Below are 72,089 nucleotides of genomic sequence, written 5' to 3'. Positions count from 1 at the left end.
AAATAGTACCTGTGCCTGCAGCACGGCATTTAGCATCATTTCTAACCGTCACAGTGATGGATTCTTGTAGAGGCTGCATAGAACTGTATAGACCTTTCTTGTTGGTCATGTGACGAGAGGCCCCACTATCCAACACCCATGAGTCAGTGGTAGATTCTTCTTGCACCAAGGAGCACACTTCCTCAATGGTCGCCATGAATAATTCCAACTCTGCTTCAGCCGTATTGGCTGTCTCTTTCCCTTTACTTTTAAGGGTACCATTCTTTTCATCTGCCTTCTTAACACGACAATCAGCAATTGCATGTCCTTTCTTCTTGCAGTAGAAGCACTCTCCTTGAAACTTCTTCTTGCCGCCCTTCTTCTTTTTGTCACCATCATTTTTGGTGGAGGAAACACCTTTGCCTTTTGCATTGGCAGAGAATGCAGCATCTCCATTGTTGCTTCCTTCTCGGGCTTTCAGCCTCAACTCCTCCTCCATTAATAATGCACAAAACTCCTCAAAAGTCAAAGCTTGAGGTCTCACCTGAGTATTAAGGGCAGTTACTAGTCCATCAAACTTTTGTGGACAAATCCGAAGACACCTCCGAGCTAGCTCTTCGCTAGTCTTTTGTATCCCAGCGCCAGCCATCTGGTCGCACAGATTCTTAATCCGAGTGATGAATGCTTCAACCGTCTCTCCTTCAGCAAACTTCTCCGCTGCTAGTTGATTCTCCAAGTTTTGAATCCTTGTTTGGTTCCGTGTTTCATACTGACTCCTTAGTACATTCCAAGCCTCTGACGCTTTGGTTGTATGCTGAATCAGAGTCAAAACACTGTCAGAACAGCTTGTAACTAAGGCACACAATGCATCTGCATTCCTTCGTTTCCAAGCTCATAGAAGATCTGCATTCGGAGGAATCATCACACTAGGATTTGATGGGTCGGCGATACGCTGTGGTTCTGCGTCAGTCTCTAGCACAGTCTCCAGAAGCTCATAAGAATCAAGGATAGTTGTAATTTTGAACTTCCACAAGGTGTAGTTTGTACCATCTAACTTGCCTTCGCTGAAGGTTGGTGGACGAATCCTCAGTGTTTGAATAGCCGGTACAGCAACACCACCTCCTGCACCGCTTTCGGAATTCGACATAGTTTCTCTTTGCTGTTGAAGCCTTTGCCTCTTGCACGCTCTCCGATCTCTAGAGCCCCCTGGGCTCTGATACCATGTAAAATATTACACGGCGCAGCGAACAGAATCTGAGAAAGAGATAGAGAGTACACAACAGATAAGAGGAGAATCAGTAAATTCTTTAACTTCAAACAACTGATACAAAGATGGCTCTGTCCACTCGTGCGCTTCCACTGTGTGAAGCTTAAATGGCGATCTATGCCCTTTACCATCGGGCCGGGGGCGCTGGCCCCGGACCCCCGCCAAGGGGGCCGCTGGCCTCCCTGGGACCCCCCAGCCAGGGGCCGCTTCCGCGGCCCCCGGACCCCACAATAGGGGCCCCTTTTAACTCCCTTACCACACAACTCAATGCAATGTGCCTCGAGTTGCTACCAACTTAACCTCTCCATCTAACCGAAAGATTAGACCCACAATGGTCACCTTTTTGCCATCCGGTCACATAGACCTCATCTGATATACAAGTCAGGACTCCACCAATGTCCGGGCTCACACTTGGCTTCTCCTCATAATGGGGGCCTTACAACTTTGAGCACCATGGATCATTGGTAGCACCTAATGAGGGTGGGGCATTGATCATATCTAACATTTTGCTGGGTGGTGAGTCTGAGGGTGTTTCTGGAGTAGCCAGGTGGCTTTTTGAGTTTGTATACAAGCCGCATTATGTGTTGGAGGGATTTATGGAACTGAAGGGCCGTGGCATTGGATATGATCCCTGGTGTTAAGAGAGGCTGATGGGCGGGTTCGTCTTTGAAATTGAACAATTGCATTAATGAGAGTTGTACATGTAGTCACAATAGTTGCCAATTTAGTTTCACTAATTAAAACATCATTTTTGATAGTAAGAAAGTCATCTTCTTCCTCCTCATCCACCATCCCATCTTCATTCTCATAACATGCCCGAGATAACATGTCTGCCTCACTAGGTTATCTCTTCCTGCAATGTGCTGAAATTCAAGGTTCAAAGATTTGATGTATGCAATCCACCGAAGCATAGCAATGTCTAGGATAGCACAACTAGTAATCATATCCAATATTGGCAAAAAATTAGTCTAAATGACTACATGAGCACCCATAAAATACTCCTTATCACATTCAAGGGATGTCATAATTCCCATAATTCTCTTTTTACCTATGGATACCTTCTCTGCCATTCAATCAATACTTTAGCACCAAACCGAATTGCATAGATTTTCCCTTCCTCACATCATCTTGCCTGATTGCCCATCCAATCCCGATTGGGCTCATATCTACAATAATAATGATAGGCTTCCCATGTGAATAATCAACCTTTCTCAATGTAGGAGCAGATTTCAAGAGCCACATCAATTTCTTCATTGCTTTCTTTCCTAGTGAAACCTTTGGCCTTTCGTCAAGAGTTGATATAGAGCATTAGCTACATGTGAAAAGTGAGGGATCCATATCAAATAGAACACATATGCACCCAAGAATCTATGCACCTCAAATACATTAATGCATACATTTTGCATTCTATCAATCTCATCTATTTTCAATGGTGATTGTATTCTTCCATAGGGCCCACACATATGCCCAATAATCAAAACCTCTTCAACTCCAAAGACTATCTTTTGTCCAAAAAGAATTAAATGCACCTCTTCTAGATGCGTCAAAATTCTTTCACAATCAACAATATGGTTTGCAACAAATTGTCTGCACCCATGAGAATCCATCTCTTCATTCATTTCATCCATAGCACACCCTTTGATCGAAATGCCATCTAAGAAGGGCATTGTCAACTATGGTATAAAATCCATGAGTACCCTATTCATAGCATTGTCATGTATGCCACTAAGTTCCTTACACCCTGCGGGAGAGTACACATTCATACTAATCCCAAGGGAGTCTTCGTAGTTATGATATCCATGCCCTCAATTGCAAGCTAAAACTAATTATACCTCGAGTAAAGATCACCCAAAAAATATATCACTCTGCCTGCAAAAGCCTCTACAAATTCATCAATTACAGGATTGAAACCCACATTTCTTATGGTCACTTTATTGACCACGTGCATGTCTTGAATAAATCTCAAAGCTCCATTCTTTTTTGGCACAATAAATCAATTATTTGAGTACAACGTTGAAGAGGGCTCCAAGATCTTCATGTGTATCTTTTCATTTATCAAATCCATTAGCTTTGGTAAGTAAGCTTTAGGCTAGAATAGGCCCCAAGTTCCATGGTATATGTGTGGCGTAGTAAATATTACCATAGAAGAGACAACATATGGATTCACACAACCTTTTTTAGCTAGCTGAAATGCAAATGCTTTCCCATGCCTAACCAACATTTACATAAAACACTCTATTTCAGCACAACAAGCAAAAGAAACCCTTTTGCACAAACTTTCAATTCATGTAATGTTTTAGCTGTAAACTAATGACCTATATCTTTAGGATCCCATAAACTTAGATGCCTTGACACTTTCTCATACAAACCCTCATTATCTAGTGGAAGTGGCAAAGCAACTGGTTTCACATTTTTGTCAACCATCTTATATTTTGTCTCCACAATTGCTTTAGCCCATTGTAATCCTTCTTGCTGAGCAAACAATGCTATAGCATCATACATGTCCAAAGAACATATTGACAACACTCTATTTTCAACCTCATTTTTTGCATGCATGGTTGCTGAAATTTCAGCCGTAGTGTTAGTAATATTCAGCCCATAAAAGAGGCTTGAAATATCTTTATTTTCAACTAACAATCCCAATGCTCTCAATTCCTTAGCAGCCCATTTCATAGATATGTATTCATCCTTGCACATAACTTCCATAGGCTTAAACCAACATGAATTGTTTGTTGTAAACTAAGAATAACCGATAGTAAATACATGCTTCATTCCATCAAGAGGCGAGTATGTCATCCGAACAGCACTATTGTAACCTTGCATTACAACAATGCTCAATTAAAATCTGACACTTTGAATTTCCTTACATTTAGAGGTGAAAAAGAGACTCTCGAAGTGTATCCTAATTCCCAGGATGATTAACATAAACAATAAGAAATTGGACTACTTTCCTCCCATCCTTGCTTCTAGCTCTTTCACAAGCAAAACCATCAGCATGCACCTTTGTTTCCATATACACTCCTATAATGTAAGGTTGTCCCAAAATCATTGCATATGAGGAGCTATCTTGCACAAAGAAGTGCTACTCTTCTCGTACATCACCAATTGTCACTTTTACATTAGGACACGCAACATAGAGCTCCCTCGAATAATTATTTACAACCCTCATACGTCAACCATAATCAATGCCCATAGGCCATGCACCATTCTCATAAGATCCATACTCAATGACATTATTATTGACCCCTTGGTCAAGCAAAGCAACACAAGGAGTTTCGCACTCCCCTATTTTCACTATCATTTTAGTGGTATCCCTTGCCCATTGATTTCTTATGTAATGACTCTGAGGAGTAAATCCTAGAGTCTCTTTCCTATATTGTTGCATTTTCCTTACTCCACCATATATATTGCTACAAGATAATGCATTTTCAAACACTTTCTTCTCTTTTCCACATGCTGTCTACTAATTAGCAACATCCTCCATTAATAAACCAACACTTGCATTATGCCCATATTCAGCCCTAGTGCCCAACAAATGAGTTCCTCTTCAAATTGCAGCAATGCATTAGTGGTATCACTAAGAAACTAATACTTCATCTTAATTATGTCAATGATTTTGTTATGAGATTTCCGCTTGGTGATGCCATAAGCACCTCTCCCAAGGTGAATTCCACCTGACTGTTTAAAATCCATTCTTCAAGAACCTTCTTGGGATCCATGGTCAACTAAATATCAAATTGCAGTTTATATCCCGACTGCTTGCCCTTCTTTTAGACATATTGTTTACTATCGTGTTTTTGCTCTTGCCCAACCTCTTCCTTAACATGCTCAAGAGGTGGTTGATTTGCAGCTTTAGGCTGATCCACACTTCTTCTTGTCACTCTCTTAGACATCCTTCATTATCTTCATCTTTCTTCCATAAGTACATCCGTATTTTACACTTTTGCTAAATATGCATACACTGAATATGCATCTATCAGTGATTCCCAACTAGTCATGTCACGAATGTCTTGCCGTACACGAGACATTCCACTATTAGTAGCTTTCCTCTTTTCAGCTGCATGCAAAGCACATGTCCATACTACAGCCTTTGGTACTTGGCCATGAATTCTATCCAACTCTAGACCAAAAGTAGCGGTATGTACAACCGCATAAGCATTTCGAATAGCCAAGTCTTCCAACAAATTTTTCATACCCCCCTTTCCAAAATTCAAAGCAAGAGGTAATCCCATTTCTTGTGCATGGATCTTGCCATCTTTCCAACAGATGAGCTGTCATGACAAGGCCTCTTGATAAGTAGCACAATCCTTCCTTTCATACTGCAAACTATCACACCATACATCTTTTTCCTAGTTTAGGGGATGTTGCCCATCCCCTTTCCTCTTGTTGTTTCTCATCCAATTTTGTGACCTTCGACTAAATATCTCACATGTCTTTAACCAATTCATCTAATACATCTTCCCTAACACTGAAAATAGTATGTGCAACCTTAGGATTGCCACAAAAGCAACTGGCTTACATGATACATCAACCATTTTTCTTGTAATAGTGGGCAAGCTAGATATATGCAATCTTTCTCTTCTTTTGTGCTTTTTCACCAATGCAGTAATAGCCTCCTTAACATGCCTCCACTTTGTTTTAAGCCCTCTCTCTATAGTTTGATCCTCTAACAAATCATCAAGCTTCTCTTGAGGCTCAAAATCTGCGACTTGTAAAAAGAAGCGTCTCTTGAAGCTCAGGATCTGCCACTTATAGAAACCGTTCAATTTTCTGACTTGCAAGAGCCTATTGTTCTGCCACTTATAGAAACCATTCAAATTCTCTTAATAACTCTTTAGCCTCAAGACCCTTATTGGGTTTTAGAAATACTCCTAAAAAGCCTTGCGGATAATCAAACTGGTGTCTTCAATGTAAAATTCTTTCCAAAGTTTCTCCTTGAAAGCTACCCAGTCAGCATCATGCATGTACATTTCAATAACTCTCACTTTCAATAAATGTACAGTGACTCGTAAAAAATACCAGCTCCATGCAAGTCGAACCATCCCAAAGAATTCCATCTTTTGAGCATAGGTATGCAAATATGTAGATAAATTCCTGCCATTAAACTTCATCTCACGCTCTACTCTACAAGGCATTCATCACAACATTTTTTGTTTGAGAAAAAGCCTACATCACCTATTGTCATTATTATACCTACATAAGCATATTCATATTCTGCACCAAGTACTGCAAAACATTACTAGAAACTATGCTTAAAGGTTCTTCCATCCTGCCTTTCCTTCTAACAACCTTTCACATCGGGTTCACCAATGTCGGAGGGGTTTTAATCAAAAGGTTGTATCCATTAGGGATCTGAGTGAGAAGATAGTAGAGAATAGGAGATAGAAGAGAAGAAAAAGAATAGGCAAGAGATTCAAATGAATCCCAAGAATGCTGGAAATTAAGTTCTCTTCAAGACATGTCCATACATCATGAATCAATCATAGAACCTTCTGCCAAGTGACACAAGATAAAAACAAAGCTCAATGATTCAAACTCTATATGCATTACATGTAAACTCTATTGTATATCCAAGACAAAGAGTCGAAAAAATCCAAACGTCAATAGGTTTAAATGATTTCTTGGTAGGAGAAGCCCAAGCACTTCTCTTGAGAGCACTATGTATTGATAAAACTTGAGAAGGGAAACAAAAGCCTTGTATGGGACTCCAAACACACTTCAGCCCTGTGTATTCCTGGTTATTATAGCAATCATAAGCTAAGCGTTTGATAGTTAAACTCCAATACAAATGGTTTGAGGGTTGTCTAGACAATGTCTACTACTACTCGGAAGCAATCTCCAAGCATTAGATCTCCTAAAGCTCCCACGTATACCCAAAAACGCACACCCAATACTAGCTTCTACTTTGCTACTCAGACGAAAAATCTTATGGTTCCATTGGCTCTGAAAGGGAGATAAAACCCCAAGACACATGCTTACAATTCTTCTGGATCACTCCTTCTCCCCTCTTTCCGTCCAGAGTGTTGTTTGCTACCTAAAAACTGCAATTGAGCATTGTGCAAATCCAGGAGCCCTTCTTTTTTTATGAGATTTTCCAAAACTACTTGCAAAGCCACTTACTTCTACATGTCATTCTATTCTAGAAGTTTACTACACCTTTTGAGGATATTTACAAGAAATAATGGCCAAAATAACAAAAATATGCTAAAATGGTCCAAAAATCCTGTATTTTTGAACCACCCATACTATGGACACTAACACTAATGACTAATATGACATTGACTCTCATATTAGGAAAGCCAGATGATGATGCACTCTAAGGTTTTTGACATTGTGTTCACATAGTGGCACAACAGCATACTATAGTATTAATGAAAAGTGCGTTGAGAAAACTCAAGGTTTACTAAGAGTTACAGACCCTAGCCTTGGAGAGAGGTGGTATCAATAAGTTGCTACCTCTCTGTACTTACATGTCATATGTATTCAAACCATGTTGGTCAGAAGTAACAATATTTTTATCATTGCATAACACTATCTTATGCTTAGAGTGGGGCTTGAAGGCCGAGGTGTTTTGAATGAACAAAGATATAGTGTCCTCAAAGCTAAATGAGGCAAATCGCATAAGGATATTGAAGGCCGTGGAGAGTTTTAACAAGAAAATTCAAACATTGATGCACATACCTAAACATAGGTTATTCTCGTTCATTTGTACTATCTGCATTGTAAGTCCAACACATTATTATTAAACTATATAACTTTGATTTGAGCATATGGAAATGAATCTTTTTTTGTGAGATAAGAAAGCTTTGGGCTATGTTGTAAGATAGCGAAAGGACACTGCTCTTGAGTTGGGAGAACTATTATAATATTTGAGTGATAGGCAGATGGAGAGGGGGACTATACAAACTTTACTAGGAGAATGCCAGGATTGGGTGGACCTACAAGATGATCAGTGCATGTATGAGGATTTTCAAATAGAGTAGGAGTGGAATGAGAAGATATATCGGAAATGCCTTATCTTCCTTGACTATACTTAGAAGGTGAATACCCCTTCAATGAGAAAGGTTTGTACCAAAAATACTCAACGAAAAAACAAATGCAAGAGACACAAGGTTCCAAAGCTATGGTTGATTTACAAGAAATCGATACCAGTAGTGCTATAGTCAAAAAAGGAAAATGGAAGAGTAAGCAAACACCTAGTATTGTCGAAGAAAGGTGATCCCTCGTCGCTCTTTAATTTGGTTTCTCCACACCACAGAGGTTTGATATTTTAAAGTATTGTAGCCAAGATGTCTCTCATATTCCTGTAGTGGAAATATATTATTAAACATGAATTGTAACCACATGACCATGTAAGGCCCGTGATTGATATTATTGAAAAGCATATCACAATCCCACTAGTGCAAAGAACAACATACTAGTAGAGGTAAGACAATTAGAAGTTACAAGTTTTCCATCAATTACATATTCATCTAGATTGTTTCAAAGGAGCTGTATTATTTCATCTCTGGACATGTTTCCAATGAACTTGATTTGCAATGGAAGGCACCACAACGAGGAGGTCTGTATCATTGGTATGGATAGAAGGATGGAGCATGTTTGTCCAAGTCTTGTGATGGAGAGGCTTACCTTACCCACCATTGTAGAGAGATGTGTGACAATGATGGAAAGTAGTGAGGGGATAGTCGAGGATATGGCATCACATCCAACTGAAATGCATATTACAAAGCATAGAGATGGTAAGCTTGCTTGTGTAACGAACTCATGATGTAAAAGAATTTAAACCTTCTTCAACATTGAAGTAACAACAATAATGTTTTGTATTGTGCAAAGGGTGAAAGAACCAAAGGCCTTGTATCTACTGTGACAGTAGATGTGGCATGCATGCATAGAGGTAAAGAAACGATGCTCATGAATTTTACATGCCATGATCAAATGAAGTGAGAGCTTATAAACATTCTATCATTACACAATATCAATAGTGATATTTTGTCCTATGTAGATAAGGAAATAATTGAATAACATAAATTAGTAGCACCAAGGGACCTAGCAGCTACTACTTGCAAACAAGTGTGACTCGTAGTTTATTTTTCCCTACAAAATAGAATGTCAATAAGGATGATCTGTCTTTTTGCATAGGAGGGATTTTGAGGTTTATGAATCTATAATGGTGGAGGATGTGTCAGCCACACACACAAGTGAAAAAATGTTCCTGGAGAATATTATCTATAGTAACATTCATAAAGAAGAATATGTTGCTAATAGTGAGATCTATATTTGAGACAGGAAATGCATTACAAAGTGATCAACCAAGTGAGGCATTCTCCCGATTGTTGGCACAGGCTTTGGAGGAGGTCAACCAACACAAAATGATCGAGGTTGATGAAGAAACCATGAACATAGCATGCGATATCATGGTGGTTTGTCTCCCTAAAGATAGTGACGTGCATGGATTGGGGGATGGAATTCCATCATGGAACTCCCATACTGAGGTAGAGTCAATAGATATCATGCATCTGGCTGATTGCATGCTCAAGGGCATAGGGATGTTAATTTTCCTTACCACAACACACTCCATGGTAGAGCTCATCGAGCAAGTTATGGAGGATGGACACATGGATGGATGGAGTCGAGGCAAAAATATTGGGCCTTACCTATGTTATAGGTTGTTCATTGTGAGACACCTATCTGTGTCATTGGAGGTGGAGAGGTGAGAGTTTTAAAGTCACAATATGGTCATGTTGGTTATTGTTTATGTATCACACTTGATGGCTCCATTCAATAAGTGAAATTACTAAAATTAGTATTTCATACTTTAAATCAAGTGTGTGTGATATATATTCTAGCGTACATGTGATTGGATGTCAGTTATAATGAAATTACCTCTCTAAAATTCACAAAAGACAACATCACTACAAATGAGTGGGTGTGAGATACATCAAGATCCCTAGTAAGAGGTTGGTATGAGATCTAATGTTGTTAATCTCAGAGTTGTTTTCTAGGCATTTAGTAGATTCCTAATCCCTTATATCAATACCACATATTATAGGTGGCATGCAACATGGTAAGGCTTTTTGGAGCTTGTTTTTGCAAATGTACACAAAAGAAGGGGAAACCGTTTTAGGTTGCTATGTGGGATGTAGACCTTGCATCTATAGTGCTAGATTCTAATGGACAACTTGCATATCTGTATCGCTTTGCCAAATATGGAAGATTTCTAAGAGCAAAGGTAACATGTTTACATAAACTTGTATAATATTTGACCATAATGTAGTTCTCTTTTTTGTCATACTAATACATATGTGCTCACCTTTCCACGTACAGATGTACAACTTCCTCCCACAACCCAATAATTAATTGTGTTCAATGTGAACGGGGTGCTTCTACATATGCAACCAAAGCAGAAGGGATTATTACCAGTGAAACCCCTAGAAGTGAGCATGTATTGGGTGATTTTGCGGCCAAGGTGCTTGCTAAGTTTTTGAAGGAAATATCCACATTGTTTGACATTACCATTTGGAGTTCAATGAAGGAGGACAATGTGAGCGAGCTACTCCAATTGGTTAGAAGTGAATGTGTGAAATCGTCAAAGCAAGCGCCAACCTTTGTATTTCAATACGGACAAGGCAGGTGCAAAGCAACTCCCACAAACATTTCTTTTGGAAGGAGTTACATGAAACCCCTTTTTTTGAAATGTTTTAATGACATTGATTGGCTACACTTCAGCCCAACAATGATACTATTTGTTATAGAATCCGAGATACATGCTCGACTTTCTTATATAGTTAAAATATATATGGCAAATATTATGTTGGTACAGAGGGAGAATAGATGAGAGAAAAGAAAGATGTAGAGAGAGAGGTAGAGAAATTGGCAACACACTAGGGACTAGAAGATGGGCCAGTCCCCCCTTGTGGAATTATATTATTGACAAGGAGCAAGCTCCTCCATTACACATAAGCCAGTTCTTACTTGTAGATCTTGGAAACAAGATCACGGTTCCTTGCACAGTATACAACCGGTCAACACTTGCACAACTTGGAAGTTAGCAACTTTTGATCCTTCTTGAGACTCCTTCTCTCCTACACAATATGTGTAGGGCTCTCCTCTTGGCGCTTGATTTCAGTAGAGCTTCTGCAGCACTTGCACTTTCTCTTCTCCTCTTAGAACTTGATTTCAGTAGAGCTTCCGCAACACTTGATTTCAACAGGGCTCTCGCAGCACTTGCACCTTCTCTTCTCCTCTTGGATACATGCAAAGTGATGCTTCCTTCACCTCTCCCTTACACCCAAGGAGAGCTGTCTCTTTTATAGGCTTTCAAGAGCTTCTCTTCCTAGAGAGACAGTTGAGTTGATCTTCATGCAAGATGTGGTTGTTCCACTCTGCAACACTAATTTCGAGATATCTCTTTGTGTGTTGTTTGGATGAAAAAACGTCCAACATGAAAGTTGTAGATCTCGTTATTTTCGATAACCCACACAGCCCGTTTTTAAAGATCATTTTTTCTATTGCAATATATTTTAAAAATGGATTTTCCAAAAAATAACTTTTTAAACTATACTCTTAACTTGTGGTCCATGCAACCACCTTGAGTCATAGATAAGGAGAGTTCATTAGATTGCCTTGGGCCTCAACCTTAATATTGAATTACACACAAAAGCTTGTGTCATTTTAGACCTTAGAAAGAGAAAATCACTTCTCTCCACACTTCCAGAGGATCACACCTCTCGTCTTTCTTAATGAGGGAATTCCCTCTCTCGTCTTTCTTAATAAAAGAAAATACCTTAAACCTTGACTTGTAGGGGAGAGGATGACCCCAAATGAATGCAATGCTCATTACACACAAGTAAACATTCCCAGGCATCCCTGGATGCACACATAAATACATATACACAATGCTAATGTACTTCCTCTTCTTAGAACTCAATCCATCTTCATTTATGTGTAACTCCTTGGTTCTTGTGTACACTCTTACACTTGGTAGACACTTCTTTTACCCTTCATAACTTGTACTGCATGTACCAAATATCCCCGTCACAGTGCTCTGATCACCCCATTAAGTGATGTACTAGGAATACTACTTTCTAAATGGTCTCATGGCCATGCTAGATCATCATCAACACTTAAAGAAAAGTGAGTCATTAATTTATTGACATGAATTTATTAAATAGAGAATGCGTAATAAGCAATCAATTTAGTGACATCCCTCTGGCTTCTAAACAGTTGATCTCAACTGTAGAGGGAATATATAGTCCTTAAGAAGATCTAGAAAGTCTTGTAGTTATCTCTCAATCATAAACTAAGCGTCTAATGGGGGATAATTCTTAAACTTAACCAGATACTTCTGTAATACCTTACCTGACCTTAGAGTATTGTCTTGATGGTGTAAAATTCTTTTTGAGGCACAAGGAACTCTTCTGTTTCTTCTATGTCAGGTAAATCTTCCTTGATTGGTTCCATTGGAGGTTCTCTAATACAGGGACGTAGCAAACATATATGGTAAGCATTATGAATGCTCCAATGACTTAGTAGATCCAAACAAAAAGTCACATCGTTTATCTTATCTGTGATGACGATGCTTATCTGCTTCATGTTTATGCTTCTCTTGTGTCCTTTGGATAGTAGCTTTTACTTGAGTAAAATCTGTATCAATGTCTCTAACAAACTCATATGCTGCAAAGATATTATCCTTCGTAAGAAGAATGGGTGGTAAATGTGGCTTACCATAGATGATCTCAAAGGGTGTCTTACCAGTACTAGAGTGCACTCTATTATTGTATGCAAACTCTACTAAAGGAAAATACTTTTCCCATTCTCTTTGATTATCAGAGACATAGGATTTCAAAAGGTTCAAAACAGTAGAATTAGCACTTTCACTCTGCCCATCCGTTTGAGATGATAAGAGGATGAAAATTTTAACTTTGTCCCAAGGTTCTCGAAGAGAGCTTGCCAAAAGAGGCTGGTCATGTGAGGAGCTTGATCACTTATAATGGACTTAGGCATGCCATGATGCTTGAAAATATGAGCAATGAATAGCTTAGCCATATGATCAGCTTTGATTGTCTTTCGCACAGGTATAAAGTGAGCTTGCTTACTGAATCTATCAATGATAGTCCAGATTGCATCATTGCCTGCTTGTGTGCGAGGAAGCTCCATGATAAAGCCCATGGCTATACTTTCCCAAGGCTCATTGGGAATAGGTAATGGCTTCAGTAGACCAGGTGGTTTATGCCTATCATACTTTACTTTTTGGCATATCTTGCACTTGCGAACATATCTTTCAATGTCAGCTCTAAGAGTGGGCCAAAAGAAATATCTTTCCAATGCTTGAGTAGTGGGTAGAATACCCCTATGTCTAGCATAAGGAGATACATCTGCTTCATCCATTACCTTGTTTCACAATGGTAATGCTACACAAATTGCTTGATGACAAATAACCATGTCCAATTGAGTAAGGTGTAATCGACTAACCTGAGTTAAGCTGATCCCATATGGTTGAGAAGTCAAAATCAGTTGCATACATTTTGGGTAAATCCATGAACTCGTTATGGTAAACAATTGTGATTTCATTCACTCGAGGTCCTCGTGATAGAGTATCTGCTACCACATTCTTAGTTCCAGATGTGTGAAGGATTTGAAAATGAAACATAGATAAGAAATTTTTCCAACGCATATGTTTCTCTAAGAGCTTCTTCTGAGTGAGGAAGTATCTTTGACTTTGGTGATCTGTTTTAATAACAAAATCTGCACCAAAAAGTAAATAGTGTTTCCATACTTGAAGAGCATGTACCACTGCCATAAGCTCTTTCTCATGAATTGGAGCATGTAGCTCATGGTCCTTGAGGCATCGGCTCTCAAATGCTACTGCATGATGCTCTTGGTTAAGCACAGCTCCAATGCAATCCCCAGAAGCATCGCAGTGAACTTCAAAAGGTTCTTGAAGATCCAAAACTATGAGAACTGATTCTTGAGTCACAAGAAACTTAATTCTTTCAAAGGCTTATAGTTGCCTTGATCCCCAGCAAAAAGGCATTCACTTCTTAGTAAGGTCATGTAGAGGAGATGCAACATACGCCAAACCTCATATGAACCTCCTATAGTATGAACATAGGCCCAAGAAACTTCTAACTTCATGTACAGAAGTAGGTGTAGGCTATTCAACAATGGCTCAAATCTTCTCAGGATCCATTCTCACCAAATTGTGAGAAACAATATGGCCTAAGTAATGAATTTCCGAAAGGAAATTTTCACTCTTCTTAGCATTGCTTTGTAGCCTATGCTTGCGAAGCTCTTGAAAAACAATAGATATACATTTTATATGCTCTTCTTCAAACCGTGAAAATATTAGAATGTCATCAAAGAAGACACCTGTGAACTTTGAGTGAGGTCTGAAAATTCTCTCCATCATTCGATTGAATGTGGCGGGTGCATTAGTCAAACCAAATGGCATGACTAAGAACTCGTATAGTCCAAATGTTGTACGAAAAGCTGTCTTATGAACATCTTCAAGTACTATCCATATCTGGTAATAGCCGCTCTTGAGATCAATGCGACTAAAGATACTAGCCCCTTGCAACTTATCCAAGATATCATCTATCCTTGGGATAGGAAAATGATTCTTGATTGTGATCTTGTTCAAAGATATGTAGTCTATGCACATATAGAAAGAACCGTCTTTCTTTTGAACAAGTAAGACTAGAGAGCACTATGGAGAAGAGCTAGGTTGAACTAACCCTTTTTCCAACGATTCGTTTCCTTGTATTAGGATCTCCTCTTGCTGACTTGCAATTACTCGATAAGGCGGTTGGTTAGGTGGTGAACCTCCTCGGATAAGATCAATTGTGTGATCTTCCGGGCGCTGAGGAGGTAACTCTCCTGGGAGTGAATCACTAAAATAATCTTCATATTGTTTAACAAAATCATGTCTAGCTTGATCAATTAAAGAGAGGGGTTCTTTTAAAGTATGAGACTTAGAAGCAGTAGTTGGTATTGTGTGTTCATTAGAGGCACCAAGTGCCCTTGAATCATTAGTTTCTTTTGACTCTCTCACAAAAATCATGTACGCAGAAATAGCTTTCTTCATTTCTTTAGAAATGCTAACATGACTAACCATTGGCACATGCCAATCTCCAGCTCAACAATGCATACTATGTTTCGACCCCTGAATTGAAATGCAAGGGTCTTCTTAACAAAATCGGGAAGAGGTCTAATCTTGTAATGCTAAGGCATGCCTAAGATAACATCACAATTACCTATGGGTGCAAGTAGAAAAGATTCTTGATCGCAGTAATCCCCAATTCTAAGATTCAACTTCCCTTGAATAGGAGTAGAATTGGTTGTAAGTCCTTCAAATGCCGAACCTGATCCAATTGGTGTTCCCAATCGATCTGGTAGAATTTGTAGCCTTTCAACACTATCTGCTGACACAAAATTATCTGTGGACCCTAGATCAAAGAGTATCAAAACTCGTTGATTGTTGAGTGTCCCCCAACCCTTTAAGAGTTGTCTTTTCTTCTCATTTGAATGAGTGTTAGCTTGCACATCCGGAACAAAATTTGAGGATGGCAGAGGAGGATCTTTAACCACATTTTCTTCCTTCCTTTTGTGAGGAAAATCAGGCTTCATATGCCCTAACTCACCACAAAGAAAACACCTTCCTTTCTCTTTGTACTTTTGTATCTCACAAGGTGAGAGATACTTGTGCTTCTTCTTGTTACCCTCTGGCTTTGAATATTGGTCATGGGTAAAGGTAGGTCTTCTTCGATCAGTCATGTCTCTTGGTTGATCATAGAGTTGCTCTTGTCTAGCTCTATAAGAACTCATCTCCAACTTTCGAGATGTACCAAGTGTGTGCAAACTTTCACCTATGATGGCAGACTCCATCATGCGAGATAAGGTTTCATGTGGATACACCTTCATGGTTCTGTGTAAATGAGAGAGTAGGCCAGCTTCAAACTTCCTTTTCTTCTCTTCATCGTTGATCTCCATGAAAGGAGTAACCTCAAGAAGAGTAGAACAAAACTTGTCCACATAACTAGTGACCTTTTCATGCTCTTTCTGGCCTAGCCAATCCCACTCCTTCTTGACATCATTGTCAAAATCAAGAGGCAAGAACTGAGCATAAAACTTCTCCTTGAACTTTTTCCAAGTCATAGGTTTCCTTCCCTCCAAAATGAGAGTCAATCATCAATTGGTAGTTGTGTCTTTTAAGTGCATGCCTACATGTCTTAGCTTCGACTTTTCTGATAAATTACCATCAGAAAAAGCAACTTCAAATTGACTGACAAAGGCTAACGCCTTAGCAAGATCTCTCTTACCAGAGTAAGAGTCAAATTTTATGTCCTTATCCCCAGACTTGAAAGTCTTAGTCTTCTTAAGCTTGCTCCTCTTATGGTCCCTCTTTGTCTGTTTGCGGATTGCACGAGACTTAGAACCAAGAGAGTAGAAACTAGAAGATGATGAGGAGGATGAGGAACTTGAGAAATCAGGGGAGTAGCTGGTTGCTAAGGGAGATGACTCCCTCCTTATCAGTCTCACTCGAGGTGAGGTCTTTTTACTCTTCTTGACCCGAGAATCCTTCTTCCTTCTAGGAAGCTTCTCAACAATTGGATGCTTTGCATCTTCACCATCAATTGGTGCAATCATGTTTCCTCCAGTATCACCATGTTTTGGGGGATTCGGTCCTTCATAACTAGCTTCTTCCCTTGCCCTTAAGTTTTCAATCAATTGACGTACTTCGGAAATCTCCAACAAACTACGATAATCTGTCAATTGAGCCTATAATTGCTCACTTGTAGGTGCTTCATTAGTTGCCATCTTTACCTTCTTCTTGCGAGGATCGCCTTTACTTTGAGAAAAGCAAAGAGACTTGCTGTGATACCACTGTTATAGAATCTAAGATACATGCTCGACTTTCTTATATACTTAAAATATATATAGCAAATATTATTTTGGTAAAGAGGGAGAATAGATGAGAGAAAAGAAAGATGTAGAGAGAGAGGTAGAGAAATTGGCAACACACTAGGGATTGGAAGATGGGCCAGTCTCCCCCTTGTGGAGTTATATTATTGACAAGAAGCAAGCTCCTCCGTTACACATAAGCCAGTTCTTACTTGTAGATCTTGGAAACAAGATCACGGTTCCTTGCACAATATACAACCGGCTAACACTTGCACAACTTGGAAGTTGGCACCTTTTGATCCTTCTTGAGTCTCATTCTCTCCTAGACAATATGTGTAGGGCTCTTCTCTTGGCGCTTGATTTCAGTAGAGCTTCCGCATCACTTGCACTTTCTCTTCTCCTCTTGGAACTTGATTTCAACAGAGCTTCCGCAGCACTTGCACCTTCTTTTCTCCTCTTGGATACATGCAAAGTGATGCTTCCTTCACCTCTCCCTTACACCCAAGGAGAGCCTCCTCTTTTATCAGCTTTCAAGAGCTTCTCTTCTTGGAGAGAGAGTTGAGTTTATCTTCATGCAAGATGTGGTTGTTCCACTCTGCAACACTAATCTTGAGATATCTCTTTATGCGTTGTTTGGATGAAAAAACGTCCAACACGAAAGTTGTAGATCTCATTGCTTTCGATAACCCACGTAGCCCGTTTTTAGATATCATTTTTTCTATTGCGAGATATTTTAAAAATGGATTTTCCAAAAAATAACTTTTTAAACTATACTCTTAACTTGTGGTCCATGCAACCACCTTGAGTCATAGATGAGGAGAGTTCATTAGATTGCCTTGGGCCTCAACCTTAAGATTGAATTCCACACAAAAGCTTGTGTCATTTTAGACTTTAGAAAGAGAAAATCACTTCTCTCCTCACTTCCAACGGATCACACCTCTCATCTTACTTAATGAGAGAACTCCCTCTCTCATCTTTCTTAATGAAAGAAAAGACCTTAACCTTAACTTGTAGGGGAGAGGATGACCCCAAATGAATGCAATTCTCATTACACACAAGTAAATATTCCCAAGCGTCCTTGGATGCACACATAAATACATATACACAATGCTAATGCACTTCCTCTTCTTAGAACTCAATCCATCTTCATTTATGTGTAACTCCTTGGTTCTTTTGTACACTCTTACACTTGGCAGACACTTCTTTCCCCCTTCATAACTTGTATTGCATGTACCAGATATCCCCATCACAATGCCCTGATCACCCCATTAAGTGATGCACCATGAATACTGGTCTCTAAATGGTCTCATGGCCATGCTAGATCATCATCAACACTTAAAGAAAAGTGAGTCATTAATTTATTGACATGAATTTATTAAATAGAGAATGTGTAATAAGCAATCAATTTAGTGACACTATTTTGTGGATGACAGTGTGGAGAAGATGCACATGAACCCACCCAATTCCTTTGTATGCTCACCTACATTTGAGGGAAACCCCATGAACATTGTCCTCTTGGAGCACATGCTTTCCTACTTGATTGAGCTAGCATGCTTCCATGGTTCAGTCTTGGACTTTGTTAGGGATCACCCATTCCACCGTATAGTAATGAAACTCGATTGATATTTGATGTGCATAATAAATATGTTGTCGTGCCGCTATACGCATACCATGTGAAAAACTCTAGAGTGTGGCTTCTTATTAATCTAGAGAGCCAATGCCATTTTAATTATTAGTGTTAGTGCCCATGGTTTAAAAATATTAGTTTTTTGGATAAGTTTAGCCAATTTTTGATATTTTAGATATTATCTCTTGTAAAAATCCAAGAACTGTAGATAACTTTTAGAATAGGATGGCATGTAAAAGAAAGCATGTAGCTTTTAGGCATTTTAAGAAGATTTTATATAAAAAGAGGGATTGGCAAAATCGCGCAACGCACGATCGTTGTTTTCAGGCAGTGAACAGCACTCCGAAGTGGGAGATGAAGAAGGAGTGATCTGGCAGAATTCTAGCCAGGTGTTTGGTATTTTACCCCCTTTCGAAGCCAATGGAAGCATCAGATTGGTGATCTGAATAGCATAGAGGAAGGTCTTATTTTATGCATGTTTTTGTCTACAATAGTTTATCTTCCCACAATACAGAAATAAACTGATAGGCTTCATCTCTGTGAGTATTCTTATACATCTTCTATTTCTTTCTGTGAGTGTTCTTATATGTTGTCTACTATTTCTTTCAATCCCTTCTCTTCCATCTACTCCTCTCCCTAAATCTCCCTTCACCTACTATCTCTTACCCCTGCAGTAGGCTTTCGACCCCAAACGCTCTGACAAAGTACTTTCATAATTATTTGATTGTATTAATTTTCAAGTGCAATGAAATGAGGATGAGGGAGAATAGGAGAAAGAGAGAGTTATGTGCAAGTGATGCAAATTATGTATGTGGCTTTGCTCAATTGCAGTACTATAAGATGTGTAAATAAAGCACGTGCAAAGAATTGAGAGAGGGGTGGAATGTCAATAGTATACACATATGTGAATGTATATGTGCACAATTGATCAAGTAACAATGAGAAAATATTGTTGTCTTGATATTAACTATTTGAACAATTTGAAAAACAATAAACATCGCACATTCTTGTAGTAAGTGTAACAAGCTTTTTGATATTATACCCTCTTGTAGTAAGTTCATGCAATAATGCACAATTGAATGTAGTGAGAACATGTGCATTGTAGTTTGTTCATGTGCATACAATTGAAATACTGATATATCGGGATGCAATTGTAAAACACGCACATAAGATTGTAGAGGAATGTGAATGTATATGCACATGTGGGAGTAACAATGTGATACTCTTATAGCCCTAATATTAATTATTGAAAGTGTCAAAGACAATGGATCTCATGCAAAACCCTTGACCCTTGCAAAATTAACATGATTGTGAAAAACAGATGCATAATGTGAATCCATGTCTCAGATTAAGCAAATTAGGATGACAAAGAAAGAGAAATAGGGAGAGGAATGAGAGAGAGAGAGAAAGACACAGAGACACAAAGAGAGAGAGAGAGAGAGAGAGAGAGAGTGTGTGTGTGTGTGTGTGTGTGTGTGTGTGTTTGTGTGTGTGAGAGAGGAGAAAAAAGAGAGAAGTTACTAATTGAGAGATATATATATATATATATATTGAAGTGGAAAAGAGAGTGTGAGTGTGTGTGTTTGTGAGTGACAGAGAGAGAGAGAGAGAGAAAGCAAGCGAGAGAGGGAGGGAGGGAGAGTAAGAGAGGGAGAAAGCAAAAAGTTGTTAATTGAGAGAGTGTGTGTGTGTGTGTGAGTGAGTGATCCCTCACTCAGAGAGAGAGAGAGAGAGAGAGAGAGAGAGAGAGAGAGAGAGAGAGAGAGAGAGAGAGAGAGAGAGAGAGAGAGAGAGAGAGAGAGAGAGAGAGAGAGAGAGTTACTGCATGGGATAGGGAGAGATAGAAATAGGGAGAGAGAGAAAGGGGGGAGAAAGGGAAATATGAGAGAATAATTAGTGGGAGATAGGAGAGAGAGAAAGAGAAACATGGGTGGGGGCAGTGGTGGGGGCGGTGGTGGAAGTGGTGGAGGTGGTAGTGGCAGTGTGGCGATGGAGGAGGTGGTGGTGGTGGAGGTGATGATGATGGTGGCAGTGGAGTAGTAGTGGTGCCTAATATATGCCCATGAGACAAGGAGAAATAAGTGGACTATGTAGAACAAGAATTGGAGGTTGCCCAGAAAAGCTCACTTCTCGCACATGATAAATGATTTGCTTTTCATTACAACCATGGTCTTGATTGGATCATATATACATTATGCAAGATGATGCTTTTTTGCTAAAGATTTTGGAGATAAGAGTGTTGCAGCAACATGCCTTGACAAATCACTTTCCCCAATAGTTTGAGATGTGTGTACAATCCGTTGCTCCTTTTACACAAATTCTTTTTATCTAGTTACATGGGACGATTGCTTTACACATTCTTGCTTGACTTTCCATTTGAGGATAGCCACTCTTTTGAGTAATTCATTTATAACATACAACAAGTTGTGCATCAGTGGTGCATTCATCATGCTTTCCTCTATATGCACCATTTGGTAAGCTACAAAGGAATTACTAGCATTGGTTCATTCCTCACAACTCAATTGGTAGTAAAGTTAACTAATCTTATCAATCCATTGCAGCTACAATCTTATCAGCAAACTAATTTGTAGACCTTGACTAAGAATTTACGAGATAATTCTTGCCAATCTCATAAATTCTTTTGAGGATTACATGCATCCCTTGCTAGATAAAGTATTGTTAGAGTTTAGGCAAAAGCTCACATTGTTACAAATTCATAGATCATTGTGCATATATGCATGTTATTTTCTAGAACTTCTTGGTTCCACATAGGCACTTTTGAGAAGATTTCCCATGATCATTTGGCTTTTTATTGCTTGATCAAATATTAGGTTTTACCTTTCAAGTTGCATTGGTAGCGGCTGATATTTGTGCGGGGAATGTTGTGGATGTCCTGCTACACTTGCCCATGGATAAAATTATTGGTTGGGATAATCTCACCAATGAGTTCTTTGAGGCTTTTGCTACTCAGTTGATGAAACCCCTCATAGCCATGTGTCAATAGGTTTGGGAGATGGTGATCATGCATGCATCTTGGAATAAAGGGATCATGAGTTAGCAGGTTTGGAAGATGGGAATCATGCATGCATCTTGGAAGAAAGGGATGATCGATTTGATTCCAAAATTCCCTTCTCCATTTATGTTGAAGCATCGGTGCAACCACTATCCTTGATGGAGTCCATGTATGAAATTTTTTTTGAAGGTCATGGCTAAAGATCTCCATAAGCATCTTCCTATCATTGTGCATCCCCATCGATATGGCTTCATCAAGGATATAAATATTTTGCACAATGTGTTGAATGTGCAAATGGGTATTGACTATGTAAATCATTTCAATGAGGAGGTGGTCATGGTTCAAACCTTGACTCAAAAAAGCATCATGTATTCATCCCAATATCTTCTAGGAACTACTCTTCCTTCAAGGCTTTCTTGAAGGCAAGACAAGTTGGACTCAAGACATAAATCTTGCTAATGTGCAACTTTAGGAAAGAAGTCTCAAGTTGCACAAAATGCTAGCTCATTGCTATACATTAATGCATCAAAAAACTCCATCTTATATTCATAAAGTTTTAGATAACTTGAGACACTAGTACCTTCAAAGAGTTTCTTTGACTTTCATTGTTTCCATAGCCTTGGTAGCTACAACCTCATATTGTGCATTGGCTTGTAGCTATATCTATTGCAACATCTATTGTTGTTGATGCATGCGTGCATTAGAAGTCCATAGAAGTTTCTTCAACTCATCACTAGAATTTGGTAGACTTGCTGATATAGGCATTTCTCCCATCTTGCTGACAATCAAGATGTGGCTTTCACATTGGGTTCACTAACAATGTCAAAGAGCAATTGCGTCAAGCCACGAATCCACTAAGGATAAATAATCAAGCAAGGTAGAAGAAGGACTACAAGCAGATTTCAAGATCTCCCTTTACTGAAAGTTGGCAAAGACAACAATGCATTTTACGTTACTGAAGGCATGATAACGCAATTGAGTCACCCTTAGAAGAGTTATTAATAGAGAACATTGGGACATTTCAAGTTGTCATGGATTGTGTTAATGACATGGTGGGTTTTGATTTACAAGGCAATGTATTTTTTTAAGGACAATAACTCAAAGCATGTTTTCATCAATATAACTCATGTGCCTATCCTAAGTAAAAAGACTTGGCTTCATCAAAGTGGATTCAATTGGATGGAGGCAAAGCAAGTACTCTAAAGAGAAATATGGTAAGTGATATCTTGCTCGTGAAGAGGAAGACAATATGAGAATAAATCTTAGAAGTTGGTATGTTGAGGAAGAAGTGGTAAAGAGATTAAACTTAAAATTTTGTAGTATCCACAAAGAAGATCATAGCCATCATAGTTGCTTAGCCAAGAGAAACATGGGCACAAGTTCCAAGCAATCGAATGATTGAAATGAGTTTAAGTAGCCTCAATTGGACTATAGGCACTCATAGAGGTTGCATGGGACTGATTTAACACCCTTTGATGGAAACCACACCTTCCAAGAAGAAATAATGACTGCTAGAGCTCTATCACCTCAAGCTTTTGTGGATACTATCCTTCAACAACTTTCTTCTTTACATTGGTGACTTGTAGGCTTGCCATGGCAACCGCATTACAACATTGTGCCATCCATCTAATTTACATGGTCTATATAGAGCAATTGGATGTAGATATATGCGATAACATGGTCTCCATCTTGATCTTTCCATTGTAGTTCCATCATCAATAGCCCTACCACAGGGTGCTCTTCTTTAAAAGCAAAAGGAGGAAGAGTATTTTCTAGCAACATATATCAATTTTCAAGGTTCATTGAAGATGTAGTAGAAGATGGCAGAAGAGAGGCCTTCCTTCACTCTCTGTATCAGCTTCAACGAGCCGCTGCCCCATTGATAGGATCCTCTAATAGATGTTGTCCCTCTAATTCATGCCCACATGGATTTAATTCAAAATATTCCTTGATTAGTAGGGGTCACAGGTTTAGAACTATATAGTTCAGTTGTATGTCTTGATTCACCCTAGTAAAACTAAACAACCCCTTGCTCTTTAGCTCTCTACAATTCAATTTTGCTTCAACCAACATATTCTCAATGATCCATGGCAATAGTGCAACCCCCTTCACACAATAACCTTGCACCCCTTCGTGGAGCAAAAGTTGACCCGAAAGCATGATTACCATCATCCCTCTCACGTAGAAAAGGTAACCCACAAAGCACAATTGCATGCTTTAAAAACACCCTTTCCTCCTTCCTTCTCTTGTACCATCCACCAAAGCATAAGGTTAATTTACCCCTCCACTAAATGTCAATGTAACATTAGATATCAATTCAACTTCTTAGATCTCTCAATGTCAAGGAGTATCAATTTTCTTCCCTTCGTATCGGCATGTGTTTCCCTAAGGTAATTTCCAAACTTGAAGATCTCAGGAGTTCTCTTTCTTGCAAAATGCTCACCACTCCTTTCTATCACCCTCACATATCAATCATCCATGCACAAGTATGCCAAAAAGCACTGAGGGATGCCCCCATCTCCTAACCTTTTTCATCTAATAGATAGGACCTAAAGCAAACATTAAGATTCTATACAAGCTCTCCTGCTAAACAAACCATACACAAAAAAGTGACACCGATCTTATTCCAACTACTCAACCAACAAACATCCTTCTTTCGATGTTTTTTTAGAGCAAATGGACAGCATCACGACAATGTGGATGGATCTCTAGATATCTATGTAGAAATTGCACAAGATGTTGTGCCTCCTAAGAGTCTCCATGTATGGATGTCTAATTTTGTCTATTCTACACATGAATTGATATCATTCTTCGAATGAGAGCCTAAGGGTTACTTGAAGATCTCCTAGCAAGTACCTTATCACCCAAAATGTAAAAAAACTCCTTAGGATGTCATAATTGTTTTGTCTGATGTTGCTACTAACATATCAAATAACACATCTAAAATCACTCAATCTTTTACACAATCAGCTACTATCACAAAACCCTAGAATGCTGAGAATCCTAAAGGCTTAAATGTCTCAAAATATGATTCAGAACAAGAAACATGTACAAAACATAACAAAAGGAACAAAACAATTTTTAAACGCAACACAACTACTAAATAAGCATTGCAAAAAACAAGATCAAGTACTATGTAGAACTTGTAATAAATACTTGGAAAAGAAGAAAATCCCAAAGCTAACTTCTCAAATGCATATAAGACTAAATATTTTAGCTCATACATACAACAATTAAACAAAATAGAACAACTTGTTGCTCCAAAAGTAAGATTTGCACAAATCCATCAATACCTAAGCTATGGCCAATAATTTTTAAAAGGTGGAATAATTAGTATATCCTTAAACATTGATATCATACATTAAGTTCTGCCAAGAGATTTGGAAAACAACCACGTGATTGGAATTGCAATCAAATGGAAATTATCATACCAATAAGTTTACAGTATTAGAATAATAAGGCCACAAATCATAAGAAATGCATTAGATAAATTAAAAGACACAAAATTTTATAAGAGATTCATTAGGAGATCCTAATTTTATGAGCTACATTCAATCAATATTACCACTCTCTTCTTGGTATCCAAAACACAAAACGACTTCAATTCCCACTAAGATCTTCCAAGGACTTCACAATCCAAATCAAGCTCCAACAAACAACCACCACTCTCCTCATAATGATCCCCCAACTATCCCTAATATTCTTCATCTTTGATGCAAGTTAAAGCATGCTACCCTCTGATAAAGAGTGCCATGTAAGTGTTCATGATAATCTAGTGAAGAGTGGAAATGTTTCAAGTCATGGTAGCCTATATCGAAGTGTAATATTTTATCCAATTCTAATTCTTCTTTAACATCATGTCACACAAGGTTTGATTTTTAAGTTCATCTTTTCTAATGCTTATTGTTGCTTCTTGTAAAACTTTTAGCACCATGAGTTTCATTGCTTTGAAAAATATATTAGTAGTATGATTTGCAAATGGGCAATCTATATTCATCAGTTTCCATTTTGCTTTTGTAAATCAAGGAGTACAAGAGACACTTACAGATTTTTGTTTTACACCTGAATAAAGAGATTCAAAGTTAGTCCAAAAATTTAGCAAATCATTCACCTTTGAAAGCTCTTCTTGAGGAATACAAGGATTTGTTTGAAGTACCTACTTCATTGCCTCCTAAGAGAGCAGTAGATCACCCAATTGATTTGGAGCACAATTCAAAGGCAATTAATAAGCCACCCTACAGATTGTCCAAGTGTGAGCATGAAGAAGTAACCAAGAAAATCAAGGAGCTTCTTGAAATGGGATTCATGGAACCTAGTTCTTCACCTTATGCACCTCCGATCTTGTTAGTGAAGAAGAAAGATAGATCTTACAGGATGTGTATTGATTACATGGATCTAAATAAAATCACAGTGAAGAACAGGTACCCAATACCCAGAATTGATAATTTGCTTGATGAGCTGAAGGGAGCTAGATTCTTTACAAAGATTGACTTGAGGTCAGGGTATCATCAGATTCGTATGCGAGAGGGTGATGAAATCAAGACTATATTTAGGATTGATCCAAGACTATACCATTTTCTAGTGATGCCATTTGGGCTTATTTATGCTCCAACTACCTTCGTGAGTCTGATGAACAAGATTTTGCAGCCTTTCCTCTTTTAGTTTGTCTTGGTCTTCTTTGATGATATTTTGATTTATAGCAACACTCTTCAGGACCATTTATCACATATGAGGAAGGCTTTTGATGTTTTGAGGCATCACATACTCTTTATTAAGAGAATAAATGATCTTTCATGTAGACTGAGGTGGAGTACTTCTGACATATTTTTAGTGAAAAAGGGATCCAAGTTGACCCTAAGAAGGTGTAATGTGTTAAAGATTGGCCAACACCTACTACCACTACTTCACTTAGAGGGTTTCTCAGTCTAAATTCTCATTTTGTCACTGATTCATTAAGCATTATGCACCTACTGCAACTCCTTTGATTGATAGGTTGAAGAAGGAAGCTTTCTTTTGGAATGCACTTGAAGATAGTAGCTTCAACCAGTTAAAGGAACTCCTTACTTCTGCTCCTATTCTAGTATGCTTGGATTTTTCGAAGGAGTTTACCATACAGTGTGATACTAGTGGTCGAGGCATAGGGGCTATTTGGCTAATTCTCTTTCTTGTATTTGGGCATGTAAAGTTTCAGCTATGACTGAGCTACATAATGACTAGAGTGAAGAATTACAAGATGTCTATCTCTTGGATGAAGAGCTCAGCCATGCTTTTTAGAAATTGCAACAATGTCTCACAGAGTATAACTCCCATTATCAACTTAAAAATAGCCTAATTTGGTTAAATGGTAAGATTGTTATTCCCTCTACTTTTCCTTTTACACAAAAAATTATGGAGGAAATTCATTTTTTGCCTTTAATTGGACACCTTGGAGTTTTTAAAACCTATAATAAGATCAACAAAAGCTTTTATTGGAAAGGACTGTGAAAACGTTAAAGATTTTATTATGAAGTGCATGCCTTGTCAACAAAATAAGGACATCACACATAAGCCAGGTGGTTTGTTGCAGCCACCATCACAAAAAATGCTACTAGAGAAAGGAAAAGAAGGTAAATGAAAAAAAGACTTCATGTTGTGTTCAACTAGAAGAAGATGCTTCATTATCTCCCTTATGAAAAAGTTCAACATTATATAATGTGACACTAGAGAAGTACAATAGGAAGAAATTGAATTTACTCACTTGAAAACGTTTGAAATCATTAGATATCTATCCATAGCTAATGAGTTTAAGAAGCTTGATGTCAAGTCAAAGGCATGTACATGCATAGTCTTTTGAGTAGAAAGGGAAAGGCCAAGCTTATAGAAAAGAGTTATGATAGATGTATGACATAAACTATGAAAAATCTTTCATCTAGATGTGAGAATGGAAAATACTAGATCTGTTAATGCTATGGTTGGAGCAAAAGGATTGTCTTTACATGAGATGGGTGTAAAGATCACATTCATGCTTTTCTAGGTTGAGAATTATATGAGCAAGTGTATATGTTGCAAGAGCCTAGAATTAAGGATACCAAATATGCTACCCACATGTACAAACCATTGGAAATCCATAAAAGAAGTGACTATGCTACAACTACTTGCCTATGAGGATACAAAAACCTGTATTTATGTATCTAAACTATGGAAAGCTTTGTGGCATGAAATACTTGCCTAGAGCATGGTCAAAAAAGGTCAGTAGATACCTTGATAATTTGGCATCCCATTCTTCCAATGGTAACCACTCATTTATATCAAGAAGGTAGATGATTGGTTGTTGTTCACTATCATCTATGTTGACGGCATGATTACTATGTGTACAAAGATGTGTACAGAGATCACAACATTGAACATGCCTAAGTTCTTTTGAAAGAGAAATTTGAGCTAGAGACCTTAAGTGGCTTATGATACTTTTTAAGCATGGATTTAGCTTACACATAGGCAACATGGTTTGGTTGGGTGTACTATCAAATGCTATCGAGGTATTGGATGGAAACTTCTCAATATCATTGAACAAGAATGTGCAACAAAATGCCAATATATGAGAGTTGTCTAGAGGTACTACCCTCTATATAAGCCCCAAAGGAAACTACAGTTAGATATTGTGAGACACATTTTGAGACATGTAAATTCTAATTCACATCATTGACTCTTTATGAGGTTAGGACACAAGTAGAGTTACATTGTTACAAAAATGATGATTGGTTGATAGTGTTTCAAATAGATCTTCTAGTAATTTAATCATTCCACTTGGAAGAGATGTTTTCACATGTAAGAAAAAGTAGCCTACATTTGTTTTACAAACTACAAAAGCATTTCTTCTATGGTCTCTTGTGAGATGATCTAGTTGCAAAAGCTATTTATTGCTTTGGGTAAGCAAATATGTAAAGAAATTGTTAAGAAGAACATGATTAACATGGAACCTAGTCTTTCATGCGAGGAAAAAGCACATAGACATGGACCATAGTTTTTGAGATAGGAGACGCTAGCATGTGATATCAATCTAGTCTATGTCCACATAAAGGATTAAATAGCTAATACTTTTAGAAAGGCATTGGGTGCAAACAAGTTTTGGCATCGGAGGTTACTTGGAATATAGGACATGGGATTGAGCTTAAATGGGAGTGTTCAACAATCGAACTTGATATCTATGGAGGACCCACCATAGTGGTAGTGCCATGGTCAAAACATTGGCATGGATAGTCATCGTGATGATTGACATGCAATTGATGTCTCTATTATGAGGCAATTATTCCTAGCCTATCTGCTTTCATTTGTATTCATGCATAGGTGAATGAGTTAGAAAAGTGCATATTCACATGATATTCTATAATCCACTTTGTACTATGAATAGAGAAGAGAAAGAAAATACTTTCATCTTTATCTATTTTTCATTGTATCCATCTTCTTATTGTATTGCTTGTATGTTACTAGTATTCACTAACACCCACTTTGTATTGTGCCTATCTTTTCATCATATGTGGATTTGATGCACCTATGTAGAGGACATAATTTAATTTAGCAAGCACCATTGTATAAACACCATCTTTGAAGTGATTATCACTAAGGTGGTAAGAAGTCCATGAAAATAATAAGCGGATCATCTTAGCTCAAGTGACTTTACGTCTATTCTATGAGTAAACAAGCCTTCTTTAGCTTCCTATATTTGTCCATATAGCATCATTACCCTTTTGGGACTTAGATAGACTAACAATGAACAATTCTTGAAAATACTTTTCCATGTGCCTAATGGAACCTCGAATAGACTCAGCAATTCACTTATGTTCAAGCATTTAGTTTAATCACCTAGCATGTTGGATAGTTAAGGACACATTCTTTCATGTAAATTGGATAGTTGCCTCTTTCCAAGTTTCTAACTACTATAAAAAGTGAGTCATTACTAACATTAATATTCTTGCACTAATGAGCCGATGCCCAAGGTGGGCATGGCATTCCTTCTATAGGAACTTGTCAGGATAAGGTATTTTCCCAAGTGATGGTTAGAGCTAGCCTCCCCCAAGTCTCAGATTAATTGGGCCCCTCAATGGGGTGCTTGATGCCTACCCCTACCAACGTAAGGTTGGCCTTCCCACAACTATCGATCGAAGGAGGTTAGCAAACTTATCCAATGAAACCAAGGGTGTAGGTGTTTGTCTTTGTGGTGGCGCTTGCGCAACTTCTTGCGAAAAACACTTAGTTCTCACTCTGTTGTCAATGAAACCCTCTAACAAAACAAGCAATATCACTTGTACATTCAAAAAAAAAAACACACACACACACACACACTCTCTCTCTCTCTCTCTCTCTCTCTCTCTCTCTCTCTCTCTAAGCATTACCAAGTGAAATTGCCTAGATGAAGACAACTAGAAAGGAGAGCAAATGGGTAATTTATCAAGGTGGCAAAGTTAGCATAAAATCACTAAGTTACATTTGTGTCATGATGTAGTAGATAGCTTTGATAGCTTTAGTGTTAGTTTTCTTTTTAGCACCTTGTGGGTTTTTTTGGTGGCGAAGGCTCCCCATTGTGGATTCTAACTAAATAACTTTGACTTGTGTATGTTCTACATGCTTCTAAGGCATTTAAAAGGATGTTAATCTCTCTCTCTCTCTCTCTCTCTCTCTCTCTCTCTCTCTCTCTCTCTCTCTCTCTCTCTCTCTCTCTCTCTCTCTCTCTCTCTCTCATGCAGGTTTGCTTCCTTCATGTAAGAAATATCCGACTTATAGTTATACCATTAATCTCCTCGTGCTGTCTCAAATAGCTTGATATTCAAGGATACCAAATTTCATATCCACGGTGTTTGTCTCTATCACAAAAGTTGATACAAACCCACAAATGTACACCAAAACTTGTACTTTGAAACACATTTGTCGCTCACTTGTTTGCCTTTTAAGTTGGCTAAATGTTATGTTTGAGTAACATGATGGCTGTGATAGCCCAATTGTTGGTTGGCATGGTGCTAGTTACGGATTAAAGTGGCACAACTTGCAATCAAAATAATCAATTATTGCCAATTGGGTTGTAGCCTAGCTGTTTGAGCATGGGCTCAATATTCAAGGTGCATGACTTAAAACCATAGGTTCCACATCTCCAACAGCACATTATTTCACTTCCCAAATAATCAATTATACTAGACAACTAGCAAGAATTGATAGAAGGCAAGCACTAGTAAGCCGCCCTTCAGTTTTGATGGCATTGTTTAATATCATTGGCGCGTAACAATCATCCACCCAACTATAATTTTTAGACCCAAGCATGCTACTAACCAACTTCCAAGCTAGCACTAAATGGTTGGTGAAGGAACATCATACTAAGGCTACTTTGAATCCAACATGTGACTAGTGAAAGTCTATCCACCAATCTAGAGCGCATATGGGTCATCTTGCTCTCTCTCCACAAATGTAATCCGCATCAATCTTATGCCACATCATCATGTGTGTAACATGTTCCATAAAAGTTGTGTATTTGTACAAAAGTGACTCAAATGCAACATTGGAGAAAAAAACCCTTGATTCAAAACGTTGCCTCCTTTTTTCTCTGGCTTGCACAATGCCAGCCTCTGCTTTGGACTTATAAATCGTACTTATTGCCAAAACTTTTGAAAACTCTTTAATCAATTGAGACCATAATTACAACACCTAAAACCAACAAACCTAATTCTCACCATCAAGATTCTTAAGAAACATGCACCTTATGCCTCATGATATTTCTATATCATGTATGCACATGAACATACAACACAATGAATCTAACTAACTTTTGAAAATGCATTACTTACATGCAATTTTAAACATTTAAATTAGAACACACCTTAAAGCCTGAATGAGATCGCAAATTGTGTAGCATGCCAACATACAAAACTATTTGGAAATCCAACAACAAAGGAATCTGTTCACATATTCATGAACCTTGAAGTCTCGCTCCACCAACCTATGATAGGTTTTTATTAAACAATATCCAATAGATAATCTTTAGAAGTGCAAAACAACCTTGCCAAGCCATGCAAGAAACACTACATTGGAAATTTCAATAAAAATTTTGACAGAAATGTAAATTTTGCAGGATTTGATTAGGTTGAAGCCTGTTCAAACCAAAACTTCTCTTCTCTAAATTGCTCTACAAAATTCAGCAAACAGAAAATGCACCGAATGAGGAAGAGGATAAGAAACTAAAGAATCCTCCGACGCGGTCGAAGAGCTTCTCTTCTCATTAGGAATTTCTCCAATTCATTTAGCCTTCTATGCCTTCCATCAGCTGTTGCAACAAATCTAACTCCACCACGCTTGCCTCTTTTCCCTTCTGGACCCAATTTCTCTACTACATAACTCCATCCCTCTGGTGGTCTGCGTCGTTCATGTTGTTTAACCTTAATGAGACCAGCTATCTGCAACAAGAAGTACAAGAAATTCAGCTGATTTCAATTTCCATGTCCTAGGCTTTATATCATTAGCTTTGAAAGCAGACTCCATTCTTTAAATTCCTCATCCAGAGAGTGTTCTCTAAGACTTTGGCAAACTGCGTAAAGGACAAGACTCTTAGTTTTTGTCTATGTAAGAATCAACAATGCTTTGCTTCAGAGCTAAGATGTACACAATGTACTGCATTACACAAATCCTTGCAAATAAGACCAATTTGGTGGTTATGTTGTAAGGGGACTTCACCTGAAGCTTGTTGAACTCCATTCTATTCAACATCTCATTCAGCATCATTTGCTCCTCTTTAGCTGAGGCTTCTTCAATAGCTTCCTCCTCACTGCGGACAGAGCCTTCCCAATCTTCTGGCATAATTTTGTAATTAGGCTTGGTATACCAGGTTGTAACCCACTTGTCTTCTCCCATATGAGGGGGTAAAATGGGTTTCCCATATTCATCACTGCACAGAAAATGAGCATAGCACACGAGATTTTAAATACCATGAAGAGACTTCAAAGATCAAACATTAAGCTCCCATCAACCACTTCCCTATCTTTATGCACATCATTTGAGCGCTCAGAAAACAACTCTATCGATTTGCTAGAAAGCTTTGATTCATAACTAGATAATTAAAGGCCACAATTAAAGCACCACATCCTATGATGCTTCTTCCAAAAGGCTTCAAAATCAAGTATCATGTTGGGCCCAGCTTGCAGGAATTACGGAGGGTCATGTCCTTGTGGACTACAGAAAAAGTTGGGAAACGGCAAAGCCCCATCTGTCCGGAATGTCAGCAGGCAAATTGAGAATGGTTTCAACCTTTTGCTTCAAAACAACACACCCCCCCCCCCCCCAAAAAAAAAGTCAGTTTTTTTGTGTGCTTATGCGCATGCATGTGTGGGTTGTTTTTTGGGTTTCGGGGAGGGGGAAGGCGGAGGAAAAGAGAAAGAGCAGGGATTGCTGCCTTGAACTACCAAAATGTGCCAGCTAAATTCTCTTTTTTGTCAGGCTCAGTAAACAACCCCAAAAAGGCATTTCTGCTTTTTCTGTACAACACTCCAAACTTCTTCTAGCTCCAAAAAAAGGGGCTCGGTGTGCACAACACTACTCGTTCCCATTATCCTCAATTGATGCCATCATCATTACCTCATCTTGCTAGTGATCACCTCCTCGGCAGGCAGGGCAGGTTGGGTGGGCAGGCAGGGCAGTGCTCCAAGACTAGCAGGTGAGCCAGGCAGACACCAGTGCAAGCTGCCACAAACACAAGTCGGGCAGCAAAGCAGCAGATTGCAGCAGGCAGCCAGGCATGTGGAACCAGCCTTCCTTCTTGGCAAGGTGATAATGACCTGATTATTCACTAATGACAGCAAGCAATAAAATTCAAATAAATTGAAATGCAAATGGTACTGCTTAATCTTAGACAATGGACACCCTGTTGGCCCCAAAACTAGCACCTCTTGCAGCATTTCCTTATCTTGTATTGCAACTGGACACGATACACTAAGATTTGCTCTAATATCCTTAGCTCTCCAATGCCTGCTGTTGTCAAAATGACCAGCAAGTCTTCTTATCAGTTTGCCCCTTAATTCACCCAAGGATTTGTCTTCAATTGACCCTTGGCTAATCAAATCTAGCCCCAAATCCAAATTGGATGCTGCCTTCTAAAATCTCTGGCAATTTGTTGAATTCCAGCTGCTGATTTCAGTACTAAAACTGCTAATTCTCTGGCATGGGACCCCAGGTGGCTGTAAACCCTAATTCCTGCTATAAATTAGGGTTTACAGCTATAAATGCCTTGCTGTCCACCCTCTTTGGCTGATTTCTGTTATAGATGGCTGAGATTTGCTAAGATACTTCAAAGGAAAACTGGAGGAGTGAGAATACTGTAGATAAACTGATAAATTCTGCTGCTGCCTTAATCAGAGTCTGCCCCAATGCTGTTACCTACTGCCAAGGAACCCAAGAACTGCTGTCACCAGCCCAAAACGGCTATCGCCTGCTGCCAAACACACTTCTAGTGCTATCACTTGATGTTGGGCTGCTTCCTCCTAGGTGCAATGCCCTCCAATCTGCTTATGCCTATTGGTACAGCCTGTTCTCTCTCTCTCTCTCTCTCTCTCTCTCTCTCTCTCTCTCACCCTTCAATCAGCTCTAAATGGCTGCAATCCACTTTGCCCAACCTCCAACAGCCTTTCCCCCCTTCCTAATCCCTTTTTCAGCAATTTTCATCCATTAAAAAATATTCAGAATTTAGTAACTCTGAAAATTAATTTCAACCCTTGTCCCTACCCAAAAAATTAATTGTGCCCATCCACAATTAAATTGGCTTAGGCCATTTTGGCCTCCAAGTGATCTTGTGCATTAATTGATCTTAGAACTAGCATTAATTAACTAATTAATGCATGGTTCCTAGTGTCACCGCTGACACTAATTGGTCAAATCAATACCCTAGGCCCAAACTAACAAGAAGTACCACCTACTACTTGTCAAATACAACTTGTTACAACTTTTGCCTTTGGCATCAATTGATATCTCGAGGTCCTTAGCCAAACGTTGTGGAATAACTAGCTTGCACATCACATGTGCAACTCACATTTGCACATTTTACTAACACTTAATCAAATGCTAAGCAAAGAAATCAAATTTCACATCCTCCAGACAATGTGAGCAATGCAGGCATGAGCAGCTAAGTCGTGGGCAGGTAGCAAGCAACCAGGTACATCTGACTAGGGTAAGTCGGGACTATCGCATGGCAACCTAGTTGGCCTACATCAATTGCAACATTTTGGGCTGGCCAACTAGCACCCTTTTGTCCCCATTTTTCTACCTATTAGACATCCTCCTTGGTCACAATCATATCAGTTTTGTGTGCACAAATTTCAAGGTTCTCTGGCTGTCATATACACACAACCTCCTATATTCAATTTTTTGCCCTATTTATTCAGAATTCAATGTTCAACATTCTCAACATTCTACAATCTCTTTCTCTCTTCTCTTTGTGTTCAGCATCTTCAATCAATCCGAGCATACACTTCCACATTGCTGCAAACTGATATGGTATCGAGTTGGTTCAAGTCTGATCAAGCGTGGACAAACCTGAAGAGGAGTCAACAGGACACAAAGGCTGCGTTCTCAGCGTATGGGTGCAAGCATTAAATGGGCATCAATACAATGCTGGAGCGAGCAAAGAAGTGTGCAAAAAGAGGCTTCTTTGCTGTTTGTTTGTACAATAACAGCTATCAGAAGTATAAAAAAGGTTGTGTTTCGAGCCTTTTGGAGCAGGCTTGAGTTTTTGTCACCTTCAACATTAAGTACTTTGGTGAACAAGCGAACGAAGTCCTAACTGGCAAGAACAGCTGTCAAAGTGTGAAAAAGGTTGTGTTATGAGCCTTTCAAAGTAGACTTGAGTTTGTATCACCTTCAACATTAAGTACTTCGGTGAACAGGAGAAGGAAGTCCTTGGAGTCAAAGAAGGGCTAGCAGCACGTGTAAAGTCTCTTCAAGGCTTAGTAGAATCTCTTTCGAGATGGACATGGAATTGTCAAAGTGCAGCGAATGCAGAAGCCTATGGACAAGACTAAAAGACAAAGGGAGAGAGAAAGAGACAAAGAACACATAAATCTGTAGTTAATGAATGCTGAAGTGAAGAGGACACACATACAAGGGCTGTCGATGTATCTCCTCAAGCTGAATCTCTCCCAACGACACCTAAAAAGCAAGCCTGGAGGGTAAACTGCCAGTGGGACATAAATAGCCCAAATAAAATGCCACCAAATAATGCAGTTGGCCAAGAGAAACTAGCTGACCTGATCAGCAACCAGCCAACAGCATCATAAGTGCATAAAATAATATGTGCTGACCAGCCTGCCTGCCATGTGGCATAGTCATCTACCCAAGAAGGTGCCCATACACTGTAATTGCAAGAAATGTCAACAAACTTATAAGAAAAATGTATAATGCCCTCTGAGAGTACCTCCGAGAGAACTAACTGCACCAATAGTAGCCTGAGAAATGCTAGTCCAAGGGGTGACTAATCTCTAATACTACCTCTCAGATCCTAGACGTGGCATAAGCCTCGGGAATCTAGAGTACTGTCGGAGAACAACCTAAGGAAGCACCTTCATAAACAAATCTACAAGATTACCCTCTATCTTAAAATAAACCACATCAATGGTCTCATCCAAGATCTCCCGAATGAAATGATACTGAATCTCAATGTGCTTCAACATAACATGAAACACCAAGTCCCGTGCCAGAGTAATGCAACACTCATTGTGGCAATGAAGCGTTGTAGGACTTGACTGAGGACAACCAAGCTCTCCTAGTAAGCTGTCCTTTAGATACCTTCCGAAGGTAAGCATAATTCAAGTGGCCAAACCGAGCATGCCAAAGCTCGAACTATGTTTGAGAGGTAAGAAGAAGAGAAATTAAGGGAGAAGGAGACCTTAACTTGTAGACTCCATTCTCCTCGTAACCAGAAGTAAGCACCTGTCTCAATCCACGATCAAGAATCCAAAAGGAATCCCCGTCAAACTCAACCAAGAGGCCAAGGGCACACATCTTGTGTACTGAAAGTAGATGGTAACCAATGCCTAGCACATAAAGCACCTTTGAAGTATGGGTACTGAAACCAACCTTCCTTCTTGGAATGGGTGGTGATAACCTGATTTAAGAGTTAATTACAACAATAAATAAATGCATATAAAATGAAATACACACTTTACCATAACATTCGTGGACAGTAGACTCCCTGTTGGCCCCAAAATTGGCGGCCCTTGCGGTATTTCTTTAGCTTTCATTCAATTGGAAGGAGTACAACTTGAGATTCTTCAATCTCCTCCTGCTAACCAATTGCTCTTGCTGTCATAAACGACCGGCAAGTCTTTTGGGTCATTTGCCCTTGATTCACCCTGGACTTCTTCTCCAATTTGACCCTTGACTGGCCAAATACTGCCCCAAATCAATTCGGGATGGGCTGGCTCCTGAAATCCCTTGATAATCTTCAATTATCAGCTGTGCTGATTTCAGTCCCTTGAGCCTTCAATCTCTGGCACGGATCCCAAGGTGGCTGATAAACCCTAATTTCTGCTGTAAATTAGGGTTTACTGCAGAAATTACAGATCAGCCTACCAAAAATGGCTGAGATCTCCTCCGAATGGCTAAGAATTGCTGAGAATGGCTGAGCATAGGCTGAAGGAGATGAGAGAATGCTGTAGAGAGAGAAAATTCTGAGATTTGTCGCGAAGAACTGATCAAAATCAGCTACTGCCCTGCTGTACCAGCCCCAAACGGATGCACCACAACAATAGGAGCATCAGAGACTATGATCTTCAGGAGAAAGTGTATCAGCAACGATTGCCAGCTTCCCAAGGTCAAGAATATGCAATCTTCACCACCAAAATGGTCTCCAATGGCTGGGAATTGGCCCCAAAAGCTGGCAGCAACAGTCCAACACCTCTTTCCAACAGCTCCAAAATGAAAAAACGAGATTTCCCTCTCCCTTCAGCCCTATTTAGTCTTTCCCCCACTTGCATGGGAAAGTTTTGCCAAGTGGCAGCTTTCGTAATCCATTTTCAGCAATTTCCAGTCATTTAATTAATTTTCAGAATTACTTAATTTTGAAAATTAATTCAACCCTTAATCCATGCCGAGAAAATTAGCCTTGCCCATCCAAAAATTAATTGGCTAGGCCATTTGCAACCCAAAGTGGTCCCATGCATTAATTGACCTTGGACAAGCATTAATCCATTAATTAATACCTAATCCCTAGTGTCACCAATGACACTTAATGGCCAAATAATGGTCATAGGGGCAAACTGACACGAAAATTCACCTAGAATCTAACAAATGTAACTTGTTACAACTTTTGCCTTTGACACCCATCTTTTTCACAAGGTCCTTCGGCCTTCAACTGTAAAAAAGTAGCTTGCACCTCACATGTGCAACACATGTGCATCTTCTAATTGCACATTTGATTAATCCTTTAATCAAATATCAATTAAACATGAGCAAAGCATCAAATTTTCACGTCCTCTTGACAAGTACCACCTTGCCCATTCGGAATAAGTTGCATGTTACCCCTCCCCTATATAGGAACAAAAGAGCTATCACCGATGAGAATTTGCCCATGCGAAGGCCACAAATAGGCCACACCTACTGCAGGAGTCGTGTGCCAAGAAACACCACTGTCAACAATCCATTCACGAGGATGTGGGGCCATCAACACGGCATCAGAAGCCCTAGGGATCAATGCCTCAATCACCTCTGAATGGAGGAAGGTAGATAATGAGGGAGCAGCCATCGCTCCTAAATCCTTTGAAGACTTCTTCTTCTCCTTGTCCTTTCTCTCCTTGTTAAGCAATTCTTCTTTCAATGACCTACCTTGCCATAGAAACAAGTGGAGTCCTTTTTTTTTATTTGTGCTCTTTTTTATCATTTCCCTTCTTTTGAGAGGAGTGACATGGCAATGCCTCCGATTCTGCCCTTTCAATTGCTCCTCCTAGTCCAAAAGCATAGGAACCAACTCTTCCCAATGAGGAGTCTCTGTCTGCCCTAAAGCAATCAAAGCGGAGTAAAATGCACTGGATCATGGCGGTAATTGAGAAAGAATAGTTATCACCATGTCCTCCAAGGTAATAACCTTCCTTGTATTTTGGACCTGCATCTGTACTTATTGAAGCTTATTGACATGCTCCTGCATAGAAGAAGACTTACTAGGACTCAAGGTCTATCACAATGACGTGAAATTCTATTGCTTCATACAGCATTTGATAAAATTTAATCAAATGTGCTAATGTGACTTGCACATATGAGGTGCAAGTTAATTATTTCATAATGTGGGACCTAAGATCTCGAGGAATTAGTTGGTGCCAAAGGCAAAAGTTGTAATAAGTTATGCCTAACAGATACAATGTGATACCTGATGTCAAATTTAGGCCTAGACCAATTTATTGGCCACTAACCTCGGTGGTGCCATTAGAGACTAGGCCTTAATTAATTAATTAATTAATGCAAGTCTAAGGGTCAATAACTGCTCAAGGATACTTGAAAAACAAATGGACCTAACCAATTTAATTATCGACTAGTGGAATTAGTTTTTTAGCACTAAAATAATTATCAAATTAATTTTCAAAATCAATATTATGAAAATTAATTTAATGGGCTGAATAATGCTAAAAAATGGGATTGAAGGCTACCACTTTGGCAAAACTTGCCCATGCAAGTGGAAAAAACGTTTTGGGGGATGGTGGAAGTATATTCCAGCCATTGTGAGAGAGAAGAAAGCTATTAGAGAGCAAGGAGAGGAGGTTGATGTGATTTGGAGCCACGAAGGATCAACCCTATAGCATGTGATAGCAATTCGAAGCCCTCTAGGAGCAGGTGATAGCAGCCCGAAGTTCTTCTGGTACAGATAACAATATACAAGAGGCGGCGGCAATCTTTCTGGAGGTCTATGAGCTATAGGTGATAACTTCCATGGTTATTTGAGCACGGCAACAATAGCTTTTCAACATTTCTTGCAATGAAACTCTGAAATTTCTCTCTATAGTATTCTCTATCATCCCCCCAACCATCTTTCAAGTTATCTCAACATTTTCCAACTGTTCAAGCGATCAAAGAAAAAGATTTAGTCAATCTTTGCTGTAAACCCTAATTTACAACAGAAATTAGGGTTTAACAGCCACCTTGGGATGCTCAGAATTGAGAGCCTAGAACTTTACCCACCAAAGGTAACTAAAACTCAAAATCTACAAAAAAAAGGCTTAAAACACAATCTTTCCTCCTCCACGAACAAGGAGGATCTACAAAAAACAGCAACTTCTCTCCTCTGCGCACAACCTATTCCCCATAGCCTCCAAAAGCTGAAAACTCAAACTTTTGTCGTGATGAATCCTCCCAATCAAGTCTGCCCACGATCAATCAGCCCTTCTATGTTGCTCCGATACCATGTCAAAGTGCAGCAAATGCAAAAGCATATGGACAAGACTAAAAGACAATGAACACAAGAGAAAGGAGAAAGAGAAAAGAGACAAAAGAACGCAGAAATCAACAATCAATAAATGCTGAAATGAAGAGGGCAGATATACAAGGGTTGTCGATGTATCTCCTTGAGCCGAATCTCTCCCACCGACACCAAAAACTCAAGTGAGGAGGGTAGGCTGCCAAAGGGGCATAAATAGCTGAAATAAAATGCCATAAAATAATGGAGTCGACCACCGCTGACCTGATCAACAACCAGCCGACACCATTATAAATGCAAAAAATAATCTGCACTAACCAGCCTGCCTACTGCATGGCATAGTTGCCTGCTCAAAAAGGTGCCCGTACACTGTGATTGCTGGAAATGCCCACTAACTGATAGGAAAAATGCGTAATGCCATCTAAGAGTACCTCCCACATTGCTAACTGCACCATTAGTAGCCTAAGAAATGCTAGTCCCATCCTTCTAACTCTAACCTAGGACCAAAAGCTTGATGGTGAAAATAATAGCATTTGGTGTGTGATGATGGAGGCCATCTTGGAGTCTTATAATCTAGCAAAGTGTCACGAGGACGTGAAAATTTGATGCTTTGATTACGTTTAATTGACATTTGATTAAACGATTAATCAAATGTGCAATTAGAAGATGCACATGTGTTGCACATGTGAGGTGCAAGCTACTTTTTCACAGTTGAAGGCCGAAGGACCCTATAAAAAAGATGGGTGTCAAAGGCAAAAGTTGTAACAAGTTACACTTGTTAGATTCTAGGTGAATTTTGGTGTCAGTTTGCCCCTAGGACCATTAATTGGCCATTAAGTGTTAGTGGTGACACTAGGGCCTAGGTATTAATTAATGGATTAATGCATGTCCAAGGGTCAATTAATGCATGGGACCACTTTGGGTTGCAAATGGCCTAGCCAATTAATTTTTGGATGGGCAAGGTTAATTTTCTCGGCATGGATTAAGGGTTGAATTAATTTTTAAAATTAATTAATTCTGAAAATTAATTAAATGGCTGGAAATTGCTGAAAATGGATTAAGAAAGTTGCCACTTGGCAAAACTTTCCCATGCAAGTGGGGGAAAAGCTAAATAGGGCTGAAGGGAGAGGGAAATCTCGTTTTTTCATTTTGGAGCTGTTGGAAAGAGGTGTTGGACTGTTGCTGCCAGCTTTTGGGGCCAATTCCCAGCCATTGGAGACCATTTTGGTGATGGAGATTGCATATTCTTGACCTTGGGAAGCTGGCAATCGTTGCTGATACACTTTCTCCTGAAGATCATAGTCTCTGATGCTCCTATTGTTGTGGTGCATCCGTTTGGGGCTGGTACAGCAGGGCAGTAGCTGATTTTGATCAGTTCTTCGCGACAAATCTCAGAATTTTCTCTCTCTACAGCATTCTCTCATCTCCTTCAGCCTATGCTCAGCCATTCTCAGCAATTCTTAGCCATTCGGAGGAGATCTCAGCCATTTTTGGTAGGCTGATCTGTAATTTCTGCAGTAAACCCTAATTTACAGCAGAAATTAGGGTTTATCAGCCACCTTGGGATCCGTGCCAGAGATTGAAGGCTCAAGGGACTGAAATCAGCACAGCTGATAATTGAAGATTATCAAGGGATTTCAGGAGCCAGCCCATCCCGAATTGATTTGGGGAAGTATTTGGCCAGTCAAGGGTCAAATTGGAGAAGAAGTCCAGGGTGAATCAAGGGCAAATGACCCAAAAGGCTTGCCGGTCGTTTATGACAGCAAGAGCAATTGGTTAGCAGGAGGAGATTGAAGAATCTCAAGTTGTACTCCTTCCAATTGAATGAAAGCTAAAGAAATACCGCAAGGGGCACCAATTTTGGGGCCAACAGGGTGTCTATTGTCCAAGAATGTTACGATAAAGTGCGTATTTCATTTTATGTGCATTTATTTATTGCTGTAATTAACTCTTAAATCAGGTTATCACCACCCATTCCAAGAAGGAAGGCTGGTTTCACGAAGCTAGTGACCAAAGCCACTAATCGTTCGACGGTCAAGGAATCTTTGATTCTTTCACCCCTCGAGAAATTGTAGTTGGAAAAGACCCATGCAAATTGGGACAAGTTGAAAGCTCACATTTGATCATTCTTATTTCTCTCATATAGACCAACCGCCATTGCTCACATCAAGCACATGATCAAGGCCCATTAGATATGGTTACATCTTGATTAGCTATATAATAGGATAATGCTTATGAAGAGAGTCTCCTTGGAGGTACAAATGTCGACCTTGGCCTCGAACAAGTCTCAAGAATCACATCAACAAACTTTAGCAATTGCAAATGGAGATACAAAATGCTAGTAAGACGATCTCCTAAAAAGAAATGGTGATGACTCTTATGTCACATTTATGTTAGAGATTTGGTCACCTCTAAGATGGGCAACGGCTCAGGCAAGGCACAGTGGGCAACATTGTGTGCATTCAAAACAGGTTAGACAGGGAACAGGGTAATGACTTGTTGGGTAGTTTGGGTAGCATGGTAGGTCAACCAGTTTCCAACAATCGGACAGTTTATGCAACAATTAGCTGCACTAAATGCACCATGACTATATTATTTTATTGTTTTCTTTTTGGATATTTTTAACATATTGTCATTGAGCTGAAAAATGCATTATAAACTAATTAGCTCTTTAAAGCAAAAGCCCCAAAACATGTAAATTACCCAAATGTTCATTAAACCGTGTGTGGTGACTAATCCTAGAGTGTTTGTGTCCCATAAACCAAACCCTAATTTGGGAGAATCCACTCATCTATAAATAGACAAGCTGCCCACCATTTAATCTTATCCCTTGTCTTGCAAGTTTCAGCCATTAATTAGCTCTCCCTCCAGTGTGACTGTCCAACCCACCGTAATTGGTGCCACATCATCACCAGCCCCTGGCGCCCTATCCACTGTCACTGCCCTACTATCCAACCTCTTCTTAAGCATCATAGAGCTTGTGTTTAATGCAATGTAGTTACATTCTACATCAGAACTTCCTCCTATAGGTATTACCCTGCCTCCCACTGCTGCTAGTAATCAACTGCCATCATCTTCAAGCGGTTTCATTGTTGTGTTTACCAATTCCAACCCTAGAGACTGCTGCGTTTTGCTTTCCACCTTGCTGCTCCTCCACTTTCATCATCATCTCAACTCCGATTGGAGGTCAAAACACTCAAGATCCATCTCCAATGGGCATCGTACTCTGACTACTCCCTCAACCTACTCCTAGGAGAGCCATCAATTGTTAGGCAGCTCTCCGATTGCGCATCTTGCATACTCTTTCTTGCATTTGCAGCATCCATTCATTCACTTCAGAGTTATCTTTTTTCTCTATTTTTGTTTTGCATTTTGCATTATGCATTTTGTGTTTTTGTGTTTATGTTTGAGTTCTCTATGTTTCACTCATAGTTATACACTCAATGTTTTCTTTTGCAAAGCCTAACATATCTCCACATGGTATCAAAGCCAATGCTCTTCTAAAGAGTTACCTAAGGCTATCATGGATTGCTTGGTTTGTTCTTGATTACACTATACATCACATGTTGATTCATGATGGTTGAAACCACTCCATCTTTGATTCCTCTGATGCCAACAATGGTAGTGCCTTAAACTAGCCTTCCTCCTCAGATAGGGTGGTACTAACCTGATTTAATACTAATTATAGCAAGTATAGAAAATATAAATATTACCACTTAATCTTGAACATTGGACAGCCTGTTGGCCCTAAAACTTCACGCTCCTTGCTGTATTTCTTTTACTTGTATTGTAAATGGATGGAGCACAATTGAGATTCTTCAACCTCCTCTACTAATCCAAGTGCCTCTTGCTATCATAAATGACCAGCAAGCCTTCAAATCAATTTGCCCCTTGATTTGCTAGGGGATTGGCCTTCATCGATAATCCTTGGAAAATAAATTAGCCCCAAATTCATTTTTGGCTGGCTAGCCTCCTAGTCTTCTTGGAATACATTGTTTTCAGCTTTGAAAATTCAAATCTAAATACTTCAAATCTGGGCACACTTACCAAGGTAGTTGTCAAACCCTAAATTTTTGCTGGAAATTAGGGTTTACAGCAAAGATTCACCAAAATCTCAACTTTCAATGGCTAGATTACTATAAAACTTAAAGCAAAGCTAGGAAATGGCTGGACTCTAGAGAAAGAGAGAATATTGTAGAGAGAGAAAATTCAGAGATTTATCAAGAGAATTCGATGAAATTGAGTTGCTAACTTAATTTTCTAGCCCCAAATGGATTCGCCAACGGCAAAGGGAGTATTAGAGGTTGTAATCTTTAAGAGAGAGTCTATCAGTTGCGATCACCAACTTCCCCTAGTCAAGAATATGTAGCCACCTTCACCAAAATAGTCTCCAATGACTCAGAAATAGCCCCAAAAGTAAGTAGCAACAAACCAACCTCTCTTCGCAACAACTCCAAAATGCAAAAACGACATTTCCCTCTCCCTTTAGCCCCCCAATTTAACTTGCCCATGCAAGTTTTGCCAAGTGGTAGTCTTCTGAATTAAATTTCTAGCATTATTCTCTTCATAAAATTAATTTTCAAAATATAAATTTTGAAAAATAATTTAATAATTAATTATGTGTCTTAAAAAATAATCTAACCAACCAACAATTAAATTGGCTGGGCGAATTTATCATCCAAGTAATCCTAAGCACTCATTAGCCTCGAAGTAGTATTAATTAATTAATTAATGTCAATTTTCTAGTGTCGCCACTAATACTAATGGCTAATTAATTGTTCTACGAAGTGCTAACACTTAGTTGTGAGAGTGTGCAACGGAAGAAGAACACGAACACAGAGGAGGAGAGAGAGACAGCAGAAAATGAAGGAAGAAAATCTGCACTGACTGTAATGAATGCTGAATACAAAACTGTGGACTGATCAGTCCCTGCACGCAGCCCAAAGCGTCAATGAGGGCACCAGATCAAGCTGATGATGATGGCAGCACCGAAGACGGAGGAAGATGACGGAGTCGGAGTGTGCACCTACCAAAGAAGGAGGGAAGATGATAATACAACTGACTGCCAAGTGGGAAATGGCTATAAATAGCCAAAAAACCCAAAAACTGGCCGACCTGAAATTTGAGGCCATAAATATGTCCGACCAGCATTTAATGCTGATCCAACCAGCATTTAATGCTGGTAAAAATGCCAGGAATGCTCAGAAAAATCCCGGAAAGGGTGGACAATGTCCGGCAGGTGAGGCAAGCTGAAGAATGCAGAAACTGCCCCGGGAAATGCACATAAAATCCCGACTGGAGGAGAAAATGCACTGAAATGCAATAAACTGAGTGCTCTAGAATGAGCTACCTCCTCCGTCAAAACAAGTGATAGACAAGTCGGAGCTCCTAAAGTCCTCATCCGACTCAGACTGAGGCTCACAGGCAGGAGATGACAAGGCATGGCAAACATGACTGCTAACATTAGTACCATCTAGTACCTATCAGACATAATTTATTACAACTTTTGCCTTTGGCACAAACTCATACCTTGAGGTCCTGGGTCCCACATTCTCAAATAATTAACTTGCACCTCACATGTGCAAGTCACATTTACACATTTGATTAACTTTTAATCAAATGCTAAGCAAAGCAATAAAATTTCATGTCCTCATGACACTGCCATATCAAGGAGGTTGAGAGGGAATCTTCCTCAAGGAGGTAGCGTAGTTTCTCCACCCCCCATATCCGTGTTCATCAATGGCTAGCCACTAGTGCAGTGGATTCTGAATCTTCCCCTCACTTAGTGCCTCATGGCATCTCTCATTCAATCATTATCCTCCCCTAGGCTAGTTTTTTAGGCATCCCAAGTCATCCTTAGAAACCTTAGACTAGTTTCCTTTAGGCTTAGCCACACTTTTTCAAGACTTCTGCTACACACTTCTTTCTTCTTTTACTTCCATTGCATCTAACACTCATTTAGCTCTCTTTTTTATTTTCTCTCTCCTCTTCTTGTCTAACATAGATCCGGCATCTACACTGCTGCATTTGTTGCTATGAGACATACAAGAACGATAAGGAGTCTACTTGCAACATATGTCATAAGACAGGTCATTCGAAGAAAGATTGCCCCAGCCCCCAACAAAGATGCAGACACCAAAAAGGAGAAAACTACGAAGGACTCAAAAACAGTGGCTACTCCATCAACAGTATTCCTTGGTCAAAGTGCAATGAATACAGAAGCAAATAACCAAACTTTTTTTAAAAAGTGAACACGAAGAGAAGAGAGAAAGAAAGAGAAAATAATGATGAAGATTGCAAAGAATGAATGTTGAATATTGAAGGTAGATATATACAACGAGTTGTGTGAGTATAACCAGCCAAAGACCTCTCTCAACCTGCACAAAACAAAAGTGACTATAACCAGAAGCATGTCTGCCTAAATAGGCAGGAAATAGTACAATAATATGATCAAGTCAACCAATCAAAACTTGCCAACTCCTACATAAAATAGACCAACTGAAATGAAACAACACAATAATGAAAAACTGTTGTGAAAAATGCAACCTGCCACGTGATAACTCTATCTGCCCTGTCCAACTTGCCCAACCTACCCAGAATCCTGCCCAATCTATGGGCAACTGCAAAACTGCTGCCTAACCTCCTAAACATGGTACAACTGCATAATCTTCCCTCGACAATCCTATGCATACTTATGCCCCTCCTGGAGGTGACCAAATCTCTAACACCCCCTCTCAGATTCCAAACACGGAATAAGGCTAAGGGATATGAAATACTAAGGAATAATAGCCTGAGGAAGATCCTTGGTGAACAAATCTATGAGACTGTCTTCAAACTCATCATCAATGGTCCCTTCCAAGATCTTCCCACAAATGACGTGACAATGGAATATGGGATTTCATGCCAAGGCTATGCAGCTCTCACTATCGCATAGACGTGCAATAGCTCCTACTTGTGGATAGCCAAGATCCTGCAACAACCTTCAAAGCCAAACGATCTCACAAGTGATAGAACAAGTCACTCAAAACTCAACCTTTGTAGATGAAAGGGAAATTGTAGGCTCCTACTTGCTGCTCCAAAAAACCGGGCCTGGACCTAGAAGAAAGCAATAGCCTGTCGTCAATTGCTTGTGATCAACATCACCAACCTATTTTGAATTTGTCTAGCCTTGAAACACAAAAGCTGAACCACCTGGCCTGGACCTAGAAGAAAGCAATAGCCTGTCGTCAATTGCTTGTGATCAACATCACCAACCTATTTTGAATTTGTCTAGCCTTGAAACACAAAAGCTGAACCACCTGCACCTACTCGATAAAACAAGCCTAGACTGGGGTCGTCCTCTCAGGAACCATGGTATCCATAAGGCAGCCTACCAATGAACCTTCTTAGGTTCACTCATTAAGACTACAAGCAAACCAATTAGAAAGCATGAATCAATATGAGTATTCAAAAGTCAAATCAATGACACAATCAAAAATCTATAGTAGGAAGCATATAACAATAGTGAATCTATATGAGTCATAGTCTTCCAATTTGAATCGACGGGGGTAGAAATGATCCGAAAACCTTGCATCTCAAAGGTGGTCAAAAGCTCCTACACATGCCACTACTGGGAGAGAGATCCCTCTCTCAATTTGCCATACCTCATTACCTATATACCTTACCATTGTTGAGCTAAAAATGTATTATCACTTAATTAGCTCTTAATTACAGCCTCAAAACTCAAAATTACCGATTTTTTATTTGAAAGAAACGTGACCCTAAAGAAAGTATGTTTCCTGTAAGCCAAACCCTAATTTGGAAGGACCCATCCATCTATAAATAGATAGGCTGCCTTCTGCTCAGCCTTAATCCTGTTTTTGCAGATTGTTGGTGCTATAACTCTATAATCCACACCCCACACAGAGGATATCTCGGTTTGAGTTGCTGTCCACTACTATCTGCTGTTGGTGCTTGCTGTCCAACCCTCCTCATCAGCTGGCAACCTGTTTCAACCTGCATTTACTGCCTGTCCATCATCTACTACTGCTGTTCAGAATATGCCAGCTGTCACCAACCTGCCATTCAACTATTGAGCCTGTGTTTTGTTGTTCCAGCTGCCACTTGTGCTGCCACATGTCATTGCAACCTGCGTTTTTCAGTTTCCAGCCGCTGTCAAACTGCCATGCCATTATTCAAACCTATGTTTGTTGATTCTTCACCTGACTGGCTGTCATGAGGACATGTATTTTTGCAACCTCACTTAACATGTGGATTAATTTTTAATCACATGATTAAGTAAATGTTGCACATGTGAGGTGCAACTGGGATTAGAGTAAATTTACAAGCCCGAGACTCGAGAAAATCACGGGATGTCAAAGGCAAAAGTTGTTATAAGTTATGTTGCACAGGTACATGGTGGTATCTAGTGTCAATTGTTGGCCTAGGTCATTCATTTGGCCATAAGTGTCAGTTGGTGACACTAGAGATGTGGCATTTAATGGTACCTTACGCCGATCTAATGGTCAAAGATGGAATAGAGAGACTCGAGAGTGGAAGATGCCTAGCCAATTTAATTATTGGCCAATCAAATTATTTTTTTGGGCACCAAAATAATTATTACATTAATTTTCAATAATTAAAGGCTGAAATTTAATATTTAATTATGAAAAATGTTGGAAAAACCATTTGGGAAGGCTGCCACTTGGCAAACTTGCCCATATAGGCTGGTAAAGGGCAAAAGAAGAGAAAAACCGAGATAATTCTTGCTATAGCAAATGTGGGAGAGCTGTGAGTAGCCATGGCCAACCTATTTTCAGCCATTGCAGCCAGCCATGAGTGAGTTTTGAGGAGCCGATTGCATCCAGGTACAAGGTGACAGCTGATTTGGATGTCTCAGTTGTAGGCAATAGCATTTAATGCAGTTGTGGCAGGGCAACAGTTGCATTTGACTGATTTTCAGTCATTCTTCGCCACAAAACTCTAAATTTTCTCTCTCTAAAACTTTCTCTCTCATCTCCCAACCATTTCACAGCCTTGCTCCAAAGATCTCAGCATTTGGACCCTTGGAGGCTAAGAAATTGCAAATTTCTCTGCTTTAAACCCTAATTTACAGCAGAAATTAGGGTTTTGCAACAGCCTTAAATGGGAAGCTCCAAGACTTGGATTTTTTAAGGCTGAAGGTGAATTTCAGCTAAATTCAAGTCCCTTCACTCTCAGCTCAAGAACAACCTTCCCAACAAACTGGTATTAGAGCACGCTTCCGGAAGCCAATGACGGTCATCAGGCCGCATGACAGGCGAGCAGGAGCTTCAAGCACCAGTTATCAATGTTCAGCAGGTGCAGGAGAGGCAATAGCGAGCAAGAACAGGTGACATCTTTACACTCACTGCCTTAACCACGAGGTCTTTTCATGAGCTTGGGGTGCTTTGGCATGCTGGTTATGGTCATTTGAACATTGATACTATTCGATGAGTTTCTCGAAAGAAGATGGTGAAGGGACTTCCAGACTTTCCTCTTATTCACACTTTGTGTCCTAGCTATTTGAGGGGCAAGTAGCATAGGCAACCACATCCACAGGTTGCCACTAGGAGGGTTGCTACACCGTTGGAGTTAGTACACACCAACCTTTACAAACCTATGAGCATGGCCTATCTTGGGAAGGCCAAGTATTTGATGCTAATTACATACAACTTCGATCGTTATGCATGGCCTTATTTACTAGAATAAGAGAGTGAGGTGTACTCCTGATTCTACAAGTGGAAGGTGTTTGCGGAGACATAAACTACTTCCAAAGTTCATGTCTACCAGCAGATCCTAGTGGCGAGTTTACATTTCACCTCTTTTCTCAATTTTGCAGGAATCACAATATTCAGGTGGAGTATTTCCATCCAAACCATACTGGAGATGGCCCAATCGATGTTGGAGCATAGGGGTCTTCCTCATTCCCTTTGGGGTGAAGCAGTGGCTATTGTGGTTCACATCCCCAACCAATCCCCGACTTTTGCATTACAGGACATGACTCCATACAAGGCTTTCTTTGGTAAAAAGCCTTCCGTGTCTCATTTTCGCATCTTTGGGTGTGATGCATTTATCCATGTGGACAAGAAGAAGAGGAAAACGAAGCTTGACTCAAAGTCAAGGAAGCTCATCCTCACTCGCTATAGCACTACCACAAAGGGATATGGGCTCTACGACCCAACAACATGAAAGATTGAGGTGAGCAAGAATGTGATCTTTGATGCGGCTATAGCCCTCGAGGATTCTATTGATGGTTATATTGCAAGTAAATCATTGTCATCGACTGACCCTCCCCCACCTTCAATTCCTCTCCTTCCTTCCTGCTTGACCCCTTCATCTTCAACTCTTCCCCCTCCTCCTTGTCCACCTATACCGGCTTCCCTACCACCTTTGATGGATGCGACTACCTCTTCTTCACCAAGTACTTTCACCCCTTCAACCTCCCCTCAAGGGTCTTCTAGGGATGCTCAATCGTCAAAGAGTGAGTCTTCCTTAGATGAGGAGGATTTACCTTCCCTTAGTGAGGAGGAGTCCCTATCTTGCTCCTCCCACAGGTCCACGAAGATCAGCTCACTTACAGGCCCAACAGAATAGTTCACTATATGTGAACTATGCTCTTATGTCACAGATTCTTCATGACAAAGAGCCTACTACAATTGAGGAGGCTCTTGCACAGGATATTTGGCGTCACGCTATGCACAAGAAGCTCGATTCTATCGAGTAAAATCTGACTTGTGAGTTGGTTCTGTGTCCACGGAAGCCGAAGGTGATAGATGTGAAGTGGGTCTATAAGACCAAGTACCTTGCAAATGGTTCCTTGGACAAGCACAAAGCTAAACTTGTTGCCAAGGGTTTCGCTTAGAGGACATGTTTGGACTATTTTGAGATTTTTGCACCTACGACTCGAATATACACTATTTGAGCTATCTTGGCTCTTTCAACCCATCTCCGCTAGCCTGTTTATCATATGGACATCAAGTCTACCTTCTTGGATAGCATCCTTGAGGAGAAGATTTATGTTTCACAACCTCTAGGTTTTCTTGTATAGGGGAAAGAGAACCATGTCTATAGATTGCAAAGGGACCTCTATGGCCTGAAGCAAGCTACTAGAGCTTGGTACCATAGGATTAATTGATTCTTTCTACAAAGTGGCTTCCATCGATCAAATCATGACCCCAACCTATACTATAAGGTTAAGGGTGTCGTGTGTTCTGATTATATTGTCTATGGATGATCTTATCATCATAGAGAGCTATGCTTAGGAGGTTGATTGGACTTGGGAGATTTTGAGAGTAGTCGGCCACTTTTGACATTTTGCGGCTATATACAGCCAAGTCCCCACACTTGGCAAATCACTTCTTCATTGCAAACTTTGCAGATTGCACTCTCCGTCTCCAAAACTCTTTGACTTTGATGTTGCCATCAAAGTCATCATCATCAACCTGATTTGGTGCCCTCTTCAACGCTATGGGCTGCATGCAAGGATTGATCAGTTAATTCCCTTTTGTATCAATATTCTTCTTCAATCATTGCAATATTCTTCCTTCATCTTCTACTCTCTCTATCTACTTCTCTCTGTATTCGTGTTTCTCTTCCATTGCACACACTCACAATTCAAAGGTTAGGCCCGCAAGCCCAACTACACAAAATGCTACAGGTTCATCTAGCTTATCCACTGTCACCAATGAATTGTCTGCTCCAACCCCTGCTACATCTCCCACAATAGATCGGTTAAGAAGAGAGAGACTTGATGCCCAACTCATGCCTTGATTGCACTCTTGTGCAAAAGACGGGCTATCCCACATATTTGGTCGAGCACAATGGCCAAGGATGCTTGGGATAAGCTTGCTTCATCGTCTCAAGTGCACAGCAAGTAGCCTATTTGTCAAACAACTTGAGATGGAGCACATGATAGAGGTTGATTCAATGGATGTATACATTACACGTGTCAAGGACATCACTAATTAACTTGCAAATATTGATGAAATTATTTCTGATGCCTCTCTTGTATCTACAATCTTGGCTGGCCTACTTGATAATTATTGGAGTTTTGCCACTACACTTCGCTAACTTGCAAAAGAAGAAGCCAAGGCATACACATTTGATGCATTGGTGTCATTGTTATTGCAAAAAAAGCAATCACGGGTGAATCACTATAATGTAAGTATGGACAATCAAGGCATTTGCAGCCAACCATAGAAACAAAGGGAAGTCATGGCAGCCCTCAAACTCAAAGGGTAAAGATAAAACACCTTCTTCCACAAACTCTTCAAGCACCAAGTATAGTGGTGCTAAGAAAAAGAAATACAATTATTCCAAAAAAAAGAGGCATACTATTGAAGAATGCAGAAAGAGAATGGCAAGTGAAACGAGAAAATAATCGAGCATGAGTGTTGCTGAAAATTTAGCAAGTACGAAGGATTCAACAACACATTTAGCAAGTTTGAACATTGGTCAATCTTATGTTTTTGTTGTGTGTTGTTCATATGATCTTTCTTCAATTCTCCCTTTGTACCCACAAGCATTAGAACATTGCCTCTTCAATTCCAACCTAACCTCTTTAAAGGAAAGAATAAGAAATATGATGAGACGAACATCACTTCATGGTTGGCCAAAGGATGGCATATTTCGATTCCTATCATTTCAATGACACTTAGCGTATGGACAAATACAAATCATGTTATAGGGTAAGGCATATACTTGGTGGACAAAGCTACATCCCAAGGCAAAAACATAGGTAGATTTTCTATCCTTTTTTTAGAAACCTTTCATAACCAATGATTGGATTGAAATTTTTCATAAATTATTCAAGCTAGATATGAGAAAAAAGAGCTTGGATGCATATTCATAGGAGTTTAAAGATTTGTTACATAAAACAAAAGCTTTGGACGACTCTTTAGCGCTGCTTTACATGTGATATCTTTTCAGATTGTTGTCAAACTACCAAGAGAAGGTGCTCCACAATCCATTACACTCACTTAAATATCTATAAGTATGCAAAAAAATTTGATAATACTTTAGTTGCAAGTAGGAGCAACCAGTCGATAAGGGATTCCCATCGAGTTGTCTATATCTTTAAGTCAAAGAAGTCTTCTATCATGACAGCAACTTATCAACCGTCTTCAAAGTTGTGCAAAAAGAAAGATGGTAAGTGCAAGGTTACTAGCAATGAGAATCGCTCAAAGGATCATTGCTTTGCTTGCCATCAAACAGGTCACTTTCGCAACAATTAAGAGTACCCCTAGAGTAAGAAGACGAAGTCTATTTCTAAGACTTCAATAGAGACTATTTAAGCTTCAAATATTTCTTTTGAATTTTTATCAAATGATTGTTTTGTTAATGCGAGTAGTTGCAATGGTTGTTCCATTAATAAAACTATATTTGGCCTGCATAAACTTTTAAAGGTCACCGGACATATAAATGGCTAAGAATTTATATTTGATAATAGCTCTACTCACAATTTCTTTCTTCTCGATTGGTATAGAAACTGAACTCCACATAGTACCCACTGACCGAGCTTATCATGTCCATTATGCAAAGACTCCTATTGTGGATCGTTGGGACCAAATGATACGGAGTTTTGATCTTTCAATCCAACAATATTGTTAGCTTATAGACTTTCCACTTATGAGCTTTGTGTTAGAGCTCAGCTGAGAGTGACAAAAGTTCGAGAGGAGTGAGCATAAGAGTATGACGCCTAGAGAGAGAGAGTAGAGCGAAAGTACGATTCGATATGAGTGTACCAACAATGTGTTGGTACACAAAATAAAATGTATATGTATTTATACTTAGGACACTTGGTGTATTCATATGTATAGCTAAATAATGTGCATTGTGCGTACTATACACGAAAGGTTAAACATGGGCTTTATCCCAACAACCTCCCACTTAAAGATCCGAAATGAACCTCTAACCAACTCCCACTAGTCCTATGCAATGCTCGTGCTGAGCTTTGCTTGGACTTTTAGTGAGAATGTCTATAGGGTTGTCCTGTGTTTTGAACTTGGTCAATGTGATTTGACCATCTTCCAAAATTTGTCTGATGAAGTGATATCGCACATCTATATGCTTTGTGCGTGAATAATACATGGCATTCTTAGCCAGATACACAGGACTCTAGCTATCACATTCCAAAACCGCAATATCCAAAGAGATGCCGAGATCCTCTGCAAGTCTGCTCAACAATATAGCTTCCTTAGAAGCTTCAGTAGCTAATATGTATTCAACTTCAGTGGTACTCAGTGCAACGATGTTCTGTAACCTAGAACACCAAGAAATAGCCCCACCAGCAACTGTAAAGATAGACCCATGCATCACAATAACCCTGTAAACTAAGTGTACCCTGCCCATAGCAAATACACTTTCTTTGTGTACCCTTGAGGTATCTAAGAATACACTTGACTCCCAATGTGTTTTGCCAAGATTTGACATAAACCTGCTAACAACTCCCACTGCATGAGCAATGTCTAGACAAGCAGCAATCATAGCATACATAAGAGAGCCACAAGCTACTGCATAAGGGACTCCCTTCATAGCATTTGCTTCCACGTTATCTTTTGGGTTGTTAGCTTTACTAAGCTTAAGATAAGGAGGTAAGGGTACCCCAAAAGGCTTAGCTTCAACCATGTTAAATTTGTCCAGTACCTTTTCAATGTATTTTTCTTGAGATAAAAACAACAAATTTTGCATTCTATCTCTATGAATCCTCATGCCCAAAATATGCTCTGCATTCCCTAAATCTTTCATGGAGAAAGCTGATTTTAGTTGATTTTTGAGAGCATCCAAGCTAGTCTTCCTTTTCCCAGCTAGCAACATATCATCCACATACAAAACAAGTATGATGGGACTGCTATCTGTATCCTTTTTCATATATAAGCAATGATCCGCATGGCTGCATGTAAACTTATAAGATAGCATAAAAGTGTCAAACTTTTTGTACCACTACCGTGCTGCTTGCTTCAGCCCATACAAGCTGCGTTTTAGTTTACACACCATCTGCTCTTTTTCAAGAACTACAAAGCCCTCGGGCTATTTCGTGTAGATTTCCTCATCAATGTCACCATGCAAGAAAGCTGTTTTTACATCCATTTGATACAGCTCTAAGTCCAATACAGCAATGAGAGAAAAAAGCACACGTAGAGTGGTCATCTTCACAACAGGTGAGAAAACCTCTTGGAAGTCAATCTATTCCTTTTGTGCATACCCTTTGGCAACTAGTCTTGCCTTGTACTTGGGTTTCCCATCAACTGTCTTTACTTTGTACACCCATTTGTTTGGAAGTGGCTTTCTTCCTTTGGGCAACAACACAAGATCCCAAGTATCATTTGCATACAAAGATTTAATATCTTCCTGCTGTAAAGGTGCCTGCCCATTGGCTGTCCAGGCATGCTTTTAGCAATCTATCGAGAAACGAATCTAAGCATTGTTGCCCAGCACTCCCATGGAATGTTCCGAGTTTTGTCGCCTAGGGTTCCCCGAGTCCGTCTCGCAACAAAACGTTCACAGCCGAACCCACTAAGATCGACCTAAAATTTGGGCTCCTAGTGGCCAAGGTCTCCTAACAGCATTCTAGCGTCGGATCCTGGACATCTTACTTTACGCAGAGATATCCAAGCCGAAGCAGACGCATGCCACACTTGGTTCAAAGAGAATGGAAAACGAGAGGGATGCGCCGCTCAACCTCTCTGCCAGTAGGGCATAGTCCCATTCCGGTCCCCTAAAACGGCATGAATCGAGATTCTATCCTAACAATTTCTAAGGTCAAAGACGGTAAACCTTGTGAGAAGCCTCCTCGTTCTCTGGGACCACCCTGCCGTAAGACGAACCCATCGGGGGTTTCGCCCACCCACTTCCCTTAATAGCTTTAGTTTTCTAATTAGGTCCTACCACATTTATGTGTAACACTCAAAGTCAGCTTCATTAATTAAGCCTTTTAAGGAACAAGGTTCGTTCACATAACTTACAACACAAACACGAAAACAGAGTAAAGCAATCCATTGACAAACAAGTTCCTTAACTTATATTCAAGTTAATCTTTGTCTCCCGCCCATACAGGAGAAATTATGTATCCCTTCTATCCAACAAAAGTATCCCTTCTGCCCTGCAGAAGTAACTGGTCCAAATCACATGGCACCATAAATTCAATCCTTTATCTAAAATAGGATCTCCGAACATGCCCAGATGTTGGGGGCCATAGAGGTCTTCAACTCCATTCTAGACCTAGCAAGGGGTGTCCAGAGCTCCACCTGACCCGCAAGCTGTCTAGGAGTGAAACATCATTCACGTGGTTGGCCTTTTCACCACTCGACCTTTGGCCCATGAATCGAGCAGTGCCCTCTTTGGGTTAATCCACGGTGCAATCATGGAGGTGATCCACCGATGCAATATATCCTTCATTAATTAAATCCTTTAGAAATCCAGCACAACAAGGCATTCAACCCTAATATCATTTTCTAGGAAAACGTTCCTTTATCCCCATAGCAACTTGTCATCACAGATCCTTGCCATGCATTTTGCATAAATCACAAGCACTTGGAACAATCATCCAAACAACAAACTGACAACCAGTTGAATGTAAAAGCATTTAGGATGTTGTTCAATCAACTAACAAAAAAACCAATTGTATTCTTCACAAACAATGCAAGAATAGTTGCGATATTATTTTCATCGCATATCTGCTCTTCCCCTTGGGAACAAAGAGCGATTCTATGTAAAATTTACTTAACTCTTGTATGCACAATTTTTAATGTCATGATTATGCCATCCATAACCCCTAACCAATTCTTCCTTGTAATTACTCTATCAACGAATAAGCCATATGCAACTAAATGCAATTAACTTTCCTTAATACATGCACTTTGCAAGCTTGATATTTTGAATACATGAGATAAAATTTATCCCTTCCGATGACCTATACTCTTGCATCATAGTATGGGGCCTAATGTATCTCGTACGAGAATCAAAACAAGCATCCATTAATTTGGAAATACATTACTTATGACCAGAACCGCAGTTGGATTGACAATGATGCCTTTGCCCGAAGCTCCGTTGCTGGTTGTGGAATTACCATCTGCGCGTGACATTCTTCGCTTGAAAGCCATCGTCTGCAAGTAGACTCAAGAGATTAAGAAGGCGAAATAGATTCGAGATGGGAGAGCATAAGAGAAGATGGTTAAGATTGAGGATCGAGATAGAGAGAATTGAGCTAAGTCTTTCCCTTGCAGCCTCTCGAGGTGACTTCTCTCTCTCCCCTTGTGACTCCCCATGCATCATATTTATAGTGGATTAGAGAAGAGGACTTGTGGCTGAAAAGTGGAGCTCTTTGTGGAGAGAGATCTTGGAAAGATCAATGCTCTGATGCTCAAATCATAAATCTGATGATTCCATTGGCTCTAAAAGGAGTATAAAACTCCAAGACACTTGTTTAGAAAGCTCTTAGTTCACTACTTCTTTTCTCAGTTCGAAGTGTTGTTTTTTGTCTGTAAACTGCGATCGCGGCGCGGCGATTTCGTAAATCCCTCTCTTTATTTTTTTCTTTTAATAAAATCTCCAAAACTAACTAAAACATCACTTTGTCTTTTCTTTTAAATGACATCCAGTTCTAAAAATCTCCATATCTTTTTAGGATAATATCTAAAATATATTAGTTTTGCCGAAAATCTAATATTTTTGGACCATCCAAACTATACACATTAATACTAGTGATTAATATAGCTCATAAGTCTCATTCACATTGTAACTTCCATGAAGGGTGGCTACGGTCCTTGTCAATTCGAAAAAATATCGGATTTACGACTCTCAATTTTTCTAAATAAAATATTTTTAATTAAATAAAAATTATTAATTATTAATATTAGTTAATTTTTACCTTAGTTAGTCTTTAGTTAGTAATCTTACTAACTTATTATTTGACTAACTAGCTTTTGAACTAACCAACTAACTTTTATTGCGCGGAAATATTACACCTGCATAGCTAGCTTCCACTTACTGCTGAATTCACATGACTTGGCCTCTTTGTATATAAGAGCCTTACCCTCATCTGTAAGCATCACATAATGCAAAGAGAGGTCAAACCTATGTGGTTGCCTTCTTATGCGTGTAGACTTGCATACCCAATGATCAACATTTTCAGGAATTGGATCTACATCTGGAAGTATATTATTTTCAGCATTTATTGGCTATTGTAAGCCATTTTCAACATGTTCATGCTATACAGCACTTTCATTTTCATTACCAGTACCTACATTTTCATAATCGGCAAGTCTATCTTGCTGTACATGACCTCCTTGTGCTCCTATTTGCAATCCATCATCATCTGGCTCAAAAAATAACCGGCTGATCATCATTTTCAGTCTGTGGTACAACACTATGAGGCTCATTTTCTGAAGTAATAGGTGGCTGCAAACTCTGAAATTTGACCTTTTTCATATCTTCATTTGAGGCTAAAGTACCTTTCAGCAACTTTGCCTCATTAAACACAACATTACGGCTGCAAATAATTTTCTTAGACTGAGGTGACCACACTCTATAGCCAAATTCACCCTCATCACTATAGCCCATGAAGATGCCTTTCATGGATTTTGGGTCTAGTTTGTTCCTCGGCTCATCTCTAACATGCACAAAAGCATCACAGCCAAATATGCGTAAATGATCATATGAGGCCGATGTGCCAGACCAGACCTCCTCACGGATGCAATTATTTAAGGACCTGTTTGAAGAGCGGCTGCAAATGTGAACCGCGGTTTTCAGTGCCTCTCCCCAAAATTCATGAGGGAGATTAGCAATGGATAACATGCACCGCACTCTTTCACATAAAGTCCTATTATATCTTTCAACCACCCCATTTGAAGAAAGGCTATAAGGGGCTATAAGCTCCCTCTTAATTCCATACAAGTCACAAAAGGACTTGAATTCAATAGATGTGAGCTCACTCCCATTATCAGTTCTCAAGCATTTCAGCTTTTTACATGTCTGAGTAGTCACAAATGCATGAAAAGTTTTAAAAACAGCAAACACTTCGCTTTTCTTTTTCAACAAGTATACCCAAATCTTCTTGGAACAATCATCAATAAAGGAGATAAAATATGCAGCACCACCCAACGATTTCACGGGCATACTACATACATCAAAATCCACTAAGTCCAAGACATTGGACTTACGAGAGACACCAAAGCAAAAGGAATTTCTTATTTGCTTTCCAAACTGACACTCATTACAAAAGTCAAGTTTAGAGTCTTTTCCATCAATCCTCTTCAAAGAGGTAAGGACATCAAGTCCTTTTTGGCCTATATGGCCTAATCTCTTGTGCCATAACTCCAAGTGGCTACAAATTTCAGCAGCTGCAAGAAACTTGCCATTCAAGGCTTTACAGTGCAAACAATACAAAGTGTCTTTCTTGGTTCCTTTTGCAATCAGCATGGAATCCTTTTTCACTTTCCACAAACCACCACCAAACAGTGTAGTGTAACCATGCAAGTCAAGCTAGCCAACAGATAGTAAACTCTTTTTAATGCTAGGCACATATGTGACATCTTTTAGCACAAGCTCTTGCCCATTGTCTAAAGACAAGTGTACAGTGTCAATCCCATTAATGCTACAAGCATGGTTATTTCCAAGATACACCTTTCCATAACTGCCTGCATTGAACATAGCAAAACACTCCAAGTAAGAAGTTACATGGAAAGAGGCACCAAAGTCTACAATCCAAGTCTAAGTAACACCATCATCAACTAACAAAAGTGCATCAATCACATCAGCCTTGGTAATCTACATATCCTGTATGTGGCATACAAGGGCATCATAATCAACTGCACATAATACATCAGCCTCTATATCCGAAAGCTCCTCTATGACAACACTAAAGGCCACATTGGCCTTTTCCTTGCCTTTGACTGCCTCAAATGCATCTATCTTATCCTCCTTTTTATCTCCTGCATTGTTCTTTCTCTCTTGTTCCTTCTTGTAATACCTACAATCAAGTTTCTTGTGGCCCTTCCGACCACAATGATAGCAAGCAATGTCACTCTTTTCCTTTCCTTTGCTCTTGCTCCTATTTCTTTGTCCTACATTTGCATTTTTCTTTTCAGCTCTGCCTCTTACATTATAAGCTGAGTTGTTGCCTTCCCCACTAGACATACGTCTAATTTCTTCATTCAAGATAGAACCCCTCACCCCATCATATGAGAGATTGGGGTTATTGTTGAGTGAAACCACCAAGGTCTCCTAAGAGTCAGGCAGTGTCATGATCAAAAAGATCGCCCTCAACTTATCATCAAAATCCAAATTTGCATCCTTGAGCTGATTTAAAATGCCTGTAAATGCACTCAAGTGCTCACCTGCAAGCTTTGACTCATCCAGTCGCATATTCACCAGCTTGCGCATTAGATGCACCTAATTAACAGGTGTAGTGATCTCATAGGTAGTTTTCAACTTCTCCCATATTGCATAACCTGTATCTAAACCCTTAATGTCAGTCAAGATGTCATCAAGTGATACCCATCTTAATGTAAGCCACAGTCTTTTTGTTTACTCAAGCCCAATCTACATCAAACATTAGTACGGGTTTATCTTCCTACAAAGCATTCTCACAATCCTTTAGGAACAAAATACCATGTATACGGTCTTTCCAAAGATCAAAGCCATGACCATCAAACCGTTTGATTTCCATCAAACTCTTGATGTCTGAACTGGAAAAAGTTCAAACCATTTTATCATGAACACAAGAGTAAGTGCACTAAACTGCAGAAACACAAGTTGAACCAGCAAAATACACTGATGTTCTTTCTCAAACAGTAATAAGTCTCTGTTGATTATCCATAAACTATCCACCACATGGGCAAATACTACAGAAATTTACCAAATTTTGCACAAACCCCCAAAATCTCAAGTCCAAATTTGTATAAATGTCAACCAATCTAACCTAACTAAGCAAAATTTAATCAATACATGAAAAACTCCCAATTTTTCGGGGTCCAATGTCAACAAATTAAACTCTAAAGAGCAAAATTCCGACAAATTTGGCAAAATCCCCAATTTGATTGAGATCAACATGCACAATGTTTACAATTTCTAACCTGAATGTCACTGCAAGCATAGACGGGATTAAATCTAGGGAAAGCCCAAAATTCTTGGGCTCAAATTCACACAGATGTACGCCCCGTGCTTCCACGCGTGAACCCCGGTCAAAAGAAAAGAATTAAAAGAGATTTGGTAGAAAATAAATTTTCTGATTTGGGAAAAATGACGTCTGCTAGTTATCTGCCTTGTCACGTCGCAATTGCTGGTCATCGCAAGTCCAAATGCCATCGCCCTACTGCCACACACCTACTGGTCATCTACCTACTGCCCTGTCGCCCGACTACTGGTCTTCAACACAACCTGTGTTGAACAGGCCTTGTGGCTCGAGCTACCTGTGTCATGGTCTCGAGAAGCTCACGAAATCTGTGTTCTGATACCAATTGTTAGAGCTCAACTGAGAGTGATAGAAGTTCGAGAGGAGTGAGCGTGAGTGTGACGACTAGAGAGAGAGAGATCAGAGGGAAAGTACGATTCGATATGAGTGTACCAACGATGTGTTGGTACACAAAGAATAAAATGTATTTTATAGTATATACTTAGGGCACGTAAGGGTGCATTCTCATGTACAGCTAAATAATGTGCGTACTATACACAGAAGGTTAAACGGGGCCTTTATCCCAACACTTTGACCATATCCATATTATTATTGGCATGCCATGGTTCTTTGATAAATATTACTCTTTGTACATTGACTCTAAAACTCATGTACTTTATTTTCAACTTAATCGTTTCCATGTGATCAAGGGTTGTAATTTCTTTACCCTCCAAGATCATAGAAAGTAATGTATATATGATATGATTTCAGCGTTAAAATTTAATGAATGTTTTTCTGATTTAAATGTCATTACTATGCTAATGATCACGATGCAACCTTCGAGCTAATACCAGCTCCTAATGCCCAAGACCATTATCTCATTTTCATGGCATACTGCTATGATGCACAAAAAAAGCAGGTCCAGCTGCCTCCGATTGCAGCCTCTGCATCAAAAAAGACATCTGTGCTATGCCTACGGTAAAAAGCAGTTTCCTAGTATCCTTCCTTTGTGGCTCTGATCTTGACAGATTGGCTAGTTGCCCTCTTTCAGATCCATTCAAGTAGGTTTCACTCAACCCTACTATTCACAGCATCTACCTTTAGGTTCTGCACCAGCTGAACACCCTCTCTGAGTGTTGTCACAATGCAGCGAATGCAGAAGTGTATGACTGGAGTAAAAGAAAGAAATGAACACACACACACACAAAAAGACAGTAGAACACTGAAGATTGCAAAAAATGAACTCTCGATCTGCACAAATCACAAGTGAAAGTGGCTGGGGGCAGGCCTGCCATAAATAGGACAAAAATAATTTAAAATGCAGCAGGTCAACTGGCCACTTCTACAGAAATATGGCCAGCTGCTGTAATAAATGCATCATCTGAAGACAGGCTGTCAAGTGGCACCTGTCTGCCCTGCCCAACTGCTGCATAAGCTGCTCGACTTCCCGAAATTGACCAACCTGCTCCTGTAGAGGACAATACTGCCTAGACTGCCCAAAACTGCCCTGACCAAGCCTGTGCTTTCTGGAGGTGACCAAATCTCTAACACCTGGCCCCTATGCCTTGTCCTCTACTTTGAGCCTTTACCCTCGGCTTCTCAACTTAAACCACAAATGCACATTTGCAAGGAGCAATGAGGCAAAGTAACTTGCTTGACCAATGAGCAACATCACATAGGTTGTCTCCTTATGAGCCCAAATGATCCTTACTCATTATGATACTAATAATTGCTTTCAAAACACTTCCACTCATCATAGGAGCATTTCATCCACCAAAATCTTACAGTATTCATACATCTGAAAGTGGCAGTCAGACGAGTAAATGCATCGCTCAGCCTGAAAACACCTGGCCTTAAACACTAGAAAACTGAAGCTGTTAAAGAGACAGTTCCAGAAGATACCAGCCCCCCAAGAAGGAGAAAAGCATGCATGAAATTCCAACCTAAGCAACACTAAAAGAATCTTACAAGGAAAACGAAGTGACTTAGAATCCCAGAAATCTCCAAATCCTCGACTTTCCTGCCATCTGATAAAAGTATAGATGCTATGAACTGTTAAAAATGCTTCCCCTCCAATCCAAAACGTAAAACTGGTGTGCATGCATCGTGGTTTAGGTCCCTGGATGTAATCTGACCTGCTGCTCATACTCCCGTGTAAAAAGACTGCATGCACACTTCACAGCTGATGAGTGATCCATTTCCTTGAGAGGACTCTAAAGTGCCAATGTTCATTGAAACCTAGACACAAAGCTGTTTGCATTTCTGCTAAAGTCACAATCAAAAAGAACGCACTCCAATGCATCTTATAAAATAAAAGAAATATTTAAGAGAGCTTCAACCTTACAGCATAATACTTCTTCTTCCTGGAGAGTAAAGAGAAGAAAACCTACCAGGCCAATCCATCCAAGTACTCTTTTGTTTCCTCTTCAGCTGACCTTGACTCACCCCGGTGTTTACGCATCTCCCAGAGCCATAAGATTGCATGCACACGTGCCCTAAAGCAATTATATTCCTCAGCCAGCTTTTCCACTGTCCACACTTTAGGATCTTCCTTGTGTTTTTTCCACATCTCCTCCTTCTCCAAAGGTGTAAGAAGCCTGGGAATCCGATAGTGCGCCCTCCACTTCTTCATGATGAGACGCTGAACTTTTTCAACCTCTGCTTCATCAGATGCTTTATCTCCTAGAGCTGCTATTCTAGCATTGTACTCCTTCTCCAATTTCCTTGCATGTTCTCTGTGCTTCAAGTGTTTCTCGAGCTCATGGCTGTCCATAAGTCGGACTGCTTCTAACTCATCTTCATCCATATCATATTCAGATCCCTCATCTTCATCATCTGACAAATCAAAGGCTCTGCCACCTCTAGCACCAAGTCTTCGACCCCTTCCTGTGGCCTGATCGTCATCACTGTCCCTGTCAAGATCATCAAGATCCTCATCTTCTGGATCCCTGTAGGGACTCTCCTTCTTCTTTATATAGACCTGCTCTTTGTACCGCATGCGCTTAAGCTTTTGCTTATGCAACTTGATAATGTCATCGTGTTTGGGATCAATAAAGCCTGTATATATGCTCCTTACTTCCTCTTCTTCCTCTTTTACCTCCTCTTCTTCCTCCTCTGGCTCGTCTTTCTTCTGTTCTTGCACATTTTCAGCTAGTCTGGCCTCCAACTCCTGCTTGAGTTTCAGGTCCTCTTCACTGATAGGTATATCGTCACGATTTTCATCGTCATCTACATAGGACTCCCAAGAAAGACCTGTACGACTGCCAGCCCTACTGCCGCCGCGGCCAGCCCATCCACCGCGGCCGGGACCTTGGAGCGGCGCAGAAGGCCTCTGATGGCGGCCTCGGTTCACGGCCGCGGACGACTGGTCGTCAGTTCCCACGGTCCCCCCAAGATACTGAGACAAGAAATCGTCGTTGCCATCGTCTCCGCCGGCGCCATTGCCAGCACAAAGGAACCTGCGATGGACGGAATTGGGGCCGGAAAGCTTGTTGCCCGAGAGAAGGCGAGCAGCCCTCGGGACGAGCCTGAGCCGCAACATCAGTGCATTACAAACTGTGACTTCTGTACCGGCGTTTCCATTGAAGTTGAAAATGCAAAGACTGCCTTGAGTCCGGGCCACGCGTAGGCCAAACCCGGTAAATTAGGTCGATGCAGTTAACAACCCACACTTGATCTGCCTCCCTGCCTTTTTTGATACATGGCATGTTTTCAAATAGCTCCCTGCCCTTCATTTTGCTACATGGCGCATCTACCCTAACACCTCTAACTTTAGAGCAACTTCAAATAGCTATATTAACATGACCCCGCCATCTAGCAATCGAGTTGAGGGTAAGTGAACACTTGTTTAAACATTCCCAAGCAAGGAGAAAGCTCCCAACCTTTTGTGCTTGCAATCCATGAGAGAGAGATAGCACTACTCAATACATAGCCGGAGTGACAATTTTTCCTTCCTTCAACTTGCAAGGTAGTATGTGCAAGAGCCAAGCAATAACGGGCGCTCTTAAGCAAGAGACAAAGAGACACGATCGAAATCTTCTAAAGCTTGAGCAATAGTTGCTGAGGCCTCAAAAAAGCTACTTCTTCTTCTCCAAGTCGACAGTTGCATATGCCTCAAAAAGGCTACATCTCCTTCTCCAAGTCCTCGCAAGGAAATTGACTAGCATAATCTATTTTTTCATGTTTGTCATTGTTATTCTTTTTTTAAATCTTTGTTTGTATCTATATCTCTCTCCCTCTATGTTTGTATCATGATGAATCTCCCCCTCTATGTTTGTAACATGATGAATCTTTTTTTGTGTCTATCTTTCTCTCCCTATATGTTTGTACTATAATGAATCCCCCCCATTACATTAATGGGATTGCTTTTATTACAGACAATAGTATCCCTATAAACATTGCCATGCTCTACAAACTATTCTTGAATACATAGGTCATCCATAGGGTTGGGGATATTAATGTCCTATATTGTTTGAAATAGGATCCCCCATTTTAATTACATGCAAACACTTCTTCTAATTCTCACATATTGTTAAGTGTTAAGTGTTACTGCTCTTTGAAGTCCCTAAACGACCCAACTATCATCTCGTTATGTTTTCTTAGAGGACTTATAACAATGTTGCATTTTCAATATGTGTTTCTTTAGGTCATTCTATAGACCATAACTAAAGCTTTGGATTTCATGTGTAATGTTAGATATGCTTAATGCCCTATCCTCGTAAGATGCCACCAATAATCATAGTGCTCAATGTTGTAAGGCCCCCATTATGACGATAAGCCATGTGTAAACCCATACATTAGTTGAATCTTGACTTGTATATTAAATAAGGTATATGTGACTGGGTGTTAAGTTGGTAACAACTCAATGCACATTGTATCAAGTTGGAGGGTGTGGGAGTTATCAAGGACCCCTATTTTGAGGTGCAGGGGCTATGAAAGCCAACCAAACTACTTTCCCACACTATACAAGAAAGTCCTCTATAAAGTTATCATCTATTTATCTTACACCCTTTTTGAGTTCTTCTAACTACCCTTAAGCTCTTCGCTTATTGTTTATCTAGATCACCATCTAAGCTTCATAATAGAAGCACACGAGTGGACAGAGCCATCTTTGTATTAGTTTCTTTGGAATAAAAGAAGTTTTTATTATTCTCATGTTTGTTGTGTATTCTCTACTCCTTCCTCAAATTATTTCATTGCTTTGTGTGATTTTAATATGGTATGAGAGCCCAAGAGGCTCTAAGGAGTAAAGAGTGTTGAGAAATAGACAAATGATGTATGCTGCAGGATGAGGTGTTGTATCCCATAAGCACAGTGAGGAGAGTGGAGAAGTTGGAAAGCTATAAAGACATGTACTTGGTTCATTTTTCTATGTAATGCTATTGTCCTTTCAATCAAGTGTCAGTGTCATTGTCCTTACACATAAGAATGTATTTATGAGTCCAAGTCTCAATCTTGGAACCTAATTCACTTGTGTGACAATTGGTATTGTCTAGTCTATGTCTTCATGAGTTTGTATTTTGAGTTCCCACCTCCATAGCTACCATGCTCTAGATCCGTGTTTTTCAACATGGTATCAGAGCTCAATTGAGCATGATTTAGCTCTCCTCTACTCTCTCTCAATCCCTCTTCAAATCTAGTCAGCTCAGTTCTAGTCCATGACTTCATCTCTCAACTCTACCTTCACTTGAGCTTCCATGTCAACCATAGCTAGCAGCACCCTATTATCTTGAAGCTCCTGTATCTCACTCCACATACCAAATCTCTCTAAGCTTCCTTCTAGAGAGGTGTTCCCCACCTCACAAAGCTTCCCTGTATCACATCAATCCATGAGATTTGGCTATCTGGACCTCAGCATTGTCACTATTGTCAGTTGCTGCCATAACCCCAGTTTGTGGCCTGCAGGACATACCTCACTTTGAGCTCTCATATCTCTCAAAGCAGGCAATATTTCAGTGTGCTTTCTTATGGAGCATTGTTATTCTACTCAAGGAGCTTCTTCCTATCACATCTAAGCTTGACATTGGGCACTCACAAGCCAAGCATTGCTGAAATTCAACGTCGCTGCCATAACTGCGCTTATTGACGATTCGCCGATCTGCGCACATACTACTGTACACGATCCTCACGATTTTCATGGGGCTATTGTAGAGCATGGAGTAAGCTACATTTCCATAAAAAAGTTTTCAAAATGATCAACTCTAGCTCTAGATATCTGGAAAAAACCAGGTCTAGGTCAAAACCCTAATCCAGGAAGCCATAGCCATCAAGGTCCAAGCTCATTTTTTCTTCAATTTCTCATTCCATTCAACTTAGGGGACACACTGCCACTCTTATCTGAGTCTGAACTCAGTTCCCAACAAGATTAACACTTCAAATCAACAAGCAAGAAGAAGATCAAGCACCAATATTCAATACTAAGCTCAAGAATAGTATCTATTGATACTCAACTAGTGTCAATTGACACTGACCTCCTTGTGACACTTCACAAATCCTCTTTGCTGGTCTTTTCTCAGTTAATTGAAGCTGCTCAACATGGCAGATCTTGAGCAAATAGCAAAGTTCAATGGAGAAGGCTTCCATGCCTGGAAGGAGAAGACCATGAACCACCTCATGTGGAAGGATTTGTGGGACCTATTTGAAAATGAGGAAGAAGATACAGATGACAAGAAGGAAGATGCAAAAATCGGGATACTTGCAGTAGCTCCACCAAGAACCAAAGAATGGAAGAAGATGAACAACAAAGCTCTAGGCATCATTGCCTAGGGACTGATGATGTCCTGCATCATATCTCTCGCATCAGAGATGCTACAAAGGCTTGGGAAGAGCTTGACAAGATCTTTGGTACTCAAACAAAGAATTCAAAGGTAAAATTGCTCATGCAATTTTATAAGCTAGATATAAATGATAGTGCTTCCATGTCCATACACATTAATAAGTTTAAGAGTTTAAAAACCCAGCTTGCAACTCTTAAAAAGAATATTGATGAAGATGAAGCAATAGCCGTACTGCTTGCAAGTGTAAACAAGGATCCATATGAGAACCTTCTGTCCACTCTAAGTAATGTTCCGAGTCTCTCACTCAAAGATATTGAGCACTCACTCCTTGATGAAGAAAGCAAATTTAAAAGCAAAGATGTAAAAGAGACCAGCTCAAGGGAAAACCTCTTATACACTAGAGGAGCTACTGGACCCAAAGGAAGAGGTCGAGGATTCAACACCGACAACAGAAGTCAGATGACATGCCATTATTGTGGTAAGACTGGCCATGTAGCCAGTGAATGTTTCCACAAGAAAAGAGCCCAACAAGTGCAAAGTGATCATCACTAGAACCAGTTCATGAATGAAGAAGAAGATACTTCTGCTACCGTCAACTCTGGCAAATTGTTTTGAAGAATTTTTTTTGTATCTTTCATATGTTTTTCCCATAGTGGATCTTTCTGGATTTGACTTTGTAAAAAACCCTACCAAAAACGTACAATTTCAAGCCTTAACTTGACTAGGCTACCATAGAGCTAGTCTCTTGGTCCATCTTTGTATGTAGGGGGAGCAAAAGCCAGCAAGGGTAGAGATTCATCATTTGAGGAGGGGTGTTGAGAAATAGACAAATGATGTATGCTGTAGGATGCGGTGTTGTATCCCATAAGCACAGTGAGGAGAGTGGAGAAGTTGGAAAGCTATAAAGATATGTACTTGGTTCACTTTTCTATGTAATGCTATTGTCCTTTCAATCAAGTGTCAGTGTCATTGTCCTTACACACAAGAATGTCTTTATGAGTCCAAGTCTCAATCTTGGAACCTAATTCACTTGTGTGACAATTGGTCTTGTCTAGTCTATGTCTTCATGAGTTTGTATTTTGAGTTCCCACCTCCATAGTTGCCATGCTCTAGATCCGTGTTTTTCAACAAAGAGTACACAAGAGATAAGGACTTCAGTAACGAAGAGGAGCAACATTGTCATCAAGATGTACTTCTACCACATTAGGTAGTGGTGCTACAATACCTACAATTTAAACACTAAGGATTTGTCCACCAACCTTTAGCGAAGGCAAGCTAGATATACAAACTACACTTCGTGGAAGATTAAAATTAGAACTATCCTTGATTCTTATGAGCTTTTGGAGACAATGCTAGAGACTGACCCAAAACCCAAACCCACCCCCCTACCCACCATTAAATTCAAATGTTACGATTTCTCCAAATGCAATTTTTCTATGGGCTTAGAAACGAAGGAATGCAAATGTGTCATGTGTGTTAGTTACAAGTTGTTCTTATAATGTTTTAATATTGTTTTAGCATACAACCAAGGCATCATAAGCTTACAATGTATCAAGGATTTGACACAAAATGGGAAACCAAACAATGATTTAGAACCTAGAGAATCAACTAGCAATTGAGAAGTTTATTGAAGTAGAGACAAGTAAAGCATTCATTGCTCGAATTAAAAATTTGCATGACCAAATGGTTATACAAAAGACTAGTGAGAAGCTAGCTCGAAGGTGTCCTCAGATTTGTCCACCAAAGTTTGATAAAGTAGTAACTACCTCAAAACTTAGGTGAGCCCTCAAGCTTTGAGATTTGAGGAATTTTATGCATTAGTAACAAGTCCACTATCGTGGGGAACTTGAAAATGAGCTTGCACGAGTTGATTTTGCTTGTTTGTAGAAGCTTGTTCTTTGTATCAATTACTACTTGATTCATATTCAATGAATAATGCATTGTGATCTAACTAATATAATGGTCTTATTGACGGTGTTGCTTTTTGTGTACTATCAACATTTGTTCATATATGATTAAGCAAAGTGTTGTATTGTGTTGTTGGTTGGCTTTTATTTAGTATTTTGAATTTTGATCTTTGTATTTAATATGCTAAAGTTTCTAATTTTGTTGGTTGGTTGTAGCATGTTGATGTTGAAGTCTCCAAGAATGAATGTTGTTTTATTTGGTGTGTACATTCTTGTTTTTTCTTATGTGTAGAAGAGGAAGTCAAGTGGGTGTGTATTAGGTCTGATGATTTGTTTTGTTATTTGGTTGGATATATTCATTTGTGATTATTTCATAAACTTGCATAACCATAGTTTGTTTATGCAAAAGTTTGTTGGTTTGATTTTATAAAAGTATAGTGTTGTGTTTTGTTTTTGTTTGTATAGTTTCAATGTTAGTTTGTAGTAGGTATGGTTCAATGTCATTGATATGCATTTCAATAATGATTATGAAGTTTATGTATTCTAGGTTTGGTATGCTGAAGATGTTTTGTATATTTTTTTCAAATGTCATTGTGTTGATGTCATTATTGTAACTATATTTTGCTATTTTTGTGCTATTTTTGAAGTAGCTAGTTGCCATTTTGATGTTGTTGTCCATTTGTATATTGTTTTTATGTAAATATGATAATAAATATAGTTTTTTCATGGTACAAACTCTTGATAATGCTATGTATGTTAGTCCATGCTCGTTAACTCCTTGAGAACAAAAAGCAAGTTCATCCATTGTTAATCTTTGTGATCGATGTATTGTTCATGCAAAAGCTAGCTGTATGGAAAATTGGATTCATGTAATTTTGTGTAGTATATTTTTTCTTTTTTGTATTTCTTTTGTTATTGGTACTATTGGCATCCATGATTTGCTATTTTGAGTTTTTTGTAAATATTTAAGTTTTTCTTATGTTGTGGTTTCTATTTGTTCATTTAAAAAATCGATCCATATTATAGTATGGTTATTGCATGTAGCTATTGTCTTGAATAGACCATTTGCTCCATTTACAAGTTCATCACTAGTATTGTAGTTGCCTACACAAAGTTCAACAATCATTTTTTACTTTAGTTTGATTTTTTGGTGTAGTCCTTTAGTATCATTTGGATTCTCAAATAGCATAACTAATTGTGGACAAGTATCTGATCGTATGTCAAGAGCAATAAATGACAATATTTTTTCAATTGTATTATTAAATAAGAAATTGTTATATTGTGTGGTTCTTCTTTGAATGTAAAACAAATGTAGTGTTGTAAGAACAAATGCAAGCTTTTTGAAGAATTTATTATTTAGTATTTGTATATCTCGTTCAATACATTGATTGTTTAAAATAGATATAAATGTCAAATCTTTTGTTCTATTGTCATTGAAGTTGGTAACAAGTTACATGTTTTTTCCAAAAACTTGAAACTATTAGATGATTTTCAAAGAATACCCATTTATTACAAATAAGTGGTATTTGGTGTAAGTGTCCAAAAAGTAGAATATGAACACCTCCAAATGGTAAGTGATGTTCATGTTTTATTGCTTACATTCTTTTATTAATAATGGATGACATGCATGCTCCTATGATGAGTGAAACTTCATCAATCTCACTAAAGCTTGTCATTGGATAGGTCAATGTATTGTTGTTTTTACTAATGTACATAGCTTGTCATTGGATAGGTCAATGTATTGTTGTTGATTTATTGGTATTGCAAAAGCTGAGTGTAATGTTAAACCATCTATGTTGTACATTGCTTTTACTGTGTATGCAAGTTTTAAGACATTAGGCTTCAATGGATTAGAGTTAATTGTTGAAAGTTTTTGTAAAAGCAATTCAACTAAAACTTTAAGAAAAGTTGCTTTCCATGTCCCTATTCCTTCGATAACAAATAGAATAAAGCTCTTTATTTTGTGTTTGAAGATCAGATTGTGCTATAGTATTGGTCCTTTGTCATTTGAATAACACTTGATGGTATTGTGTCTGAGATGTTTATAGTTATTATATTGTTTTATGTGTATGGTTTATGTGTTTTATCTTCTAGCCTAATCATATATT

The 72,089-nt window shown here is 39.4% G+C and overlaps 1 protein-coding gene across 1 annotated transcript; it reads right to left on the bottom strand.

Annotated features, from left to right (window-relative positions):
* Nucleotides 1-31,818: 31,818 nt before the first annotated feature.
* On the bottom strand, nucleotides 31,819-64,939 carry LOC148020854 (uncharacterized). The gene is made up of 3 exons (XM_087698644.1): nucleotides 63,689-64,939; nucleotides 32,479-32,689; nucleotides 31,819-32,201 (listed from the first exon to the last, which is right to left on the bottom strand). The coding sequence occupies exons 1-3, from the start codon at nucleotides 64,837-64,839 to the stop codon at nucleotides 31,986-31,988; spliced, it is 1,578 nt and encodes a 525-aa protein (XP_087554770.1). The 5' UTR covers nucleotides 64,840-64,939; the 3' UTR covers nucleotides 31,819-31,985.
* Between the last annotated feature and the right edge of the window lie 7,150 nt (nucleotides 64,940-72,089).

Source organism: Lygodium microphyllum, chromosome 18 (genome assembly GCF_053477565.2).
Source record: "Lygodium microphyllum isolate KBCC chromosome 18, Lygodium_microphyllum_v1.1.10, whole genome shotgun sequence".
In the NCBI taxonomy this organism is placed as follows: Eukaryota; Viridiplantae; Streptophyta; class Polypodiopsida; order Schizaeales; family Lygodiaceae; genus Lygodium; species Lygodium microphyllum.
The sequence above is the reverse complement of the archived record's forward strand: the minus strand, read 5'-3'. Positions and strand labels throughout refer to the sequence as shown.

What these genes read in the sequence shown, in the direction of transcription:
- LOC148020854 (XM_087698644.1), bottom strand. Translation starts at nt 64,839, where the DNA reads ATGTTGCGGCTCAGGCTCGTCCCGAGGGCTGCTCGCCTTCTCTCGGGC. An exon ending in TACTTGGATGGATTGGCCTG is followed by an intron (nt 32,690 to 63,688) that starts GTAGGTTTTCTT and finishes TTTTCTGTGCAG; the next exon opens with TGATGAATATGGGAAACCCA. An exon ending in TGGAGTTCAACAAGCTTCAG is followed by an intron (nt 32,202 to 32,478) that starts GTGAAGTCCCCT and finishes TTCTTGTTGCAG; the next exon opens with ATAGCTGGTCTCATTAAGGT.